At 42.1% G+C, this 64,859-nt stretch overlaps 6 protein-coding genes across 9 annotated transcripts; 4 read left to right on the top strand and 2 right to left on the bottom strand.

Moving 5' to 3' along the window:
* Positions 1-14,455: 14,455 nt before the first annotated feature.
* Positions 14,456-19,779, top strand: LOC119030168 (torsin-1A-like). The gene is made up of 6 exons (XM_037117557.1): positions 14,456-14,774; positions 15,414-17,555; positions 18,098-18,363; positions 18,448-18,623; positions 18,797-18,921; positions 19,035-19,779. Exons 2-6 carry the CDS (start codon positions 17,384-17,386, stop codon positions 19,274-19,276), a joined length of 981 nt encoding a protein of 326 aa, XP_036973452.1. The 5' UTR covers positions 14,456-14,774; positions 15,414-17,383; the 3' UTR covers positions 19,277-19,779.
* A 278-nt stretch (positions 19,780-20,057) lies between these two features.
* On the top strand, positions 20,058-24,401 carry tor1 (torsin family 1). 3 transcript variants are annotated; one of them, XM_037117554.1, is made up of 5 exons: positions 20,058-20,256; positions 22,019-22,284; positions 22,378-22,553; positions 22,667-22,794; positions 22,927-24,401. In XM_037117554.1, exons 1-5 carry the CDS (start codon positions 20,058-20,060, stop codon positions 23,169-23,171), a joined length of 1,014 nt encoding a protein of 337 aa, XP_036973449.1. In that variant the 3' UTR covers positions 23,172-24,401. The 3 variants fall into 3 exon arrangements, with proteins under 3 accessions (XP_036973449.1, XP_036973450.1, XP_036973451.1); XM_037117555.1 differs by lacking the exon at positions 20,058-20,256 and adding an exon at positions 20,703-21,086; XM_037117556.1 differs by lacking the exon at positions 20,058-20,256 and adding an exon at positions 21,128-21,238.
* A 581-nt stretch (positions 24,402-24,982) lies between these two features.
* On the bottom strand, positions 24,983-27,797 carry nsa2 (NSA2 ribosome biogenesis homolog (S. cerevisiae)). Its single transcript, XM_037116710.1, has 6 exons — positions 27,643-27,797; positions 26,451-26,638; positions 26,217-26,367; positions 25,907-26,086; positions 25,570-25,762; positions 24,983-25,295 (listed from the first exon to the last, which is right to left on the bottom strand). The coding sequence occupies exons 1-6, from the start codon at positions 27,643-27,645 to the stop codon at positions 25,228-25,230; spliced, it is 783 nt and encodes a 260-aa protein (XP_036972605.1). The 5' UTR covers positions 27,646-27,797; the 3' UTR covers positions 24,983-25,227.
* A 131-nt stretch (positions 27,798-27,928) lies between these two features.
* gfm2 (GTP dependent ribosome recycling factor mitochondrial 2) lies at positions 27,929-33,903 on the top strand. The gene is made up of 20 exons (XM_037116706.1): positions 27,929-28,342; positions 28,433-28,517; positions 29,119-29,164; positions 29,249-29,346; positions 29,447-29,572; positions 29,668-29,756; positions 29,850-29,938; positions 30,034-30,094; positions 30,449-30,634; positions 30,712-30,792; positions 30,886-31,034; positions 31,363-31,503; positions 31,597-31,696; positions 31,782-31,968; positions 32,050-32,126; positions 32,218-32,356; positions 32,447-32,632; positions 32,946-33,061; positions 33,147-33,329; positions 33,585-33,903. The coding sequence occupies exons 1-20, from the start codon at positions 28,334-28,336 to the stop codon at positions 33,711-33,713; spliced, it is 2,277 nt and encodes a 758-aa protein (XP_036972601.1). The 5' UTR covers positions 27,929-28,333; the 3' UTR covers positions 33,714-33,903.
* A 48-nt stretch (positions 33,904-33,951) lies between these two features.
* hexb (hexosaminidase B (beta polypeptide)) lies at positions 33,952-42,606 on the bottom strand. 2 transcript variants are annotated; one of them, XM_037116707.1, is made up of 14 exons: positions 42,228-42,606; positions 41,956-42,107; positions 39,898-39,963; positions 39,231-39,277; positions 39,026-39,136; positions 38,829-38,930; positions 38,464-38,596; positions 38,028-38,208; positions 37,856-37,942; positions 37,679-37,751; positions 35,665-35,845; positions 35,150-35,240; positions 34,923-35,027; positions 33,952-34,291 (listed from the first exon to the last, which is right to left on the bottom strand). In XM_037116707.1, the coding sequence occupies exons 1-14, from the start codon at positions 42,512-42,514 to the stop codon at positions 34,228-34,230; spliced, it is 1,680 nt and encodes a 559-aa protein (XP_036972602.1). In that variant the 5' UTR covers positions 42,515-42,606; the 3' UTR covers positions 33,952-34,227. The 2 variants fall into 2 exon arrangements, with proteins under 2 accessions (XP_036972602.1, XP_036972603.1); XM_037116708.1 differs by lacking the exon at positions 35,665-35,845 and adding an exon at positions 36,753-36,927 and having other exon boundaries at positions 42,228-42,597.
* Positions 42,607-45,905: 3,299 nt separating this feature from the next.
* enc1 (ectodermal-neural cortex 1) lies at positions 45,906-61,729 on the top strand. The gene is made up of 3 exons (XM_037118074.1): positions 45,906-46,243; positions 52,662-54,478; positions 58,895-61,729. Exon 2 carries the CDS (start codon positions 52,668-52,670, stop codon positions 54,441-54,443), a length of 1,776 nt encoding a protein of 591 aa, XP_036973969.1. The 5' UTR covers positions 45,906-46,243; positions 52,662-52,667; the 3' UTR covers positions 54,444-54,478; positions 58,895-61,729.
* Positions 61,730-64,859: the final 3,130 nt, after the last annotated feature.

Raw genomic sequence — 64,859 nt, 5'->3', positions numbered from 1 at the left:
ATAATGCTACAGAGTGATGGTGGAAACACATGCATCCTCACCTCCGCAATTCAGTTCATTCACAAACACGACAACACGGCCAACACCCAGTGTCTTTTCCCACCTCGGCGCTGCCCAAACGCAGGGGTTAATGAACTTGTTTTGAATTCCTTCACCTCTCGACAGGAACTACATTCCGAGCCTTGAAAATAGCGGCTAAAACAAAGAGAGGAAGTGATGTGAGAGGACTTCCTATCAACTCCCCTCTGAATTTATCTCAATCCTGCAGACTCGCTCTCTCGCGGCCCCACCCTGAAGCAGATCTGCTGCTCCGACATCAGCTCAGTTAACCCTTCGCCATTTAACGTCAAGCGAGCAAACGTCTTCCAGTCGTTCCCCTCTTTCCTCATTCTCTCGGTCTAAAACCAGCCTGGTTGTGATTATCCGCCCCTAGACTTGAATCTCCCCTCGATCCCTTGGAGTAAATGTAGATGTATCGGTGGTGAGAAGTGGAGGATACATCTGTAACGTGTCCGGGTGTGTTTTGCGTTTGATTCAATGCAAACCTGCTGTGACCCCGCGACCTCTGATTCTGCTGCAGGGACAGTTCGGTGGTGGGGTGACGGCGGGGCGCAAAATGTCTGACGGATGGTGTCTCACGTCCACGAAGTCTGTACTTTCCCCCTCGACTGTTTATTTTGTCACGATCCATTTGAATGTGACAAATGTTCCCCATGCAAATGACTTTCTCTTAGCAGCAAACGCAAACCTTGGCTGCTCCCGAAGCGGAAAATATCAGCATTTCTTCCATTCCATTCGACTGCACAGGTACAGCACGAATGACATGATTGTTTTTTGAACGTTGGTTGTATAAGCATACGTCTCTAATCTGCCGTCTAAATGGATGGAAATCATTTAGCGAGGCTTTAATGTCGATATAATGGTGCTGGAGGCAACATTAGAAGGGGAATGAGGGGTGGGAGACAGGAAGCATCGTTTAGTTACTGGCTCAATCTCCAGAAGCAGATCTTCCGGTCGACGGGTGCTTCCCTGTGTTAACGCTACAACAATATATGAGTCACAGCGCGGGCTGATAGATGAGGAGATGAACAGGCGGCAAGGGCGGACTGAGAGGGGGATAAAAGCTGTTCGAAACCTCGCTGTGCAGCAGCAGCAGCAGCAGCGGCAGTGGCAGCGACGGCAGCGATGGAATTAGAAATGTGTGATGTAGAAGAGCAGGGTGGTCTGTTTGAGCTGTAACGCTGCCCGGTGATGTGTAGCTGTGAAAATGTGTTAAATAGATACCTTCTGTTGTGATTTCTGCAGGAGGGAGGGGGGGGAGGGACGCTCGCACACCGAAAAGGGAGATGATATGTGCGACACTCTGTCTACAAATCACAGCAGGGGGTACGTGGATGTGCTGGTCGACCCCGCCGCCAGTTTATTTTTGAGAATAACTCAATGAAAACAAATCCAGTTCTTCCCCCGACCACACCGGGTCGGGGATTGGGTTGCGTTCAAGGACGAAAACAAGCCCGATGGCTGGGTTTCCTGCTCGACGGATGCCGATATTCTTGTTTCTGTCTCTCCACCTCTTAATCATCCTCTTGGGTCTCTGTCATTGGCACCATCTGCGACCATTTCCCAGCATGTAATGTATACACTGAAACACACACATCTCCCAAGCAGCCTAACCCCTCCGTGAAAAAAAAAAAAACGTAATGAAGTGCTGACATCCCAAACAGGGGAAAACCCCCTTTCGATTCAATCATGTACGCACACGTGCACGCACATTAATATGAGTTCAGGTTTCCCCAAGCTCACAAACTGTATGAATGCGACGTTGCGCTCTGCGACCGGTGGTACGATGTAAAGGCCGCTAATGTGTGGGACGATGACCTCCAGAGCGACTCCCCCGTCCCCCTCCTCCGCCTCCTGCTCCCGGCCAGAGGAGCGCGGTGAGGTTCCCCCTGCTTTTAACAAGTCTCTGCAGGCCCATCCGTCTTCCCAGAGAGCCTGTCAGTCTGTGCTCAGGGATTTATCAGGTTGAAAAATGAAGTGGCTCTCGCATGAAAAGGCGCCATCGGAGGCTACCGGGCACAAAGGGGGCCTTAAATGATTGTGGACGTCGCCGTGGAAAAAAAAATAAAATAAAAAATATCTGTTACTGTTGCTTTCCATTTTTCAAGTGATTGCTTGTAAGGCTTTTCACACACTGGGGGCGTAATATATTAATACGTTAAAACACCAAAGTCACAAACAAACAAACAAGGCAGCTCCCATGTTCTTCAAGGTAAAATGAGGGTTTTTATTAAAGTAGTCTGGTGGATTTGAAGACGGTTCAGACGAAGATAACGGCTTCAGTTCCCCATCAGTAAATCTCACGTTTACAGCCGTCTGTCTGTGCAGGGAGCGATCGAGGACACTCACTCATCCAGAGCATCTTTGACATATCGTCTTCATAACTTTCTGTCCTCTGTCATATAATACAGGTTCGTTCATTCTCACGGTATAAAAGGAAAGAATTTAGAAAGCTGAGAGATCGTGGAGATTTTTTATTTCTTTGTATTTCTTTTATAATTCCTTTTCAAAGATCCTCTATTGATTGGTTCGGGAAGAGGGTTCACTCATACAGGATACATCGAGAAACCAAACTTTGTAACTAACTACGTTTCTGTCTTTTTGTTGATTATTGTGAAGCCTTTTTGCATTTGCGTCTCTCATCGCCCTGTAAAGATGCTGAGATACAAATAAGGAATACTCCGTAACTACCTAAGTATTGATTGTTAGCTTAATTTCAATATAATAACTTACCAAAACTCTTTATTCTGCATTAATCTTACGCGGTATTTACCCATTGTTTTACAGTAATTATCTGTAATTATGAACTGAGTTTTGCCTGTAAATTAAAGACTTACCAAGAAAATATTAATCTTCACTCGGAACAAGAAACTGAACTCACAGTGAAGAAGAAAGGAAGAAAATAAGTTTTTCAAGCACTAAACTGTGAAGACAAAGTTTTGATATGTGAAGAGAATAGTTGATTTAGTTCTTTACACATGTGCACATGGTGGGTGGCAGTTAATCACAGCAGCGAGGCGGCTGCACACACACACATCCAGACACACACTTGTTCAGACGGTGTTCGACCATTGATCACCAGCCTCACTTAGAGCTCTTATCAGCGTCTCGGGCCATCGCCTGTCTGCACTGAGTCACTTTCACAGTTCAATCAGCACTCTGTGACTGTGACTCCTTCATCTCTGTAACAGCGTTTACTATCTCTATTTGTGTGAGTGTGTGTGAGTGTGTGTGTGAAGAGGAGGTCAGAGAGCAAAGGAGGGAGAGTAAATGAAAAGGATTCCTGAGGTAAAAAGGTTTCAGATGGCTTGAGCGACCTCTCGCTCTCCATCTTTGTTGGGAAACTTGAAGCAATTAACTCTTATCTCACAGCTGAGCCTTTGGTACCATCGAATCCTTCGGTGTCACAGCTTTTAGTGATGCAGTGTGTGTGTGTGTGTGTGTGTGTGTGTCCACCTGAGCAGACAGCTTAAACATCCTTTTGGTTTTGGTACCATACGTTACATTTGTAAGGCACATGAAGTCATTGTAGAAAAGGACACAAGTGGTAACCTAAAAAAAAGGGTTTGTTTTTTTAGATTTGCAACACTTTTACACTCCCTTACAATACGTTTTGTGTTCCCTCTTACTACTTTTGTGGTACCTTGCAATAATTTTGTACTACGTTTGTAATACCTTGCAAATACTTGCAATACTTTTGCACTTGTTACTTACTTGACGAAACACATCAACCTCTTCGGCCTCTCCTCCGGTCTTCTTCTGCTCTTGTTGGGAACTCTGGGTTTGTTAGGTAGAGAGTACAGGCCGACTCTCTGCTGCCACCCTGCCTGTCTGCTCTATCTAACAAGACCAGAGTGTGTTGGTGTGTTTTTAACATATCATCGGGACATTTTCACCCATGATTGTGCAACAAAAATATGTAGTTTTCTTTGGGACTTTTCTTTTAACATTTTACAGCCTCTTCTGTGTTAAAAACCAGGTGTTTTAAGCCAAAACATGATCTTTTCCTAAACTTAACCAAGTGTCTTTTGTGCCTAAACCTTACCAAGCCATAAGCACTGTGTTTCTACAACATAAAACTAAAAATTCCGCCTAAACAAATGTAAAGTTTCGAGGTATCTACACGTTGCAGAACCAGACATTCCCAACACTTAACCTGGTGTTTTAGTTGAGACTGATAGTCACTCCGTCCACCTGCCAGTTGTCAAACTCTGGTCTGTTCTGTCAGTAGCTGATAAGTGACCTCCAGTGGAGCAGGTGGGTGTAAAACAAGCCCTGTGTTTGTTTGTTTCTCACCCCTCCAACCCACCCGCTGTTGCTTCCTCCTTTCATTTATTTTGGGTTTCCTCATTTCATCCGTCACGTTTCTGTCCGAGGCAGGTTGTTCCCAAGCTCCTCTCACAGCAGGGGTTCACAGATGGTGGATAGATAGTTCACTTCTGCCATTAGATCCGGTTCAGATTCAGTTCAGCACCGATCACATTCGAGGTAGCGACTCCTAACATCACACGTTCTGATCAGCTGCTTTGATTGAATTGTTGAGCATTTCTGTTTTTATTCTGTGGCTGCTTATTAACACGAGAGTCAGCTTTGTGCTCAACTCGCCACTCTGGACACCTGTTTGAAGAATCTGAGACCCCAATTCAGTGTGTGTTTATTTAGCTTTTTAACCCACATACTCGCACAAACACACACCCGAGCAAACGAGACTGAAAGGGGCCGGTTACCTTGAAGGTCAGCACAGGTGTGGTTGGCTGTTCCTGTCCTTTCACTGTTTTCCACCCGTGACAAACAGACCTTTTCGTCTCAGCTGTCACCTCGAAACACTCAGAGCTCTGTTTGCTTTTGGTCATGTGACCTCAAGACTCCTCACAGAAACACAGTCACTCAAAGAAAAATCAAAGAAACACATTTGTAATAATCATATTTCCTTGCCACATAGCGATAAAAGCAGCTATTAATCATGTTTTATGTGCTTTTTTTTTCTCGTTGTGGTTGCAGCTCATGGATTTTAAGTCAGATTTGTCATGTTTTAAAAACAATAAATAATACCACTGTTCAGCTTTAGTGCTTTAGTTAGCACACTGGATTGATTAGCTCGCATCGTTTTACGGCTTGTTTTGGAGCTTGGATCCTCAACTTGGAAATGTAATGTGATTCATCTCCTTAAAGTGTGACATTAAGAAAAGTGGATGTTGATTCTTTTAGTATTGTATTATTCTTCTATAACATATATTAGGATGTAATTCCATTAAACATGTCAAATCCTTTAAGGAGTGCTGTAAAAAGTGAAGTCACCCTTGAGTCAAATTTAAAGATATCGCGTTAAAATGTTACTCTGCGAAAGTGAAAGTCACCTGTAGAGTACGTGAGAAAAAAAAGTTGAAAAAGTACATGTAAATGAAATTCTATATATTTACATGTAGGTCCCCGATGTATACTATGGGTCGACCACATTCAGCTCCAGTGATTTCAACAGAACAAGTATGAAGCCGGGCCAAAGAACCTGCAGGGAGCTAATAAAGTCCAGGAAAAAGGACCCACATGCTTGGCTGACAGTCGTAAAACCTGATGAAGGAGCTGTGAGGTTCAAGCTGGGACAAAGCCAAAAAAACGTTTATCAGCCTGTACTAAAACATTAAAACACACTCTGCCACATAGACAACTGTGTCACGCACACACACACACACAGTCTGCAATCATGTACTGTACTTAAAGGGTAATTCCAACAATTTTACATATTAAGAGTATCTGTTTCAGGACTTGTGGAGAACTGCTGCATATGTGAAAAAGAAGTATGAAGTCGATTGTGGCTCCAGAGGAAGCTGGATGCAATCTGATAAAATGCCTCCAGTGATGTCTGCATAAGTTGCATTGTGGGTAATGAAGGTTTCAAAAAGGACTTTAACATTTGTTTGTGGATAAAAAGAAAGGTTAGATTTTGATCATTTTGTTTTTAAACTGTCCATAATAAAGTCCAGCGGTGTGATTGGATTGCAACGTCAAAAGTGTGGACTGCTTTTCAAAAACATGGTGCTTACATTACCCACAATGCAACTTAACCACATCACTGGAGGCAGTTTATCAGATTACATGCAGCTTAATGTGAAGTCGTCATGCAGTTGTGCTCCCCAAGACCTGTACCTACATGTTGAAGGCATCTACATCTACATTACATCTATTTCAATACTTTAGTTGTTACTTTGAAGATTCAGATCATTTCTATGACTTATCGAACTCCTTGGAGCGCCGGCTGAGATGCTTTTTAAATTGTGTGCAGACTAATCAGCCGGGCCAAATCAGTTAATCCCTAATCTGGAGGATAGAAGAATATTAAACTGAGGTGCCAACGTATTCTGGCGGTATCAGTCCAGTCCAGAGTCCAGCCTAACCTCGTCCCTCCACGGCTGGACCCTGCGCTCCTTCACCCCGCCCTCTCTTGGTTTGGGAGGTCGGCTGCCAGGAACGTCGACCACCTGAGAGAGGAAGGCTGAGGCGGACGTTGGGTATGAGATCACTTCCTGTTCGCGGTCTGAATATAGTCACGATGGGGTACAGGGCGGATGTTTACATAGTGGACTACAGGGGCTCCTGACACAATAGGGCACGGCTCATGTTTGTTGGATGACGGCGAGCATTGTGCTGCTGAAGCGTACGCTCCCCCTCAGTCTCAGAGTTCCAGTTATCCCTTTGTTGCTCTGTGTTGTCCTGTTGCATGCTGGGATGTCTGCGTTCCTGTTTTGCTGGACGACATTCAGCTTTTAATGCTGCAGGACGAACGCTGCCGTGACATTTATTTGGCAGCCAGGAGAAAACCACAACTCGTTCCTGCAGGGAGCGGACTGTAATCTGGACTCATATACGTTTACATACGCCGTTTCTGAATGACTTTCCAGGCTGGTACAGTAGTTCAGACCCTCAGAGCAGGTGGTTCAGGTTATCTGTGTCAAATGGACTCTTCCTTCCTCCCTGAGCCGTGTCTCGGCCTGTTTGACGGACTCATTCGGTCTCCTGGGTCACCGTCCATAAAGGTTTCTATCCACTCCGTCGACTTGTGATGTAAAAGAAACGGAGGATAGAGCACACGCAGAGTTGGTTTAAATTCTTGGTTTGAGAAGGATTTTCTCCAGTGTTTTGGGTGATTTGTGCCGTATTTTAGATGAGTTAACTTCTCCTCCGTGGTGGGGATCCATTGGTAAGCAAAACAAGACCCCTCGGTGACCACCATCCATTTCAGATGACAGACGAGCAATGTGTGAAAACACTTTCATGAAAATAGGTGATATAACTTCACCTCCGACGCCACATAAAACACTCGTACGAGATCTTAAACCTGCATTTGAACTGATTTATAACCATCACCTGAAGTTGAGAATAACAAGCACATCCAACAAGACTCCAATCTGGTAAATGTGACTTTGTGTTTCTTTAAGTTCAATATATTCATCTCTCTTGTGACAGCTGCGGTTAGCTTTAGGCCCCCAAAAAACACACACACTCAGTTAGGGTTAAGAAATGATACTGCATCAGCTTAAAATACCTGTTTTGGTCAGAGCTGAAAATGAAACTTCCTGTCAAATTATCCTGTTATTTTTTGTTGCCAGAAAAATGTCTGGATTTGTGCCAAGGTCACCCAGTTTTGCCGTCAGGAACACAGCTGGAAATCGTAGCGACTTCTTGTCAAAAATATAATTTTTTTCTGATCCAAGACACGACTGGAGATGTCCTGAAGCCTCGTTAAGAACACTTTGTCCTAAAATTGTCCCAACGTCTCTCTTTAATTGGGAGTCTCGATCAATGAACAACAACAACAAAAGTCTCTAATTCTGAAATGACTTGAGGGCAAATAAACAACATTATTTCTTCATAATACCAAAAACTCTTTGGATGTATAGTAGTTTTTTGCTTCTTTAAAACCAGCTGAATACCTTGGATGATATTCGAGGCTCCAGTTTCTCAAATGTGGCGATTTGCTGCTTTTCTTTCTGATTATTTATGAACCGTTGCTTTGACATTGCAAAGGTGTCACTTTGGAGGTAATTACAATAACATCTCTCACAATTTTCTGAATATTTACGAACCAAACAATCAATCGGAATAATGATAAATAACAATGGCAACAACATAACAAGAATATTAATTGATTATTACTATTAAAATCAGTTACAAAGTGCTGGATGTACACACAACATTGCAAAAACAGTTAAAGATCCACAAGGAAAAGCCAAAATCAAAATTATCGTCAATTAAATTGATGCTTTGGCCTAAATGCATGAGTTATAACAATCTAATAATATATTATAATTGAATAGTCACATTGGACATTCTCCTATTTCAGATACCTTTAATACATTTTTCTGAATATACTTGCATGCTTTGAATGAGGAAACATTTTAAATGCAAGACTTTTACTTGTAACAGAGTATTATTACAGTGTGGTATTATTATTTTTACTAAAGTAAAGGATCCAAATTCTTCCTCCGCCACCGTGTAATACTAGCAACAGTGAAAAAGGCAGAAAAACATATAGGAGGAGGAGGGGTTGCTGACAGAAACACTGATTTTTCAAACCACAGCCTCATTTTATTAGAAAACGAACAAACACTGTTCATGATTCTGTATTTCTGGTCACTCTAATGTTGTGTCTGTTTTCTTTTTTTTCCCCCCTTCTGTTGTAGTTTCCATTACCACGGTGCTGAAATGTTTGTAGTTACAGTAATTCAGTTATTTGTGTGCTCTGCACTTCCCAAAAGACATCAATTTCCAAACTGTGAAGGGAAAAAACCACTTGGCAGATGCAAGCGGTGACCTCCTCCTGGTGGCGGTGAGGGGTATAACAACTCAAACACAAATGAGTAAGGACTCTGTCTAGTAGCTGCAGTTTTGGGTACTTTGTCAGGTGTTTGTACTGTTTATTACTTCTTTATTTATTTAGGATCCCCCTTAGTTTCTGTAATATTTCATTAACACAGATCTGTAATATTCATACTCACAGTAAGACTTTTATATGTTTTGAAAGGTTCAATTTGCCCAACCAGATGTTTAACAGAAATAAAAAGTAAAACATTATTATGCTGATCTTTAAATGTGTAGAATACCTTATTGTTGAGTAGTTTTCATAATCTGAAGTCAGGATCCTTTTACCAGAATGCATCTTAAAGGACATAATATGCATTTTGAGGCTCATTATTTTATTTCGGGTAATTACAAGAATAAGTTTGAATACTTTACTGCTGTAAAACACATCAGTTGTCTCGTACTGTCCACTGCTGCAGCTCCGTCTCAAACACTCTTTTTAAGCTCCTGTCTCTTTAAGACTCAGTCTCCTCTGATTGGTCTGCTCACTCATGCCTGACCCAGCATCACTATCAACAACAGAGCAGCTGTGTGAAATCTTTTCCTACACACCAAACTAACTGATCCAAACGTGTGACTCCATGACGTCAAGGAATCAACGGCAGGGCGACCGACGAGGCGTTCGAGGAGCAGTGTTTTCGGTGGGAGAGAGGAGTTTCCTGTTGGTGTGGACTTTCAAGATCTTTTACAGTCACAAGAACTTATAAAAAAACAAAAAAAAAGCATAATCATTCTCCTTTAACAATACAACATTATAATGCTTTTGCCCTGTGAAGTTTTTAGCCCCCCCCCACCGTCTTAAATGTGTCGATACCCAGCCTGAGTTAACTGCTCTGCTCACTTTATATACAACTTGTGTCTCCCTCAATCAATTCTCTGATCTCCTAATCTTCTCTCTGCCGATCCTCGTCATTGCTGACTGCACAGGAATGCGCTCTGGATCCTCGTTTTGATTCTTTAAGTGGCCATCCAGCTCGAGCTGCCGCAGGGTGGGGGGTTACAACAAGGGTTAGACGAGGTGAAGCGAGGGGGAGTGGGGGGTCAGTGTGTGGTGGCAGTGCCCTCTGTTTATAGTGGGATTACAGTTTGACCTGTCCCCCTCTGTTTCCCCCCCTCGAGACGCCTCGACAAGTGCCCTCTCCAGTTCTTTAACCACTTGAATGAACCGGCGCTGGAGAAGTTTGTGAGAGACAAAAAGAGAGGGAAGGAAAAGACCTAAGATCTGAGTTTTCCCAGAGTTTAACATGTTAAGAGAAGCAAAACATTTTGCTCGGTCAGAGTCACCAAATCGTTTTCCAACATCCACAGTGAAGAGACATTTTTACTCTGCAGGCGAAGGTATTCTATCCTACTCGATGACTATTCAGAAGACTGCTCAGGTCCTGGATTTAGACACCACACTCATATTTTAATGAACAGCAAAACTAATCGGCTACACTCACAGCTAATGACGACCCGTCTGTCCGCGTAATGTGAACGTTCAGCCTTCTGATTTCTTATGGCTCCCTGAAGGGGCACTCCAGTGATTACACGTCAGGATCACTTAACTAATCAGGAAGTTTCCTCGCCTCTGGAGGGAGGTGGTGAAAATTACTCAAATGACATCACCGGAGTTAATTTAGTTTTTGGACTTTGGAGACAGCAACCCTGATTCCTAAAAAAGCTGGGATGCCGTGTAAAACATGAATACAGCGCAAAGATATTTCATGTTTCACCTCATCAACTCGGTTTATTTTTGTACATACCTGCTTACTCTGAATTTGATGCCGTCGGGACAGTGTTCATGAAAAGACTTGGACAGTTGTGGAGTAGTAGTTATCCAACAGGCTCATTAAATACTAATTACTTACTCATTAGTTACTCTTTTCGTGTACCCATAAGTAAAGTGAAGCATCATACGGAGTACTTACCAAGAAGACCAATTAAATACTAATTAATCAATCATTAGTTACCATTTTTGCTTGAAGTTGACAACCAGTTCTTTAATAACAGACCAGAGACAGCAGGATTTACAAAGAATATTGAATTATAATTATCATCTTGTCACAAATACATCAAGAATTAATCCTGACAGTTGCATGCTACGTTGTTCTGCAGTAATACCAGACCGTCACGTTAGCCCCGAAAGGAAAAGTGCACTGAAAAGTTTGATATTCAGGGAAAACAACAAGGAATCTGGAGACTTTGTTCTTGTACAGACAGGAAACTGCTTTCAGTTTGGACAATAGTGCTGCTATTGGGCTACTTTTGAGCTTCTTTTGCACTTTTTTCCATGTCATTATCAAAGACAACTCAAATCAAGTTATCTAAGAGGAGTCTGGGCTTCATCGGGTGTCAACCGTTCCCTCGCTGCACCTTTCCCTCCCCCTCCCCACCTCATCCCGAGGAACTCGAGGAAGAGCCCTGATCCTGGAACACAAGGAGCACAATCTGACCCCGTCCATAACCAGGAAGGACACGGCGTCACAATGACAGGCTGCAGGAGAGGAAGGAAAAACACCAGCGGCAGCAGAAAACGAACTCCCTTTGTTTGCCTTGTACCTCAACCAGACAGTTTGTTAGGGCAGATTTATGAGCGCCATCCTGATCAGGAGCTGTTCTTTGAAAATCAGGAGATCTGGAGCAAAGTATCTAGCATGTGACATATTAGAATTGACCACTGCTCCTTACGTCACCAACAAAGTTTGTTTAAACTTGTTCTTGGGCTACAGAGGCTGTAAAGAGGGTTTATTTAGTACAGGAGGAAACATTTGGTATCTATAAACTTCACTCTGTTATAACAGACGAGCCTGAGAGCAAAAACATAAACGTGAAGTCAAAGGGATCCCAGAGACGTCGACCTCGTGACACAAAGCAAAAAGAAGGAATTACCTCATCTATTCAATTTAACCACATTTCAAATACATCAAGTCAAGTCCTGTCAAGATGACGGTATTTATAGCTCAGTGTCACATACGTCGTCTCAACGGGATTCAAAGGCCACAGCAGCAGCGGTTCCTCCTGACCCAGGTCGCTGAGACGACAAACTCCCCAAATATAAAAGAGGTCAAGACAACTAGCTGACTGGTGCTGAATTAAAAATGTCAAAGCTTTATTAAAATTTTTCCCCGAGTGGATTTAAAACCTCAGGTCAGGGGGACTGAACATCTGTGAAGAATCTGGCAAATAAGCACCGCGTCATATGTGAAGATTAGCCAGAGATCTTTATTATCCCCATATCAACCACACCGAAATACTGTAATGAAAATGTGGCTAAAGAGAAAAGTGGTTAACTGTTAGTTAGTTATTAATTGATTCATTTAGTTGTAATAAAAATGTTTTATATATATATATTTAGTTAGTAAGCCATTAATATTATATTTCATTTAGTCGTTTCTTTTAAATTATTTGTATGTTTTATTTGTTTAGTTAGTTACTATTTATCTATGTATTATTTTGTCATTATTAATTTTCCTATTAATTTAGTTAGTTGTTATTTTTAAATTTTATTTAATCATTTATTTAGTTGCTCATTGTTTATTTATTCATTATTCATTTTGTAAGTTAGTCATAATTTATCTATTTATTTACTTTGTTGTTATTCATGTACTAAGTTAGTTAGTCTTTATTGAATATCAATTAATTAATCCATTTATCAATTAGTTACTTACTCACCTAGTCATTATTTGTTTAATTATTTATTCAGTCTTTATTTATTCATTAATGTATTTATTTATTTATCTATTCAGTTAGTTAGTTAGTTATTATTTATTTATTAATATAATTAGTTTTTAATTAGTTTATTGTAAATTTGTTGACTTTTGATTGGTTTGAATATAACTTACAGTAAAATAAACTGATTGATTGATTTAAATAACATTCAAATGAGCAACAGAGTGATCAACATCTAACCTTTACAACACAAAACATTTTAAATTTAAAAGCCTATTTTCTTCTTCTTGAGACCTGATTAACACCTGTATCTAGATTAAATCTTAAGATTAATGGGAAAAACTTCCAGGAGAAAGAGTTTAAAATAAGGAGACCACCATGAAAAGTGTTGGCAGGTGTTAAAGTTTAAGCTGCTTGCCAAGTTCGCTTACTTTTTTCTTCACTGTATTGTACTCTGTTGTATTGTAGCTAGAAAGATGTACATAATTGTTAACCTGTTTAACTTGATTTATGGATTATGAGCTCCGTTGCTGTGAAATCAGACACTTGAAATCAGGCTGTGATATATGTATCCTTCATGTAACTGCACATACAGTTTGATGCATATCATCATCATACAGATTCCTTCAGCCAAAGAGATAAACCGATCTTTTTACTTGACAGTTTACATCATAAAAAGTGAGTTTGCTTTTTAATTAAGATGAATGAGATTACCTTGATGTCAGAGTTCATGTTCACTTGTTTGTCCCACATGCAAACCTTCATCCGCTGTGTGCAGCTGCCCTCTGCTGGTAGCTGTGATATCATATTCCAGTTTCACCTTCTTTTAACTTGAAACAAATCTATGAAGTGTTGCTTTATTTCCAGCTATGAAACATCTCCTGCATATGATTTAAGCAATATTCACCACAAATCTGTGGGTGTTGAATCTACAGACATGGCCGGACTGACCTTCTAGAAGGCCCAGGGGGCAACAATGAGTTGGTGGGCTCCTTATAACCCTTCTGCTCCTGTCACACTCAGTGTTCCCATTTGGAGCAAAGTAATAATTTCTTCACCAGATTTACAAGCCTACTTCACCAGCGCTCAACTTAAATCATGTATTCTGCAAATTCTGCTTCAGTATGTACTTAAATAAAGTTACAAACAATCATATTAACACAAATGGTGTACTCGAATTTTGAGGCTTCTGGTGGTGCGAGTATTTCCCCAAAATCAGACTTTCAAACAAACTTATATACTATCTTATCTCAGTAAAAGTTACGTTTTGGTTGTGCTGAATGTTGAAAGGTTGTACACCATATATTTAAACGTACACATCAGCAAGATCTGTCATATGGTCAGAATAATACTGTAAATTTTGTGCCGTTTAAGTTGCTGAATTCATTAGATCAACTCATCAGATAACCTGATGAAGGTCCAAGTGCCAAAATGTTGTTGTCAATAAACTTAAATAAATTGCAAGTGTAGTGGACAGTGCTACTACATTTGCAGTCTGTTTTGATTTTATGGTCTATTACCGTTGCTATTTGACAGTTTTTATAAATGTATTTTCTGTTTTTTAATTATTATTTTTTCACTTTGCTGAGGTTTGTATTCATTATTCCTGTGCATTCTGATGTATGATTTCGGTCTCTGAAACCCTAATGAACAATTTGGTTCTTTTGGAGATGGTGGTGTTAAATATAGTTGAATAAATGAATTTAAATAACATGTAAGAAATGGACAAAATAATTAAAAGTCTTTTTGAGTCTGCTTAGCAACTGGAGAACATTCATTTGTTGGCCCAATTATTTTGTTCAAGTTTAAAACTGTAGTCCGATATGTTAACAAGCTCTGAATTAAATGTCTTCAGTCTGAAGCGGAACTAAAAGCCTCCGCGGCGCACTTCCCCTGTCGGAGCTTTAGAACGTGGCACCCAGCGGAAGTAAACAGAAGCAGCTAGTAGCGTTAGCTGCATGAGTGTAATGCATGAAGTGAAGACGGGACAGAGTCACAGCGCAGCTCATTATTGGACGAGTTAAAAAAAAAACCAATGAGTTCAGTTGAGAGTTTGAATATTTCTTCCGCAGCAGCATTTAGTCGCTCGTTGACAAACTCTTTCAGAGTTTTTAAAACAACGATCGTCCAGTACGAGGAAGAGATCGATCGGCAGCGCGTCATGCTGGATATCTGCTGGAAACCCCGAGTAAAGTTACACAGGATAGGTGAGTAAAAGTTTGTTATTTTGATAACAGTAACGTTCAGAGCCCTGCAGTGGCCACAAAGGGGGACAGATGCATCGCAGCCACGTTCCACCACATCGAGCGAACAAACGAGTGTTGCCCGCGTTTCAGCTGCACGGCTGGGCTGCGTTCTGTAGAAGACCGCGGCGAAACTCCTCTCAGAAAATGATGATTTTAGAACTTAAACGCTCCGAACAACGTGAGGAACACTAAAACTCAATCGAAATAGGTGTATCTCATTCAACCTATTAGGAAGACATTTCGGCATTGATGTTGAGTCAGTGGGTCAGATGAGATGGAATCTATTGGAAAAAATGTAGATTTTAAATTAATGAAAACATTAATGGCAAATACGTGGAGCACCAAAGTCCATATAACAAGGTGTGTCCTAATCACCCAGTTAAGTGTGTTAATACAACTCGGCAATGGTTTGGAGTCAATGGGTCACAAGACCTGGAAGTTATTGAAACTTTCTGAGTATTTCTACTTGTTATTCTGCCTTTGTTCTGTGTGCCTTAGTGCCCTTGGAAATGAGGGTTGCCTCTCAATAATCTCTGGAGGATAAATAAAAGTTGATTGGTTGATTAAATATTCTCTGTCTTTTGTTCTCTGTCCCTCCAGAGCTCCCACAGCAACATGTCTGAGAGGAGGAGGAGGCTCTCGCTGACCAGCAGCTCTGTAACCAGGAGAGGAACTCCAGTCTGGACCAAGAGGACCCAGAGATTAAAGAGGAACAGGAGGAACTTTGCACCAGTCAGGAGGGAGAGCAGCTTGTACTGAAGGTGGGGACGGATACCGTCATGTTGACTCCAACTTATGAGGAAAAGTGACCACCGGGAAGCAGAACCAACCGGCGACCAACAGCTCCTCTCTAACAACTCTAGACCAAAAAGGAGGAAAACATGGAGAGTCAGGTTCAGCTGGAGATGGAGAGCCAAAGAAGAGACATCACAGAAGCAAAAGTCACAGTGATAATGCAAAAAACTCTACCTCATCAGACATTCAACATAACACTGACCCAGGTAAAAAGTCCTTCAGATGTGGCACATGTGGAAAGACTTGTAAGTTAAAGTCCCTCTTGAAGCAGCACATGAGAATCCACACAGATGAGAGGCCATTTTCTTGCCAAACATGTGGGAGGACTTTCAGCTCTCGTGGCGACTTAAAAAAACATACAAGAATCCACACAGGTGAGAAACGTTTTATATATGCCTGTCTATAATTTATGTATGATTGTCTGAAGGCGACCAACAGAATCAATAAACTGACCCTTCCTTATAAAGCCAATTCCTTTTTGAAGTGTCTGTCACTTTTGTTTCATTTGAGGTATTTATAACGTGAACAACTTGACGATTGTGATAAAAGAGGTTCATTTCCAGTAGTTACTTTTTAAAATTAGTTTATTGTTAATTTGTTGTTTCCTTGTAAGTACATTGCCAGTCAGTGTCTTGAATATAACTTACAGTAAAATAAACTGATTAATTGATTTTAATAACATTCAAAATGAGGAAGAAAGTGATCAACATCTAACCTTTACATCACAAAAGTAGAGGAGGGATACAAAAACTATACAGTCTGCAGAGTTTTACATTTAAAAGCCTATTTTCTTCTTCTTGAGACCTTATTAACACCTGGATCTACGTTAAATCATGAGATGAATGTGAAAAACTACCAGCCAAGAGAAAGAGTTGAAAAGAAGGAGACCCCAAAGAGCTGCTCACCAAGTTCACTTACTTTTTTCTTCCCTGTATTGTACTCTGCTGTATTGTAGCTAGAAAGATGTACATCATTTTTAACCTGTTTATATTTTGAATTAGTTTAGCCAACTTGATTTATGGATCATGAACTCTGCTGCTGTGAAATCAGACACCTGAAATCAGGACTGTAATGTTCTTCATGTGACTGCACATACAGTTTGATACATATTGTCACCATACAGCTTCCTGCAGCCTTTTTATTAGACAGATTACATCACAAAAAGTGAATTTGCTTTCATCAACAATGAGGATTAAGATTCTCAATAAAGATGAATGAGATTACCTTCATCACATGCAAACCTTCATCTGCTGTGTGCAGCTGCCCTCTGCTGGTAGCTGTGATATCATATTCCGGTTTCACTTTCTTTTAACTTGAAACAAATCTATGAAATGTTGCTTTATTTCCAGCTATGTAACTAAAGCTATGTAGCTATGTTTGCTGTGGGGTTGTTTGATTTAATACAAATTAATTGACACCCAATGATACACTCAGTTGAAGCAAAGTATAATTTCTTCACCAGGTTTACAAGCCGACCTCACCAGCTCTCAACTTAAAGTTTGTATTCTGACTTTTGAGGCTCGTGGTGGCACTTTGGCTTGCATTCAAATGATCATTTAAATCTAACTTCCCCTTTTTATAGGGTGAGTACGGAAATGTTTTCACAGGAACACGTTCACACTGGTGACAAAAGTTGCTGGACTGGTTTACTTTTGACAGCAGTGATTGCCCTAGAGGAGGTTTCAGTCAGCTGAACAAGTTTGGTCTCATTGTGGTGAGATTGTTTTATCAGACGTAAAAATCTGCTGCCCAAAAGAACTAACTGGTATTCAAAGATGAAAGCAGTGCGAATATATTTGCTGTTTCACGTTATCATGACAACCAGTGTCCTCGTGAACACCGTTAATCCATTCGAAGGAATGTTTGGCTTTTTCCAGAAGTTCTGGAAGAAAGTGTACAATCCACAGGAAAGCTGTGATTCAACATGGATATCCTTCAAAGCAGAAGGTGAGGCATGCAAATGTGAAGACAGTCATGTTAGTATGTTTGTTACTTGAAGGGACAGAAATCTGTAAATGTTCACTTGTACATATAGTCTTGAGTCATACTTACCAACCTTAAAACATGAGAAACTTTGAGACATTTTTTTATGTTAAACACTTCTGTACTCTACTTTTTCAGTTTTTCAAGTGAGGTTAACTTACTGTTACTATTTGAGAGTTTTTTACCGTATTTTCTTCAAGCTGTTTTTTTTGTTAGTTTTTGTTTTGTTTTTTTACTTCTCTGAGGTTTGTAATCATTATTCTTGTGCATTCTGATGTATGATTCCTGTCTCTGAAACCCTGGTTTTAAACAATTCAGTTCTTGCTCTTATTTGTGTTGTAGTAACTAGACATAATAAACAAGTAATGAATTGATTTTGAATTTACTGTGTCAGTCTGTTGGTCACATTCATTGTCTAATATAGATACAAATTCTAAATAACCTTCCAGGGAGCCAAATATAAACATGTTCGGAGTGATTATAGATCTCTCCTGTGCACTCTTTAGGTCTTAAGAATGACCTGGAAAACAAACTGTTTGGTCAACACATTGCGGCAGACGTCATCCTGAACACTGTGACTGGATTCATGAACAACAACAACCCACAGAAGCCTCTGGTTCTGTCTCTGCACGGACGGACCGGCACAGGGAAGAACTTTGCTGCTAGACTGATCACTGAAAACATCTACTCACAGGGAATGGACAGCAAATTTGTCCATATTTTCACAGCTGATCATCACTTCCGATATTTAAGTGAGATTGAGACCTACAAGGTATGATAGGTACAATTCAAACAGAGTGAAATCTGTTATTTTTGGCCTTTTGTGTGAATTAAATATGCTTCCGTCTCTCTTCAGGCTCAGTTACATCAGCAGATCAAACACAATGTCACCAACTGTGCACGCTCCATGTTCATCTTTGATGAGATGGAAAAGATGGATCCCGGCTTGATTGACACCATTCAGCCGTACCTGGAGCACTACAACAAACTGGATGGAGTTTCTTATCGGAAAGCCATCTTCATCTTCCTCAGGTGAGAGGATGAACACAATCTGACCAGGCAGACCTTAAAATTGCTATTGGACCACAGAAGGGTGGTAATCAAGAACCACTAAGTATCTTCAATTATTGCTTTATATTTGATTAATTTACCTGTGGAATCTGTACCAATTCTTATATGTTTCCTGTTGTGGATCATCCTCCTAGCAATGCTGGGGGGGCAAGTATCACACAGAAAACTTTAGATTTCTGGAAAGAAGGAAGAGATCAAAAAGAGATCAAGCTTTGGGACCTGGAACTAAATCTCTCAGTATCAGCATTTAATGAAAATAGTGAGTACACTATTGCTTTTGTTTAAGTCATCACATAGAAATAGAATTTAAAAAACCTTGCTTTTTAAAAAAAAAAAAACTTTTGGCGGTATTCTTTCTATCTCCTCCTGTAGGTGGCTTGAAGCATTCAAGTTTGATTAACAAGCATCTGGTGGACTTTTTCATCCCATTTCTGCCTCTGGAGTACAGTCACGTCGTCCAGTGTGTCTTGGCTGAGATGAAGGCCCAAGGACTTCAGCCAGACCACAATGTGGCAAAGAAGGTGGCCAAAGAATTAGTGTATATCCCCAAAACTGAGAGAATCTTCTCCGCACAAGGCTGCAAGACGATAGCAAGCAGGTTATACTACATATAATGTCATAACGTGATGGATGTTTATGATAATTAGGTGTACACACAAATGGACACTTAACAAAGAAAAACACTCTCAGTCAAGTGTTGGTGCAATAAGGAGAAGTCACTGGATACTGAGCTCAAAACAATAATTGATTCTTGTCTTTTATTTAATGCCAAGAAAACAGCATATATGAGGTTAAAAGAAAAGCCAGTATGCCATTGAGATGGGTAGAAGGGGTCTCTATATGAAATGTGTTGGTTTCTTTGAGATTAATGAATGCTACATCTTCATTAATGTACACTGTATGTTGTATGGGATTGGACCATGGTTAGTGTATAAAAGAGGGTACTAACTGAGGGTTGTTGTGTGATTTATGAATGGGAAAATGTTAATGGATATATATATATATATAGGCCTGTCTGTACCTGGGGACCACGATGCTGGTATGTTTTCTTTGTATGGTTGTATGAAGGTGACCAACAGAATCAATAAACTGACTCTAACTTATTTGAAGTCTCTGTCACTTTTATTTAATTAGAGGTATTTTTAATACGTGGAAAAACTCGAGGATTGTGATAAAACACGTACATTTCCAGTAGTTCTGCCCCAACTGAACCCAAGAGCGTCACCTTTGGACTCTGACGTCACATCAGTTCCGGATGTGCCTGACAACCGCCCCGCCTCCTCCTCCGCCACCATTACTCTCCACTGTTTACTCAGCCCGCTTTAGCAAACACGGTTTGACCCGCTCACATCTCACTCGCACTCTTCGTAGCTGAGTTTGGTGAAGCTTCGCGCAATGAAGCCGAGGAAGCGACACGTCCTGCTGCTGTGGATGCTCGTCTGCTCCGGCATGACAGAAGCGATCGAACCCATCAGCACCAGCATAGCCGTTGGCATGGCTGCGGCTCTGACGGGCTTCTTAGCCAGCTACCAGAACATCCTCTACTATTTCCACGAGTGCTGTCGACCCGAGTGGATTTCGTTCAACAGGACAGGTAAAGCCAGAGAGGTGTCTGTCTAACGCATTGGCCACCATATTTGATTATTTGTTGATGTTTTCACTCCTAAAACATAACATTGTGATTTTACATCAGCGATTTATTTAAGGTTAGCCGAGCTGGCTCTTGTGTTACATTGCAACTTTACTTAAAACTATTACCTAAACTGTACAAACTTCAGCTGTTACACGTTTAATGCTAACGCATCGTTTACTAACTTATCTAACGTTTCCGGCGGTGTTGAACATAGCTCGTTGTGTTATGACGCGTGTTTATGACGCATGTAGAAGTTGTCTGTTGTTAAGAATTAAGCTAGTTAGCCTGCTTATTCGGCGCGTTTTTACCGTGTTGTTGTGGTTTTTTTACAGGATAAATGCGATTCATGTCAGGAATTAAGTGTTCTAGACTATGAAATTGTAATACTTTTATTGGAAATACGTTCGTCGTCTTTTAACTTGTCAAACGATTTTAGTGGTGTTGAACAGAGCTGGCTGTGTGTTGTCGCGTGTTTATGACGTCTACGGAAGTTCCGCGTTGCAAAGAAAGAAGCTAGTTAGCCCTGCTGGTTCGGCGCGGTTCTACCCTGGTGTTATGTTTGTTTTACCGGATAAATACGATTGATGTCAGATATTAAACGGTTTCGACGATGAAAGCGGCACACTTGTTTTTGTTTTTACACGTTTTTTCGACAGCCGGCGTGCTGGTGAACGCGTTCGATCCGATCACAACAACAGTAGTGATAGGTGTCGGTGCAACACTCGGGCGGACAATATGGAATTATTTACATGAAAGTTGTGATCCAAAATGGATAGCCTTCAATGCAACAGGTGAGCATGTGCGCCGTTCAAATGTGTAAACACTGTTGCTGTGTTGACGCTAAATACTAAACGGAGAAGCTCCTGTTCTACACAATGTGCGGTCTGCGTGGAAATAAAAATGGCACGACTCGACTCGTCAAAACCGAAACTTAACCAGGAGGGTAATAAATTCTGAATCATCTCTTCAACAACACAGTCATAGATATGAAGTTTATTATCAAAAACGACGAAATAAAGCAGCAAATCCTCCCAATTCAAAATGTGGAATTTTTTTGCTAAGAGGCACAGTGTTGTTTAGGAGAACTCGCGGTTTGAATACTAACAACACAAACTGAGAAATAGGTAATGCTTTTCATAACTGGATAAACAAGATGTTCTCAGAGGACAGCAAGGTCCCAAGAGCACTGTTTGAAGCTAGTAAGGTGGCAGGGTCCGCCACATGTAAACAAAGGAGAGCAGTATGAAATTGTGTTGTCCTTTAAGGTCACTTTGTTTTTCAGTCATGAAATCAAAGAGAGTTTGTTACGTTAAAAAAATTCAGTCAATGAAGATTTCAAGATATTTACCTGTGAAGATTTCTCTTCTTTACAATTTCTTCCGCAAAAACAAACAAACAAACAAACAAACAAAAAACGACATAGTGGACCTCCCACAAGATGTGTACCTATTAAAGTTTGAATTGAATTGAATTTAAAAACAGTTGTTCATTCAAACAGTTGAGGATTCACTGTTCAGTCTTTTTAAAACTGATCCATCCACTGACTAATTATTTCAGCGCTGTTATGATAGTTTTGTTTGCGATTTTCCTATAACTGTCACCTTAAAACTAAATGGATCACAACACAAAAAGGAGGCTGAACAGTTTCCTGAGGGAGATGCAGAGGAAGGTGTTTTCAGTCAGCCACTAATCCTCTTGACTTTCTGCTGTGCGCTCTCTCTAGCTCTCGAGGCTGACCTGGACAACAAACTGTTTGGACAGCACATCGCGTCACGCATCATCCTGAAAGCGGTGAACGGATTCATGAGCAACGACAACCCGAAGAAGCCGCTGGTGCTCTCGCTGCATGGATGGACGGGCACAGGGAAGAACTTTGTTAGTCAGCTGATCGCTGACAGCATTTACAAAGAGGGCATGGACAGCAGCTTTGTTCATGTGTTCACGTCTGAACTTCACTTCCCACATTCGAGTCAATTAGATACCTACAAGGTAGTATGATCAGTCCACATACCTTAAATTGAAGTTCACAGGTGTGGTGATTTCTGATATTTAAGAAAAATATGTGCTGTTGTTTCACCTCAGACTCAGTTGCAGCAGTGGATAAAAGGCAACGTCACCAACTGCGCACATTCCATGTTCATCTTTGATGAGATGGACAAGATGCACCCCGGCTTGATCGACAGCATAAAGCCGTACCTGGACTACTATGATAAGCTGGATGGAGTTTCTTATCGGAAAGCCATCTTCATCTTCCTCAGGTTAGTACGACCAGTTTCATTTGAAGTGCATGTCTTAAATTTCACTCTCAAAGCCAGTGCTAAAAGATATTAAAGGGTCTTCAAGATGTATATCTGTATGTGTTGTATTACAGCAATGCTGGAGCGGATAGCATCATCAAGACTGCTTTAGAATTCTGGAAAACAGGACAACAACGAGAAGAGATCGAGCTCAAAGACCTGGAAACAGCGCTCTCTTTAGCGGTGTTCAACAACAAGAAAAGTTAGTAAAAATTATTAAAATACGTCTTTGTGTTGCTGTTTATACTTTGGAATGATTATCCATCAGAAACTAGATCTGATGAAAAATGAGATTTTTGGTATTGAGGACATGTCTGTGGATTTGTTCCTTCAGGTGGCTTGTGGCACACGAGCTTGATTGACAAGAACCTGGTGGACTTCTTCGTCCCGTTCCTGCCTCTGGAGTACAAACACGTCGTCCAGTGTGCCATGGCCGAGATGAAAGCCAGAGGAGTGACGCCAGACCACAATGTGGCCGACCAGGTGGCCAGAGATCTGGTCTACTTCCCAAAAGCCGAGAGAGTGTTCGCTGTCAAAGGCTGCAAAACGATAGAGAGCAAGTTGGACTACTACAGTTAAAGTCAGCTGTTTGATCACTATGTGCACTTTTAAAAACAAGCCAAATGACTAAAGAGAAGAAGTGAGGCTGGCTTAGAAGTTCTCAGCTGAGGTTTCTCCGTCTGACCTTGTGGTGACGAGGAGGATGTCGCAGGCCTTCTCTGATGTTGCATCTCGCTTACACTCAACGAGAAGGCCTACAGAGCACAGCGCCAGTCGGATTAAAAAATGATACGACTGGAAATGGTATCCTGTGTAACTGATCAAGGGGTTTGACCTCCACTTTTAAGTCAAACCCCAGCAGCCAACAGGGGTTGTCCTTCTGTCAGTGAAAGTCTGACACGTCACTGTTGTGCTTTTGTTTTTATATACATGGATTTCTGGAGCCTTAATTCTTTTTAATTTCCTTTTTTTTTTTTTTTTTTTTTAAGATCTACTGAAATTTTACGAAGTGTACAAATGGGTTCACTGACATGTAACGGTGGCCTTACAGCAAAGACCCACCATTCAGATACATGATGCAGGTAACTTTTAATGTATCATATTGAAATCAACTTTAGCAAGAAGTGCTTTTTATACCGTGCAGCCACACACCTTTAATGTCTGATGTGATTAATATGATAAATTGATGTTGATGTGTCCATAGTAAAATGTTCCCAGATGTGATTTCTGCCTTACTGTCATATTGTTTCTGGACACTGTGTATCACTTCAGGATAGAATTCTTACAACAATGATTTTTACCAGAATTTGATTTTCCTTTTTATTCTTGAAAATACAAAACCTCAATGATATTGTATATAATACTGTGGTTCACTATCCAATTATTTAAAATTCAGGTAAAAGGTTTCTTTCAAAACACAGTGCTCTGCACTATTAGTCCCTCTTTAAAGAGGAAGAAGTCTTAAGTCAGAGTCCCCTGTATTGTGAAACCAAGTGTGTTGTTGGTTTCTGATGTCTGAAGGTTATGAAACCTTAACAAAAAAATGTCATGGTGTATTTTCTATGTGGTTGATCAGCTTCCTGTTAACGAATGAGCTCTAATGGACTGTGGACAAACATCAATGGTGTGAAATAGAAAACACCAGTCAGATTCTCTGCTGTAAAACACACCACACTAAGAAATCGCAAATAAAATGTGAAATTTTCTTGCTGTCACTGATGATTGAAAGTTTGGAGAAGGGCCTGTTTTTATCGTTACATTTGTAAGATTATAAATATGTTCAATTTCAAATATATTCCCTGAAACGTGCTTGGTTTTTGACATATTCTGGTGTTTCATTTACACAACTGCTGATGCAAACTATGCGTATGCCATGTATTAGGTTAGTTTTCCCAAACATGTATATAGTGCAGCAGTTATTCCGCACACATTTCTCTCCTCTTTGATCTCAGGTGATTCAGATTGGACTCTCATCTGTTCACTTAATGTGGTGGATGAGCACAAAGACTCAAAAGGCAGCTGGAGACGTGGACTGGAATAGGAGTGATGTAATAATCAAATAGCTTGTGATACACCACAGTGCAAAGTGCAACTCCAGCTCCACTGCTCACCTGTATGTAAGGCAAACAGCTGATACCATGTGGTGGATTCTAGTCCTGCTGCTGTGGCTGGGGCTGCAGTAAAGACCTGTAGCTGATAGGTAGTAAATAAGCTCATTTGTAGTAAAACTCAGTATAAAAGCAGAGTTACTGTCTCAAAAGCTCTGCCGCTGCTATAACAAGGACTGATAAATAATGCTGTTTTGTATTCACTGTACATGAAGGTCTTATTGTAATGCATTATAGAGTATTTTAGTAGCAGGCAAAGAAAAAGACAAAAGTCCAAAAACGTATAAGTCATATCAAGTTTATTTATATCACATGTAACACAATAATTGCCCCATTTTCTTCTCTGTCGAGCTTCCAGCTGTTACAGAATACGGTTGTGTTGCCAAATGCGGCATCAGCGATCTTCCTGATGGTCCCGCGACATGAAGCCCATTCCTTGTTGCATCTTTGTGTTCTTTGTTGTAGTGAACACTCCTCGTGTGAATTCAGAGTTACCAGGCACAGTCTGTATAAAAAGGTCAAGAGTCTTATACCAGCAGAACTGCATTAATGCAGCCATCGTTCTCTGGGTTATTTGTCACCTGGGCATATTTACCTGAGAAGTAAAAGAAACATTCAGTTACAACATTATCATACACTACACTGATGCATTCTATATAATAAATACAATGCTGCACTGTAAAATGTATGTCTGAATCTTGGAACACTTTTATCTTGATTTTATTTCCAATCAGTGTTTTTACATCAATATTTCTAAGACGGATTTGATTGTTTACACGGATGTTTCTGAATTAACTCCAAACGTAGGGAAAACACACATTACTGAAGACAGTGTAACTACACAGACCAATCGACTGACGAGTACTCACCCCAGATAACCTTTCCTCCTTGTGTAACCAAGCCCAGCTCGCTGACATTGACCTCTACCACCGTTCCTTTTGTGATGACTCCCAGTGAGGTGTACAGCGGCGACGAGGGGTTCTTCTTCACTCCGAGGATGGGCAGGCAAAATGTGGCCTTAAGCTCAGGATGTGTGACGTGAGCTTTCTTAAAACGCAAACCCTAAAGAGGATTAAAGAGAGGGAGGTCATTATGGTGTTCACTGATGTGAAACAAAATTGCACCACTCAGCTTCAACTTTAATCCTAAATACACAGGGAGAATCTGTGCTGTGCTTAAGACCGTGACATTTAAAAGCAGTCTTACCATGGGTCTGATGAAACGCTCATACTTTGGAGGTTTACGGGTGAAGCCGTCGCCGACGAAGGTGACTTTGGTGACCATTCTCTTCCAGGCTTTCTTTTGTCTCTTTCCAGTTTTGATGACTTTAAGCACTTCTGTCTCTCCCTGGGCACGAACCTTTGGCAGGGGCACTTCCCATTTGCCCTGCAGAACACATTACACATTTGTGTTGAGAAACCAATGACTTTTTTAACTATGCATGTTTACCATAATTATAAAATTAGTTAATTAAAAATGTTATAGATAAAGGGGCTGCAGATGATTAGGTACTTACAGCCTTCTCTTTCCTCTTCTGTTTGATCATATTGGAGAGGACCTTAGCCCGGGACTGTCCCTCTCTGTCCAGCAGGTATGCTGGCACTGCTCCCTCTGGGGTCTTATCATCGTTCTTCTGCTTGGTATTCCTCTGTTCATGCATTTTGATGCTGCAAAGATACAAGTCAGGATTGTTGGATGCAATTTCCATTTTTTTTTAAAGAGCAAACATATTTCCTCCATCTATACTCACGTCTTCTTCATCTGGATCTTCTCTGCATGTCTCTGTTTGTGGTACAGTTTGGCCTTCAAACCAATCAGCTTCCTGGCTTTGTGGGATCGCTCATGAGCCTCACGGCTCTCCTTCTTCCTTTTCTTCTCATGGTGGTCCAGGCGGTAGCCATGCCGCTTACGGTGTAACTCAATGTGCTCGTTCTGAGGCTATAAAACATAAAGCACAAGTGCAAGTTAATTCACCCTGATTGTGAAGTATAAAAAATGTACACACCCAAGTTCCAAAGAAAAAAACTACAAACCTTAACAATGCAGTCAGTATAAAAGCTCAAATGTGGACCAAAATACAGTCTGCTTAAGATTTAAAAGTGACATCCAATCAGTCAAATAGAGGTCATTTTCAGTATTAAACATCTTCCATTTAAGATATCCAACTAAATTATTTTTTCTAATAACTTGGCACTAATGTGCTTGTTAACTTGACAACATATTTCTAACTTATTATTTAATAATTTCAGCCATCTTTCAAGCAAAAGTGCCAGAGATTGTTTGAGGATGCTGTACATTCCCCTATTTTATTGCATTATGAATTGAATGCATTTGTTTTTGGGACTGATGATTGGACAAAAAAAGCTGTCTGAAGGCGTCACTTTGGTGAAGGAAATCGTATTCTGGAAATTACTTCAGAAAAGATACTGCTGACTGCAACCCTGCAGCAATCCATCTCTCCATTATTATTGTTGGGGAAAACAATCCAGCTCGTCTGTAGCTTGCCGAAAAAGTGAATTTAGATTAAATAATTTATCCCACACAGCTAGGCACTCTAAAGGGATCCGCACTGGATGAAATGTAATGACAACCAACGCCAAAGTTGCACTTCATGGACTTGACGTTTTGAGAAACTAAACTCCGATCAGACATTTGCAATATCTCACACCATATGGATCACATACAACTAAGCTAACATTCAGAAAAAACGTGGAAAAAGAAACATAATTTAAAAAGAAGTACAAACTCAAACACATATTAGTTAAACTACATCTCTGTCAGGTGACAAATCTTTTAAATGTGAATACTGAACACAACACCAGAGCGGAGCAGCACTTCACCGAGCCACATGTCAACTACTGCTAATGCTAACACAACATGCTAACCTGTTAAACAGCGTGATAAAAGTCAAACTAAGCAATTTTAAAGGTTTGTCTTCTTACCATTTTGTGTGTAAGATGTTAAGTGATACAGTGAATACGTCGCGTGTGGTAGCAGTTGGTACAGACGCAGAATATTCGGTGTTTTTCACTCGGGGCTGGGGTCCTTTCGATGTTGTTTTCCCCGCAGCCGATACTTAGAGGAAGTGCGTCATCCGGAAGTAGCAGCTTGTCCGTTGATCTAATTTGACCGGCTTCGGCTTAACGGACACGTAACGTGACACTGAAGCTTATTACGGACAAATTACGCAATTTCACTTTGTGATAATTTAATAAATAATCGATGGCTAACTTCGAGAACTTGTATTAAACAATCTTACGTTTTCTTATCCTGACGGGGACATTTGTGTTTCGATGCCGGAAAACATGAGCCGGACACGCTTGTTCCTAGGGACGTGTTTTGGAGCTGCGCATTACAAAAGCGTGACATTAAACAGCAGAAATGATGTCGTTTTGTAGGACATTTTAATACTTCATTCCAGGATACATTTAGTGTTTACTCACTGGCTGGAGCTATTAGGCTCCCTTGATTTGTTATCGTCATGTTTTCGCTATTACACGTGAGCTGACATCTTTTGAGAGCAATGTCGCTCCACAGTGGTTCCTCTGAGGCTCGGACTGGTTCTGAGTGTAAAGCTTGACTTATAAAACCACACTGAAGTTGTCTGTGAAAGCCTTTTGGACTTTAAGCAGGATGATTTGGGTGAGATATAACCAGCAAAACCAAGTGCTGTCAGTGCTACTTTATGTTAACATCATGTCGGCTTCATAACATTGTCGGTGTCGTTCACAGGGAAGGTGTTTGCTCACTGCTGGGCTCCAGTGCTGCAGGTGTCGACTGAGCTGGCAGCTAAAGAGGCACTACAGGTTTCTTCCAGGTACGTTGTTTTAATAATGAGATCCATAGTTATCAATAATTACCAATGAAATGTTTGAATTAGTTGATTAATTGATTCAACAAGTAAGTAAATGATTCAAATTTTGATCATCACTCACTGGATGCAGTCACCTATCATGTAAAAATGCCAGACATTCACAGATATATTTGACAGATATTTCATGGATTATCTGGTAATCATACAATACGATTAGTTGTTTCAGCGCTGGACTCTTGGGGGCAGGGCGAAAAAAAAGTGCAGCCACCAGCTATGAATGCAGAAAGCTGTGAAGTATGTGTATTTAAGAGAGGAGATTCACCACGTCTTGTCCACTGCAAGGACACAATAGAGGACACTGTATCATGTTTTACTTACCATCTAAAAGGGGATATTTCGCTACATGTTTTTCCAACATGGGCGCACCAGCATCCACTCAGTATTTGAGCTTCTGATCATATCACATGATCTTCATCAGCAGATGGATTTTCACAGTTCCCCCATTTTCTGAGCTCTTCTGGATGAACATCCTGAAGAATTTATCAGGTCATACATACAAAAGAACTTATGATATTTGACTGAAAGCTTTCTTTCTTTGTCACAGATGATGTCAAGTCATTGCGGACAGTGGTCAATCCTGATATATCCAAGTAAGTAATTCGTCTCTGCAGACTCTGCTCTTTAGTTTTGAATGTGTTGAAGGCTCTGCGTTAACTCCCACACTGTGTCTGCAGAATCCGAAACATCGGCATTATGGCTCACATTGATGCGGGGAAGACAACGACCACAGAGAGGATGCTTTATTACTCTGGCTACACGAGAGCACTTGGAGGTGTGTAGGATGGCAAAAATAAGATGTTAACGTAATTTAGTTTTTATTACCTGTTTGTTCCTACACATTTCATTTATTTCTGTGACTCGGTTGCTTTCAGATGTGGACGATGGAGATACAGTCACAGATTTCATGGCTCAAGAGAGGGAGCGTGGCATCACCATACAGTCGGCAGCCGTCACGTTTGATTGGAAAAGTTATAGAATAAACCTTATAGACACCCCAGGTAGAAGTGACGTCCTTGTGAGAATATTATATTCTGATTCTGAGAAGGAGCAGCCACGCAAATATGACCGTCTGTCTGTCTATGTGTGATTACAGGACATGTTGACTTCACTCTGGAGGTGGAGCGGGCACTTCGTGTTCTTGATGGAGCAGTTGCCGTGTTTGACGCTTCTGCTGGCGTTGAGGTTCGTCCGCTGCTTTCAAACTGCTTCTCCTCTCATTTGAACCTGTCCTGTGCTGTGTTTCATAGCTGGTTTCTCCTCTGACCTTGAAAACAGGCTCAGACTCTGACCGTGTGGCGACAAGCCGAGAAGCATCATGTTCCCTGTGTTTGTTTCCTGAACAAGATGGATAAGCCTGCAGCAAAGTGAGTGAAAAAAAATATTCCAACCAAAGACAATTCATCTTTTTATTTCACAACAAATTAAATAATCTGAAACTGTCTTTCTGTTTTTTTCTCAGCTTAAGTTTTTCCATTGAGAGCATAAGACAGAAGTTGAAAGCCAACCCAGTCCTCCTGCAGGTAGGCTGATGGAAATACACAGCAAGAATAAGCAAAAAAATAAATGCAAATGGATAAGCGGAAGTTTCGTAGTTCACAGAATATTTCTGATGTTTTAAAGCATAAAATAAAGGGGAAAAAACAAAAACAATAAAATGGCTCCATACTTCTGGTGTAATCCAATTCTCAAATTTTCAGAAATATTTTGTTCGCATCACACAGCTTTTTGTCAGGATGGTGCTGAGTAGATGATGACAGTAAAAAAATGTAAAAAAAAAATGTAAAATTGTAAACTTTGTAAAAAATTGTTATCAAATTATACGAAGAAATTAAATCTGTCAGCGTGTCATTAAGTGTCACCTTCCTGCTTCATAGATTCCCGTCGGCAGTGGCAAAAGCTTCTCCGGTGTTGTCGACCTGTTAACCAACCAGAAGCTGATTTGGAAGCTCGGATCTTCAGAAGATGACGGACGAAAGTTTGAAAGCAAACCTCTTGACCTGTCGGATGAGCCTGAACTCCTGCAGGAGGTCACCGAGGCCCGGATGGCTTTAATTGAGCAGGTACACCTCAAAACATTTACAGCAGCGCTCACAATTAGTTAATTTTTCTCTGGTTAATATTTCTGTTCTCATCGCAGGTCGCTGATCTGGATGATGAGTTTGCTGAACTGCTGCTGACGGATTTTGGCGACAATTTCGATGCCGTCCCCTCCGTCAGAGTAAGTGTTGTGTTGCATGGTGCCACAGTAGGAGCCTATAAAGCAGCTTTGTTATTTGAGAATCCAGAATGAATGGTGCTCATGTGTCCTCAGCTGCAGGAGGCTGTGCGGCGGGTCACTCTGGCCCGTAAAGGCGTCCCCGTCCTCTGTGGGAGCTCTCTGAAGAACAAAGGTGTTCAGCCTCTCTTAGACGCCGTCGCTGCCTACCTGCCTGCCCCCAACGAACGACACCATGACCTGGTGTAAGTGATTTTCTTTAACCAACAACTTATGACAATTCCAGCATGATTGTATTGAGCATGAGTATTTTCTGTAGGTTTTGCATTCCAGGAGTTTATTACCATTTTATCTCATATTTTCTTCCTTTATGCAATGTTTCTTTTACAAAATAAGTATTGAAACATCCACTGCTATTAAGCAAAGTCTCTTAATTTATTTCTTTACTTTGTTGAGATCGATCTTAACCAAGGAAAATATCACCTGCTGTTTGGATGTTTTATACACAAATCAAAGAGTGTTGAGATTAAGACACATGTTTTGCTTATTCGCACTCTGTTAATCATCCCACAGGCGGTGGTACAAGGACGACCTGTGTGCTCTGGCCTTCAAGGTTCTCCATGACAAGCAGCGCGGTCCTCTGGTGTTTCTTAGGATTTACTCCGGTACTCTGAAACCACAATCTGCCATCCACAACATCAACAGGAACAGCATGTACGTCAATGTCGTTAACCTCTAGTCAGTTTTTACCAAAATCATGACTGTGAAATGTCAAAAGTTTATTTTTGTGTGTCACGTTGTGTGTAGTGAGAGGATGAGCCGGCTGCTGGTGCCGTTCGCGGATCAGCATGTTGAGATCCCCTCGATGACAGCGGGAAACATCGCTCTGACTGTGGGACTGAAGCAGGTACTGCATCATACATTCATACGTTTCTTAGTTTCTATTTGGAAGATTTTTTACGCTCAGTTTATATCTCACACTCTCATTAAAGACGGTCACAGGGGACACCATCGTTTCATCGAAGTCTTCAGCAGCAGCCGCAGCCCGCAGAGCCCAAAATGATGGCGGAGGAGGGAAGAAGCGTGGTGAGCAGGCCAGCGTGGTCCTCTCAGGGGTGGAGGTCCCTGATCCAGTCTTCTTCTGCACCATTGAACCACCCACCATGGCCAAACAGGCTGGTGAGTGAAAGTGATATTTCTTTAGCTATATATGCTCCAGCAAGCTTCCCGTCACCGACACATTGTATTGCGTCCTTGTAGATCTTGAGCACGCACTCAGCTGCCTCCAGAGAGAAGACCCCAGTCTTAAAGTTAGAGTTGACCCCGATTCTGGCCAGGTAATACCATCATGGGATTAACCAGGACCACCTAAACCAGAGCTTCTGCCACAATGAGTCAACTAACTGTCTTGTCACTCTACATCCTCAGACCGTTCTGTGTGGGATGGGAGAGCTGCACATAGAGATCATCCACGATCGAATCAGAAGAGAGTACGGCATTGAGACTCACCTTGGACCACTGCAGGTGGCTTACAGGGAGACCATTCTCCATGAGGTCTCTACAACAGGTACAAAGAACACACACATTTTTAAAGTCTTTGTGGGGGAGAAACTATTCTTCCCAACAGCATACTATATACTGTTCTCTTCTAATGTAGATACGCTGGACCGTACTGTTGGAGAGAGGCGACATGTTGTGACCGTGGCGCTGACCGTCAGACCTGTGGACATCCTGTCTGCGAGTGCTTCTTGTGAAGTAACTCTCACAGAGGAACTGGAGACGCAGCTGTCACCAGAACTGAAGGAGGCGGTGGAGAACGGAGTACACAGCTCGTACCTTCAAGGTATCACTGAATGAAACGTATTTACTTTCTTGCAAAGCCATCCTGGGGCCTCAATTGCAAAATGCTCTTAGATTTTTATTTAATTTTAGTCTTAAATGCACAATATGTAAATATTACCACTAGGGGTGCTACATGCAAACTAAATACACTTGCTGAATGTTGTGTGTGGGCTGCTGGGAGGAGCTGGAGGGCTGCCAAACACCTGGAGGCGCACCGATTATTTAAGACCGTCTCCAGATGTTTTTATATTGCCAGACTGTGCTTTTTGAAGTGGCGCCCTCTGAGTTTATTCAATACCTGCATCCGCTTTCAGGTCCATTGGTAGGTTATCCTTTACTGGGTGTGTCCACGCTGATCCAAAGCATCAACGTCGAACCAGGAACATCCGCCGCCATGGTGTCAGCCTGCGTGTCTCGCTGCATGCTTAAGGTAACCCATCACAGCTTCTTTTGTCATAAACGTAAACGTCAGGATTATCGATGGGTAAACGGCTGTTCTGGTCGCTCGCACGCAGGCCATGAAACTAGCAGGAAATCAGGTGCTGGAGCCACTGATGTCGCTGGAGGTGACTGTCGGGGAGGAGCACCTCGGCGCCGTGCTGGGGGACTTGGCTCAGAGGCGAGGAACCGTCCAAGACATCCAGAGTCGTCATGACAACAAGGTGCTGCTTGCGAATGTGCCCCTGGCTGAGATGATGGTGAGTGGACACACGATTCAAACATGTTGTCTGTAGCTTTCAGGGATGCACTGATCTGGAAATTCTGGACGAAGATAACAATGTGGCAAAGAGCCGTTCTTTTTGTTTTAGTAGTAAATGCTTGGAAGGCTTTTTTGCATGCAATACAACTGTATGATCAAGATTTTTGCTCATCTGCAGTAGCTTTTAGGTTCACCTTACAGTTATTTATAATTCAAACCCATTTCTGTCCTTTTTTTTTTTTTTTAAAAAAAGGGCTATTCCACCATCCTCCGAACGCTAACATCCGGTAACGCCACCTTCTCCCTGGAGCTGGACGTCTATGATGCCATGAATCCTCAGGACCAGAACGTCCTCCTTAAAAGACTGTCTGGTCTGCTCTGATCTCAACCCAGTGCAGAAATGGGACAAGCAACCTTCTGGGACTTTACCAGGACTCACATTAAAGACTTGGCGACTGACAAGTAGCCTGAATATATAATATTTATACATGAGCACCTACTGCAGAAGAATAATGGAAATATTGTACAATGTTCTCAGTTGGATGCAAAATAAATTTGCAGCCAGGAATTTATACCTTTGTTTTGTTTCTGTTTTTAAGATGAAACACACGACCAGCAACTTAAATGTAAACATTTTTATTCAGTTATTATACAAACATTCATAGAAAAACAATGAGTGCATTATTCAGTCCTAAGATGTGTGTGACATAAAATGTGATCAAGAGTTCTGCAGATTTACAAAGGATGATTTAAAAGGATAAAAGAGGACGGTCACTGCAGTGACACCTCTAACAAGGCAGATTCAGCATTTGAATTAGCAGTTTAAGAGCGTGGGGGTAGTTGCTGTTGCATGGATGTGCTTCCCTTTCTTGCTCCCACGTTCAGCTTCAGTGTTTTCAGATCCCCTTGTACTCTCGGGGACAGAAGCTGGAGAACAGTGGCTCAGCTGGGATTCCACGGCTTGGATAGGAGAAATATAGTCAGTCAATCTTCTTGAACAGCAGTATGTTTATTAGATGATGATTATTTGGAGACTGATGCAAAGGATAATATAACAACTCTGTCGTGAAGCTCCAGAAATGTTTTGTGGACTACTGAACTTAACTTTCCATCAGCATGAGGCTGAGTGCATGAATGAATTTTCATTTTTGGGTGGACTGTTCCTTTAAGTGATGTGTTATACATTTACAAAATTATACTAACTTCAAGGTGTTCCTGATATCTAAATTGTTTTCTCACCTGTGTTTATGACTTGAGAACTGGTGGGGGGGGGGAAATGGCAGGACAATCTTCCTATGTTCCCATTTTTTCCCTCCCATTTGTGAAAACACATTAAAAATAAATATTCTAGGAGAATTATTTTTTTTCCATGTGTGAAGTGAAGTGGTCAAGAAACGTCACCTGCTCTCACACAATAGATGTGTCATGTGTTTAGTCTGCACATATTTTAAAACCTGTTTTCACAGATGATAAAGAATCAAGGAACTCAACACAGGAGGGAAAACTGAAAAAAACAAAAAAAACCCAAAAAAGGTCCTCACCAAAAAAAACAAAACCATTGAGGTCTGAACTGACCAGCTCCCATACTTACTCCACCATGCGACAGCGGTGCATTGACAGTCTGTTGAAGGCGTCGTTGATGTCCGTCACATCTTTGGCGCTCCACAGCCGCTCGGCCACGGCGCTGGCACGAGGCCTGAGGATCGCCGAAGACGAGGAAAAGATGATAAGATCAGTGAAGATATGTCATATGATGTGCCAAGGTTCACAATGTGCTGATAAAGAGTTCATGAAGGCGTCACATGAGCTGCACAGTACCAGAGTCTGGGTGTCAGGTTGGTGGCGTCCACGTACTCTCCCCACAAACAGGCCTCTCCACCAATCACAAGCTTCTTCTGCGCTTCAGTTCCTGTTTTCACAAAAAAAAAAAAGAAAAAAAGTAACATTTGCTGAGATCAGGCAGCCAAAGCAGCGTCCAGGGAATCTAAAACTTCCACTGAACCGGAGTGATTAATGACAGTAAACGTTTGATTGAAATTACAGTATTTTCCATCTGTTCATTCAACAGGCTTACACGTATTTGCACAGAGGTGACAAACATCTTTATGACATTTCATATCTGCGTTGAAGAGTCAATACAGCTAATAAAATCTGAACCAGGCCAACAACAGAGCAATAAAACAATCACATGAGCGAGGCAAAGAGCCAACACCAGCATGTAAATAATAATAATAATAATAAAAAAAAAAGCAATGCTGCATAAAAAGCAAATGACCAGTCGCAATGGGCAGGAAAAAAAAGCCTTGCCATGAAAATATATCAAGCAGACGAACCCTCGAAATCCTGCGGGTCGGCCTTGTAATGGCCGCGCCAGTCCTGGCCGTAGGAGATACGGTTCAGGTACCAGGGAGTGGACAGCAGGGTCTGGTACCCTGATGATGTAACATTTGCCATCTCATTCTGGTATTGCTGCTGGTTTCCTTTCCAGACGTGGATAAGTGTGTCTGGTTTCAGCTACACAGCACACACACATAAATATATCAGTATCAGCAAGATTAAAAAAAATATATATATATAAAAAAGGAGAGAAACGTGGAGTGGAACAAAGACGAAAAATGTCTGAGCCTTCCGTTGTCAAGTCCTTTTAGAGAATCTTAACATCTGCTTACATTCAACTAATCGATTAGTTGTCAAGATGAAATTAAGGCCCCTCCCTCCTGAATACCCAGTCTGCTCTGATTGGTCAGCTCGCGCATGCCTGACCCAGCACCTCTCACAACAACGACAGAGCAGCTGTGCTAAATTAAGTTTTATGTGCCAAACTAGCAGCTAGACAGAAATTATGTGAACGTGTGACATGGTGACGTAGTGTTTTTCATAGTTTTCTAACATTTTATAGATCTGACAACTAATTGATTAATCGAAGAAAAAAAAAAATCTACAGATGTATCGACAATTAAGAAAATGTATTCTTGGCTGCAGCCGAAATATTAATATTTTAGGGAAGTGTTGGGATTTCAAAAAAAGGTTCAGTCTTACTTTCATCTTGGTCCAGTTTACTGAAGGACAAAACCTGAGTTATTCTCCTCTGGCTGGTGGATCTGAACCCAATTCACCCAAAACTTGTTCCTGTACCACTTTATTTACTCATTATTTTCATTATCTGAGTATTTAGTTTATGGTTTCATTCCCTCAAATAAAGCAGGAGTGGTCCTCCACTGTGGTGAACTACATCAATCCATGACACATTCCAAACAACCACCAACCACGCGGCCCCATGTTGTCTGACTCTGTCACAACTGTGCAGTTTTCAAGCGTAAGCCTGTTGAAGAAAATCCAGATTTTCATTGCCTAAATCAAGGTTTTCCTCCAACAAAACGTACCGATTCGTCGTAAGAAGCCATTTTTATGAAAAACTAACCGTTGAAGTTGAGCGGCTCAACCCTGTAGTACTTCTGCCAGTCCTGTGCGTAGCTAATGTAATCTAGGTACCACGGGGCGGAGAGGATGGTGGTGTACCCTGCTGCTGTCACTCTGCCCATCTCATCATTAGACCCGCCGCCGATCCACACATGCACTACTGTGTCTGGCTTTAGCTGGAATAGTTACAGACCACGCTGTTGTACTCAGGTCAGACACTACATGAGTGGGTGGTTTTGTGAGGAGTAGTTCGACATTTTGGGAAATGTGTTTATTCACTTTTTATCTGAGCGAGAAGACTGACACCAGTTTCACACCTGTATGCTAGTTATAATGCTGACATTAGAAACCAGTTAGCTTAGCTTAGCATAACTATTGGACACAAGGGGGAATGCAAAACAACTTAATTTTGGCGTCCATGTTGTGCCCGAACATCGACACGATCACACCAAAGCCTGAAGATCACTTGCAGACTTAATTGTTACCCACTGATCTGACTGGTTGAAGTCAAACGGATGGTTCGTTCAATCATTTTAAAGTGCCCGCCCCTTTTCCAAACCGTTTCCAAATAGAACGTCCCAGATGGTTCTGTGTAACAAACCATCTGCCCCATCAGGTAAACCTGATGCTGGTGGCTGCTTCATATTAGAGACACGAGAGTAGTATCGACCTTTTTATCTGACATTTGACAAGAAAGCAAATAATCTCATTTCCCAAAAAAATCAAACTACTCCTTTAACAACACAGAATGAAAAACAACAGAACATGTTGAGGCCAAATGACTGATAAATGGTGATAAAAGTACATATATAATGCTCAGATTTAAATAGGAATGTAGGACTTTCATATGCAAGCCACACTAATTAAAACATGGATATAATTGTGTAGATTTTTCTGCAGCATTACACACAATTTCTCTTTAGTTACCTTAACACCGTTGTCGAAGACCTCCTGCCAGATCATGTAGCCCTTCTTGGTTGCGGTGACGATTTCCAGGAGTCTATCGGACCAAAGGAATAAAAAAAAGGCAGAAAATTTAAAATGGTTCTCTTTTTGTACAAATAATAACACCAACCAGCCTTCAGTATGAAACGGGAAACGCACTTTTGGATGTAGAATGATTCCAGCTTGCTGTAGTCGTCTCCGAAGCCTTGCTGTTCCATGAACTTCTGAATATCCGGGTTAGACTTCCTGCAAGGTAGAAAAAACTGAAATCAATATTTGCCGTCTGATCTTTGATGCTGAGGAGATTTTTTTTTAAACACGGATTGCTCACCAGCAGGTGAAGTCCACCTCATCACCTCCCAAGTGGACGTAGGCATCAGGGAACACGGTGCTGATCTCCCCGAAGAACAGCTTCATGAAGTCGTACGTGGTGTTCAGGATGGGGTTCACTGGTCCGAAGGTGCCAGACGGTTTGGTGCCAGAGTAACAGGGCGTGAGCAGATCCGCCTGGCCTGAGAGGAAAAGCAACAGATCAGGTGTGTTTTTATCCATTAGTTTAAATTTCTACATAATCACTAAAACCAGTAAAGTTAACATGCTAACCAGCTAGCCCCTAGCAACTTTCTGATAGTGGACAGAACCAAAACTCCGCTAGTGATCTGAGCAGAAATGGCCAACAGGAGCGATAACTACACAGCTAACAGCATCTTACATGTTGCACCTTTAAAGAAAAGAGAAAATATTTTTTAAACGCTAGCAAAACTCACCTTTGCCCCAAGACTGCGTGTGTCCTGGAGTGTCAAACTCCGGGATGACACGGATGCCTCTCAGACGGGCCCACTCGATCACCATCTTCACGTCAGCAGGTGTGTACACATGTGTGTACGGGTGGTAAGCTCCCTGTAAAACAAGAGTAAAACAATGAACAAACTCCTCCTCCTCAAAATCTCTCATTATTTTTATATTAAATCACCTAGAAGGTAGCATTTCAGCATCTTTCTACAATTATCTCTTGTTCCATTGGCAGATTTATTCCCCCCTCCCTGATCATAAAGCAAGAAAGAACTGTTTTTCTTTTTTCTAAACATATTTTTGAAGTGCCGTTTTAACTCCAGGAACCAGCGTCACTGACCTGCCGGCTGAGCTGTGGGAACGTTCGGCTCAGGTAAGGGAAGGATGGATCGTCCACGATGTGCCAGTGGAAAACATTAATTTTGTTCATCGCCATTGTTTCCTGCATGAATAAACAAAGAGAGAAATATTTTTGAAAAAAAAAAAAACAGTAAATCGAATAAATAAATGAGAGAAAACAATCTTGTACTGACGCACCAGATTAGCCAGGATGACTTTGACAGGCAGGAAATGACGAGAGGTGTCCAGTAAGATGCCTCTGTGGGCAAATCTGGGGAAGTCGTTGATCTGTGTTGAATTGATGCTTTTCTGAAAAGATAAAAAGTAAAAATCAGTCCGACCTAGTCGACAAACTCATTCTGGGAAGAAAAATCTGAAATAAATCACACAGTTGTTCACTTACAGTTCCATATTCATCTTCATACACCAGCTGGCTGAACGTTTCCAGACCTACGAACGAGGATTACAAACAAACAAACACACTTCAGGTCGTCACGTCAGGTTCTTTTCTTCAGTTTTTATGATGCCATATTGTAAAAGTGGGTCACTGTCACTTGATAACACACCCTAGACATGTGAGCAGAGTTTCACAGTTATAAACACACTGTAGTTTTATTTTGGAGGGAGTGACGGCGAGTTTGCAAGTCTACTGAAATGCTGAGTCTGCTGTGTTAAAACAGCTTCTGAATGCTCATATTTCATATTTAAATACATGCAAAGTCACATCTTAACACAGTTTAATGGTGCAAAGCTGAGGTCAAAATTACCTCATTGCAAGTTTCATTAAGGTTTAAAATGCTGATAATTTCCTAGATTCATCATTTGTTCTATAAAATGTCTGAAAATGGTGACAAAATTTACAGCTCTTCAGTTAAATGTGACATAAAAAACAGAGAAAAGCAGAAATTAGAGGCTGAAAACAACTTTTCTGACATTAATACTAATACATAAACTAACTGTCTCTAGGTTGTAGCTTCATATTAAATATTAGAGTGAGATGGATTTTCTAATCTAACCCTCGGCAAGAAAATAAATAATGCCATTAACTCTTCATTTGCGCATCATCATACCGTGCAGGGCTCCCCAGACCGTTGGTGCTTTCAGGACCGCGAACGGCTGATCCACTGACAGCTCATCTGTGGACACAAACAGTGATGCACGGTCAGTGTGGGCAGGTGGTTGTTATGCTGCTAAAGTCGGGGTCTTAAACAACTGAGTGTCGCTGTTTTAAGTGTGTTTAATCCGGGCAGCTACCATCCAGGTAAGCTCCAATTCCACTGGTATGTACGACGAGCATATCCCCCTTTCAAAAATCAGATCGATGCTCAATATTCTCAATGTATTCAGGTAATAGTACCAATGCAACAGTGTAACAACACTCAAGTTACATGTGAAGGCACAGATGTGTTTCAAAAGCAAATATATATATATAAACCTATTTGGTATCATTTACATTAAACTGTCTGAGAGGTTTAAAGGGGAAAATGTCTCTTTGGTGAAACTGCTGTATGGACAGCGATCACAAGACAAAAATCTAGATGAACATCTGGTTTAATCTTTAACTATAAACTGTATTTAACGAGCTCATCATATGATTTTGTGATGTAATGCATCTTTAATTTGAAAGGTAATGACTACAGCTGTTGTATAAATGTAGGAGGGAACATACAGCGTCTCCTTTTGAAATGCAGTCGAGTTGAAGCACGTAGGAAAGTACTTGTGTTTACACTACTGAATACTGGCATTTTTCAAGGTACCGTATCAAAATCTGAAATGTCTGGATCGTGACAACACTACCTTAAAAAAAGGGAAATATATCTGAAATAGAGAAGGATGTTTTTATGATTAATCATCAGTGGCCAGCAGATAACAACATGCAGCTTTCATTTCTGCAGAAGAATAATCAGATTACAGCAGCGATGCTGTGAGATAGAAGTTGTTGTTAAATGTCACGTACATTTTTGGCTCCCACTTCTGCTTTAAACACAAAACCTGTTAATATCCATCTTTTCATAAAAATCTAAAAGCCCTCAACATCATGTCAGTTTCGCCCAGCGTTATCCAAAATACTACTGAACACCAACATTTTTCAAGATGTATTTCGAAATGTCAGTATTGTGACAACGCCGCCTTAAACAGAAAAGACCTCTGAGGCAGAGAAGGACGTATATTATGATTAATCATCAGCGGTCAGCAGAAACAACATGCAAATTTCATTTTCGCAGAAGCGTCGTTGAGAAACATCAAACCACCAAGTAAAAGCAGAGATACTGCAAGATAAAAAGAGACATTTGAATGTCAGTTAATACTTTATCAGATGGGATGTTTCATTCAAAGCATGCATCTTATTTTATAAACTCATCAAAGGTTTTGTCTGTAAAAGACTTTAAAAAGCTGTTAAATAAATGTGGAGTGTACTTTGCAGATTACTTGCTGCATCAGAATTAAAGTAGCACATTTTTAAAAGTCATTAATTACATTCATCAGCTTTCAGTATATATAGACACACACGTAACTTAAAGTGTAATTTACTTTTACTTTCAACTCTTGAATATATTTAATATCAGTTCTCAAGTCAAGAGAATGTGTTGGAATTTTACTTTAAAGTCACCCTTATCAATAATAATTAATGTTTTAAAGTATCTGATATTAAATGTATTCGAGTATCAAAAGTACAAGTAAAAGTAAATGACACATATATTAACACATATGCATTTATACTGTGGGTCGATCGATGATCAGTCTGGCCAGTTATCAGAGCTGATATTCATTATTTTTCCAATTACTGGAAAATAAATTACTTTTAATCTGATTGTCAATAACATAAGTCATTTAAACACGCACTCAGAGTGAAATCTTAAAATTAACAAGTAACTAAAGTTATCAAATTAACAATTTCCTCCAAAATGTAGTGGAATAGAAATTCAAAGTAGGCAGAAAATGGAAATACTTTAGTATAAATACATGTAAATTGTACTGACAGTAAATATAATACACGGTGTGACTTTTGGGTACTTTTTTTTTCTTTACAACACAGAATAAACACAGAAATACTCAACGAGCAGCACTGCGCATGCGCACCAGATTGAACGTAGGTATGAAGTGATATCAAAGAGGAAGACTCTCACATGACTCGTTGGAGGTCACGCTGGGATACCCGTCACATTCAGAGTCAGGTGACGTGATCCACACCTGCAGCTCCGTCAGCTCGGTGGGGCCTGTTCGCTTGCTTTTGTACGGCTGCTGCCTTTTAGCGCTGCCGAACATGTATTCATAATACCTGCGGACACACACAGAAAACACAGAGGGGCCACTTGTTTGCTGCGCTGTGAGTGGTCCCTGAACGCACCACGGCGCACAAAGACAGAAAGCGACAGCAAATCAAATGAAAGCGTCTCACCTCCTGTAGGCGTCCTGGAGGAGGCTGCAGCTCGGGCCGGCGGATGACTGCCTGGCGTCAACGATCTTGAAGCTGGAGCCCATCAGCTTGAAGGAAACATCTGAGATCTGCACTTTCTGCGGCAGAGGCCACAGGGAGCCGTGTTTGGAGGGCTGGAACACCAGATCCCGGTCCTGGTCCTCCTCCTCCACCTCCACCACCTCGTAGTCATCGATGTAGTTGTGCTTCAGCCCCCGGCAGAAGCTCAGGCTCAGCAGCAGCACCGCCAACTTCACTGTAGTGGTCATGTTGACCGAGGAGAAGTGGAGTCACAAGACCCGCAGATCAGGCAGCAACATTATGAGTGGATCGAGGTGGGCGGGGCTTGTAACGCGGAAGTAAGTTTGTGCAACGATTTTTAAAGGGGACGCAGCGATTTAAACGTGAATCTAAAACAAAAAAACAGAACAGGTGTGTCTCGTTCAACCAGTGTAACGACACACGTTGGTGTTGATCAAAATAAAAGAAATTCAAATCCAATAAAAGGAAAAGTTACATCCATTAAAAAGAGGCGTGTCCTATGTCACAGTGTAGTGATAACGTTTCACATTGGTTTGGAGTCATTGAGTCACATGACATGTGAGCTTTTGAAAAGAAATGCTGGATTTTCATAATAAACATTCAGGGAATATAAAATCAGTAAAATCCATTACAAAGATTTGTTTATGATATTAACACCGATCAGGCATAACATGATGACCACCTGCCTAATGTTGTGTTGGTCCCCATTTTGCTGCCAAAACTACCCTGACCCGTCGAAGCATGGACTCCGCTTGGCCCCTGAAGGTGTGCTGTGGTATCTGGCTCCAAGACGTCACCAGCAGATCCTTTTGAGTCTTGTACGTTGTGAGGTGGGAGCTCCATGGATCAGGACTCCCGGCTCATTCTCCTACAGGTGCTCAGCAGGACTGAGATATGGGGAATTTGGAGGCCAAGTCAACACTTCAAACTCGTTGTTGTGCTCCTCAAACCATTCCTGAACCGTTTTTCGCTTTGTGGCACGTCGCATTATCCTGCTAAAAGAGGCCACAGCCAGTCAGAGAGTACTGTTTCCATGAAAGGGTGTACCTGGTCAGCAGCAATGCTCAGGTAGGTGGTATGTGGGAAAGTAACATCGACATGGATGACTGGACCCGAGGTATCTGATGCTACAAACACCCCTATAGAGCTGGTTATTGTTCTAATGTGAATAACATACATACATTTTTTGTTAAGCCTGGAAGAGAAGGCAGAATGTTTTGTTTAAGCTGCAAATAATGTTTAATTTTGTAATGAAATGAAATGAAATGAGCTGTTTGACCACTGCAACTGTATTTTTGGTGTCTTGTAGACCCGACCAGTGTTGGGAACTCTTGTGCATGACATGAAAATACAAGTCAAATTAAACATTTACTCACTCTTTCAAACTTTTTTCCCAACAAGGGAGGATACAAAACATGCCTATGGCTATTTTTCTCTGCTGTGCTGAGAACTGAATTAATTCAGTGATTCTGGTCACAGGTTTCATGCACCTTCTGTAAAAAAAACATCTCAAAGCAAGAATCTTATCGAAATCTGATTGGTGTCAGCTTGAATATCACATCACTAGGAACACATTAGTTCATTCATTGCCCATATAACATCAAATATTGTCTTACTTGGTGAATTACAATGTTTTTTTATTGTCATTTTCTTAAAGTGTTGCCTTCATTAAGCTTGTTTGTGGTAAAAAGTAAAAATATAGATATTTAAAGAAAATAAATGCTTTATTTTGCAGGTATTATTGTTCTTTTAACACATATAGCACTGGGGAAGTAAAGCCAAAGTCAACCAGACATTAAGGTTAGATAATTAGATAAATAACTTCCTGTTTGTGGTCACAACCATCAGTCTGTTTTCTCAGCATCGTCAGCGTTTTGTCCACTAGATGTCTCTCCGGTCACACGTATGAAGCAGCCGCTGCCACCAAGAGCTTTTTATTTCCAACTAATCACACTCTGTTTCTCTCTCTCTTTCTCAGGAACAATATGCTGCATCATCCTTAACATGAAGCGACTGTAATTGTGATATTCTGTCTCTATAAAAGCCGGCTGATGGGAAAACAAGCAGGATGTGATTATGCAATGGCTCTAATCACCGAAAACAGACAGAATAACACGACCTCGAGGGTCCAGTGAGGAGTTTAGTCACAGCCAAGAGCACCATCAACAGGAACCGCAGATGTGACTCACACAAGATGTCCAGGGATAAAGTTGGACTTCCTGTTCCCAGCTACCCCGACCCCAAAACCCACAGGGCCTTTATGATCCTATAGGATTTACACTGTCTGTGGGAACGACTGGCGAGTCTGCTGTGACTCAGCCAAACCATCATGGTGTTTTTCTATATGTTAGTGCAGTTTTCAGAGTTGTGACGCCACAAAAGCAAAACAAAAACAACATTAACTTCTTTCTCTCAGGCCGCGATCACAGTGCACACCGGGGAACAGGCTCGGGCTCTAAGCATCAGCGGCAGGAACATTTCATCCACTGCTGTGCTTTAAAAACAATGTTTATTAAACTGGCTTTAAAACAACAAATGCAGCCTGATCCTGGAGTCACACTGTAAGAAGTGCTGGGTCAAAACTAACCCAACACAATACAATTACTCATGTGTTAGCATTATTTTTCATTTGGGTATTTATACCAACTAAAATGTGTTGCAAACTGCTGCGAAACAACTCTACATGTCACTGTTTACAATTTGATTGTTAAGGATGTGTTAATATTGTAGTTTCTTTTACAACAATGAACATGTACACTACAAAAGAAGCATTCAGATACGACACTTTAACACTACTTTTAAACTTTTAAGCCTAGTCTACCTGATGTGGTAATTTGCAGAAAGAAAATAACTTCATTTCAGATAAAAGCTTTGTATTCAGGTTTTTACTCAATAGACAGATGGATAGTTTAGCATGATTGGGAATCGATCATTGATTCAGTGACACAAATGTTACCTACATGTTGTGGATGAGGCCGATTTTTAATGTTTTATAAATGGTTCATAAGTAAATCTTAATCTGAAAACTGGTGACTGATACTCGATTATTTCCCTTCATATCCATTTTTCTCTCTGCTACATTTATTTGACTGCTCACTTTTCAGATGTCTGGTTGAGGTTTAAGGTTCGTGATCGTGAGTACAACTTTAAAGGGGCACTTTGACAAAGACATTCAAACTCACAATTGGAATATTTACAATATCAGTGAGGTAACGATGCAAACTCAGGCTTATTTACTTCTTCCGTAACTGAACAAATGAGCTGTTCTCAGAGGAAAATACGGTCGAGGCTAGAGAGGTGGCAGGGTCCGCCACATATAAACAAAGTTAAAACAGTATATTCAGTTTGTTTCTTCAGGATTGAAAAAACAAAGAGGAGTTTGTTGAGGCTTAAAGGAACAGTGCAAAAAATATCTATCCATTAACTTAAATCAACTGTTTGCACGTTTGTGGGGGAAACTTGTGCCTGGAGACGATGAGTCCTCCTCATCTTAGCACACAGTCTCTGTCTCACTTCATTTCCTGCACTAGGAGGAGGCGTCCTCCCCCCTCTCTCCATCTCTTGTCCCTCTCCTCTCCCTCCCCCCTCCTCTCTTTGTAAACACACCCATTGATCCAGCCAGAGAGGACTGAGAGCGCAGGCGGAGGAGCGACACTCAGGAGCGGAGCAGCACAGGAGGAGAAACGCCTCCGAGCCTCTTTAACACACCGAATCCCCCTTTATTCTGTTTCATATATATATAAAAGCTTCTGCTTCGGGGGATCTGATCCAGAGTCAGCTGTAGCGCAGTAATCTGAGGGAGAAAACGGCCTCGTCTCGCTGTGAGCTTCTCGGGAAATAACCACGGAGTTGTTTCGCTCCCCGGGCGCGCAGGCTTCTGCATCGTGGCTCTGTCAGAAGTGGCATGTTCGAGGGATCCCGCGGACACGATTGAACTCCTGCTTTCACCCAAAGAGGTAAAAAAAACCTCACCCTTCCTTTTATCATAGCTCATAAAACAGATTTTTTTTTTCTGTAGTTTTAATTCCAACAGCTGCTGCACCCCGTTGTTTTTGTGTCTGATCACCTGATGATGGAAAACTCGGGGGCTGTGGCAGAGAGAGAGAGAGAGAGAGAGAGAGAGAGAGGCTGATGCACAAAAGACTCTTGTTGACCTCCACTGCTCGTGTCTGTGTTGTGTTATCACTGTTGTTCCTGCACGTTGACGCTCCTGCTTCTTTTTCTTGTTATTTTCATGCCATCCCCTCCTCAGCTCCCTCTCGGTCCTTTGTGCGCTCTCCTCTTTGCGTCTTGCTCCTGTGCATACCCATGCATGCACAAGGTGTGATTTTTTTTGTTTTTTGTTGTTGTTATGAATGAATAAAAAGCCCAGATGTGTAGGCACAGCTGGGTTTGAAGACACACATCTGAGTCTGTTGCAGATTGATGCAGATCAACAACAGCTTCCATGTTTTGTTTTTTTTTGCATTTTGTTTCATTTTTTTCTCTCCTTTCTTCCTCCAAGTGGCAGATGTACTGAGCCGGCCCATATGAGCCTGTGGTGTTTACTTTTGAAGTCTCTCCCTTCCCCATCCCTCTCTTCCTGAGTCCATGGTTGACTGTGAACACCTGGCAATGATTTTAAAACAGACTGCAGCCAAAGCCGGGCCTCAGCTCGGATACAGAGCGAGAGCAGAGGCTCGCATGCCTTCTCTCTCTTTTCTTTTCTCACTGTGCGCTTCTTTTTTGTGGAGTGTGGCATGTATGTGCTTTCCGGTTATGTGCCTGTGGATCTGCTCTTTGTGAAGGGGGGGGTGAGGATGACAACTCTCGCAGACATCCAGGCGGATCTCAGTGTCACGCTGCTGGAATATTCTGTCTGGGCGTCAAGTTACTGTCAGTGACCACCAGCCAATTATAACACCAAGAGCAGTGATTGATATTAATAGCTGCTTTTATTAATGAACCCACTGATGACTTTTTATGATCCTTCAGGTGTTAAATGTTAAAACTGGTGAAAAATTTGACTTCTCATGTCTGATAAACCAGCAGCAAGCAGCCAATTCTCACATTTGAGAAGCCGAAGCAGAGAACGTGTTGCTTTTTCTCACTATTTTTGCTTAAATAAAAGTCAGAATTTGCTGATTGCAGCTACTTTAGTGCGAATATTTTCTGTTTCCTCTACATAATCTTGGGATTTTGACCATTTTCTGACATTTTATAGATCAAACGTCTCATCAGTTAATCAGTAAAATTATCAACAAATATTTGACGATGAGAATAATCATTATTCTCTGCCCTTATCAAAAACAATTGGTTATTTTTCTCAGTCGACGTATCGATCGCTGTTGGTTCGTGCTGAAACACAAGACTTTTACATTTCTGCTCGTATGTTTTCATTCGATAGTTTCAGTGAGCTCACGTAATAAACTAATAACTGAGTAATCATGTGATCCATAAAGAGATAGAAAATAGTGACATATGTCCATCAAAGTTCCCAGAAGTTTAAAGTGGAGTCTTCAAATCACATGTTTTGCTGACTAACAGTCTCAAAATTCAAAGATTTCCAGTTTACAATCACTTACAAACAATATCAGCAGCTAAGATTCACGTTTGAGAGGCTGGAATCAGAGAATGTTTGGTATTTGTCTTATGATTGGAAATAATGAATAAATGAGCCAATTTGATTAATGGATAAATAAAGTTTTGAGACGCCTGACGTCAATCTGTGCCTGACAGGCAGTCAAAGAGTTTCACAGCAGCTTGTTTACTGTCAGCAACTAGGTTAAAGCAATAATCAGATTTGAGTGGATATATGGGGGTTGCAGTAATCTGACCCCCCCGCAATAATCTGCATTTACACGTGTTGGGTTAATATCCAGTCTGAAGAGGTGTTGATGTTTGTGATCAAGGGGAACACAAAGGAGCACAACTTCCATGAAAGAGAATATGTTTTTAAACCCAAGTTTCTGTTTGATTCTGTAGGTTTTGCATTGAATAATAATACAAACTTCCCACTGGAGAGTTGAAGCAAAGCACACATTTCCATTTAAATCACAAGTAAAGGGTTTTCAGGACGTGCAGGCTTTAGTTGGTAGTCCAGGCTTTATCCTTTAATATGCAAATGATTTAAATATCTGTTTTACTGCTCCTCTCTTTGTTCTGCTCCCAACTGTAACGTGCGAGCTCACTCACCCAGCGAGAAAGTTTGTTTGATAAAAAATGCAAAAACTCAGATTAAAACAAGCAAAAAAAACACCTCCGGCGACTGTACGAGGCGGTGTGTAATTTAATGGGGGAAAAAGCAGCACGCAGGCTGTGATTGTCAAGATTTTGAAATTAAGAGAGAAAACCTGAAATTATAACGAGCACAAACGGTCGAGGAGATAAGTAGAAAGCCGAGACATTTTAAACCTCTTGGCGCAAAATTTTATTTGGACAACGGAGCAAAAATATTTGGCATTTCTGAGAACTCGGCTCTGTCGTGCCGTGCCATTATCGAGATGAGAAAGCAGCTCTTGTGAGTCATCTCGGAGAGGAAATGATTACTCTCTGGAAGTCAGGCAACAGATTGTTAGATAAAAGGGCTGCGACAATGATGTTTACTCCCATGGTGATTTCAGGTGAGGCAGAGCTGTCCTCCATCTCTCTTTGGAGCATAAACATGACTGTTGACTTGTTCTCAATCATTTTAGTCCCTGTTCTGATTAATCAAAGTGTTCTCCTGCCTCGGACCTCGCACTCACTCAGGGTTACAATTAATAACGTACTAATTATGAGTACACGCAAAAAACAAACCCTCTCCAATTAAGTGCCTGATTTATTAGGACCACTTATTCAAATCAAGCCATTTGCAGCCTCTAATTAGAAAACATGTGCTGCGGTATCTGTACACATGCGTGTGTGTGTGTGTGTGTGTGTGTGTGTGTGGGAGGCAGGTTGGCGTGCAGGTGAGAGAGCAGGTTAGGATATTCTCATTATAGCGGAGCCAGAGGCCAGAGGATGATGGGTTGCCAGTTTTTGGCAGCGCTGGAATGCAATAAATCCCGTCGAGCCAAGGTTGCGGTTGGTTCTGTGTGTCATCAAGTCGTGATAAATAATTTCGTGCCGCTTATAATTATTGTGAAATATGACTTTTTAAATGGATTACATTCCTCACTTAGGCGAGAGTGTACCTGAGAGCGGTGAGGACACCTGTGGAACATTCGCTATAGTTTTAAATCTCTGCAGGCTGCTTATACTTGTTTATTCAAGCGTGGCACATTTATGAGTCATTCAGTGTCAATATTAAACCAGATATTTCTTTGTGAAGTCTTCGGCATTGGAATAACAACTGTACTGAGTGCTGTTTTGAGTTAATGCTAGTCAATGCTAATGCTAAAAGTTGAAGTTTTGTAGTCCTCCAAACATTTCAGGGAGTCCGCGGCAAAACAGCGTTGTAGGCTAGCATCCATGTTAAAACAACAACATAAAATGGATCCAAACGGCTTAATCTAAGTCTACAAGGTCCCTAATTGATTGATTGGAAAATAAATAATTTACACCCTTGGTTGAGCTTGTGCATCGACTTATGACAGGCTGCATGCTAACACTTTTAGCTTTGCAATTACAGTAAAGATTCTGGTGTAACGTCTTTTCAAATCGATGGCTGCTGGAGACTTGGATTAAGGCAGCCAAGCTAAATGGAGACATTTCAATTTTAGTTTTGTGTTTTAAAAGTCCACATATGTTTTGGAGCATGCTACAAACTTCACAACACTTTCCGTACACGCTGAAGCGAGTTGATAATGACAAAATTTCCCTTCTGGAGTTAACTTATCCTTTTGGGAAGTGTAATGTGTACAATTTTAGTATCGCATGTTAGCATGCTAACATTTGCTGATCACTGAAAAAGTGGTCTCTATTCCATTAATTTTGCAGGTATTTGGTCATGATAAAGTACAAATTGAAATTCTAAACAAAGTTATTACAATTCCTCAAAAGAGCATGAAATTACATGTTAAACAATCCAAAACTTCTGAGGGGATTACCGGTTACAAGTCAGTAGATATCATCCTCTGGGCACCATGAATGTCCTAAACCAAATTTCATAACAATCCATGCAGTAGTTGGTGACATCGTCAGACAAGTCTGAACCAAACAGGAGTCGTGACTGACGGTGCCATCCCCAGAGGCGTGCTGCTAGCTTGGCCAAACAACTTGAAGCGCCTGCCATCATATCGGCTGAAAACAAATATACACAGTTGTGCACAAAGAATATTTTAAGCTGCACATGCTCCAGGTCGTGTTTTCTCCGTTGACAGCTGCCACGAAACAGCCTGGGTGAAAATAAAATAAAAAAAAAAACATTACGTAGAGCAGCTGGTCTGGGGAGTTGGTTTAACTGGAATTTAATCATAACCCTGGAACGTATGACCGGGAACAATACAGTTCTGTTGAAGCTGAAGGTGTGAATAAAACGCTACTCGCCGGAAAGCCCCGCTGGACTTTGATTTGTATGTGCAGGGTTCACGCCCCATTGTCTATTCATAAGACGGCATTCTGAGGATTTTTGGAGCAGATGATGCAACTGAAGGAAAATGGGAACTGTCCGCTCCGCTCTGCAGCTGCTTCACAGAGGAGCCGCTGACAACACCTGGAAACTTTTGAACTTGGAAGTTTTGAAGTGGTGGTTTACCTAAAAATCGCTCTTTTGAGAATCAGGTCACCTGTAGAGGGGATGCACGGTTCATTCTATTGGGTTTTTGTTGGTATCGGTGAAATTGGAGAGAGGGAAAAAGAAAAATACTCCATCTTCCTTCACTTCATCTTAACCCTTCTTACCCTGCAGTGTTCATAAACCACAGGATATGATGAAGTTAAAAGACAAAAATTTGAAATGTTATCTTGTCCAGTAATAATCAGTTATTCTCTTGGCATCAGTTAGTTAAAAGGGATAAATATAAGTAAAGAAATATGCTGGCATTCATAGCTCCTACAAAATAAAAGCATAGATGAATACACAACGTCTTTGTCATGTTTTCAGTCACCTCAAAGCCCTGAGCTCTGCACTGAGTCTTTAACTTAAGTCTTTAACTGTGTTTGTGACAATCTGCAAGAGTGTTTTAGTACATTTTATGGATGTTTTCATTCTCCATTGTCTTGAAAAGTTGTTATCTCAGGATTTAACTGATGGATTATTGCTGTCATCAACTGTTGGCTGATACCTGTTTAGATGTTAAATAGCAGCTTTCGGTTGTATAATTGGGCTTTGAGGTTTACTCCTAAGATTGAGCAATGTTCTGTCACTCCAAAAAAATCATCGGCGGTGACCTAGAAGAGAACTTCAAAATGACTGCAAGTCCGGTCGAAGTATCTGACAGCTGTGGATTTACTAGGTCACACAGGGACTCTACAAACAGAATGAACGAGACACTTGACACGTCCGGAAATTGGGTGGAATAAATGTGAGCTTGGAGCGAGGACAGAGCAAGGACAGCGAAGATGGGAGCTGCGACTTTCTGGAGGGGGAGTGGAGTACATTCGGTGCATTTCTCAGAGGGCTTAAAAAGAGTCCTGCTGTCTCTTTCTTTTCCTCTTTTCTTAAAGAGCTCTGCAAAGGGACTTACTTGTAAATCATGGTATCTCCAAAAGAGGGGGGATTAGTACTGCTTGGAGCCAAAAGCGGAAAAGCCCTCTAGTCTCTGCGAGAACACAATTGTTATCTACTTGACCTTCATAACTCCCAAACGTATGCTGTTTTGCAACTCGCAATCACTGCATCCCTTGTCTCCCTAACTCTAGAGGAGGATTGCAAATACTCTTTCCAAAAAAATACACATTAGTCATCATGTCACGGTTGCAAAATGCATTATTTAGACGTCACAGTGTGCATATAAAATAGTTGGGGCTGAGAATATTTAATAAGGAAAAATTAAGGAAGACTTTAATACTTGATTGGAAGCTGCTGAAACTCCCGCAGTCTGCTTTCTCATGACTAATCTTACAGACAAACAGTCTAGTCTCTCTGATAAACAACATAATTTCGGCTGATTTACAGTGATTACACACTGCTTTGGCATATAAACCTACAAGTCTCTCCTGCATGTTTTGCATCTAACTTCAAAATTAGTGGACAAAGTGACAAATGTGAAGGTAATAGAAGATAGTAGTGTGCAGAAGTTAATATCTTTGGAAGAGGAGCATGGAGGAGTGGAGACCTTCAGTGAATTCAGACTGAGATCGAATGATAGAAGATCAATTCTCAGAACTCTCAAATGATCTGATTTTGTTGTTTATGCTGTGTAAACGCACATATCATGACCAGAAAGTTGCTTCGAATTTAATCTAAACTCACTTGAGAAAATGAAATGCATTAACGAGGGCTCTGTCTTTGTCTTTTCTTGTCTTTTCCAGGATTCAATGAAAATGTCCGTGTGCGTCCATGAGAACCGGAAATCAAGAGCCAGCACCGGCTCTATGAACATCTACCTGTTCCACAAGTCCTCCTATGCCGACAGTGTCCTCATGCACCTCAACTCACTCCGGCAGCAGCGGCTTTTCACGGACGTCCTGCTTCATGCCGGGAGCCGATCCTTCCCCTGCCATCGCGCCGTGCTGGCGGCCTGCAGCCGATACTTTGAGGCCATGTTCAGCGGTGGGCTGAGGGAGAGCCAGGCCAGTGAGGTCGACTTCCGTGACTCCATCCATCCGGAGGTTTTAGAGCTCCTGCTGGATTACGCCTACTCGTCACGTGTGGTCATCAATGAGGAGAATGCGGAGTCGCTGCTAGAGGCTGGGGACATGCTGGAGTTTCAGGACATCCGGGATGCCTGTGCCGAATTCCTAGAGAGAAACCTTCACCCGTCCAACTGCCTCGGCATGCTGTTGTTGTCTGACGCCCACCAGTGCACCAAGCTGTCAGAGCTCTCCTGGGGCATGTGCCTCAGCAACTTTCCCGCTATTTGCAAGACGGAGGACTTCCTCCAACTGCCCAAAGATATGGTGGTGCAGCTTTTGTCACACGAGGAGCTTGAGACAGAAGACGAGAGACTGGTTTATGAAGCGGCACTCAACTGGATCAACTACGACCTGGAAAAGAGGCACTGCCACCTTCCAGAGCTCCTGAGAACGGTTCGCCTGGCGCTGCTGCCTGCCATCTTTCTCATGGAGAACGTGTCTACAGAGGAGCTGATCAACGCCCAGGCCAAGAGCAAGGAGCTGGTGGATGAGGCTATCCGATGCAAGCTGAAGATCCTGCAGAACGATGGCGTCGTCAACAGCCCGTGTGCACGACCAAGGAAAACCAGCCATGCCCTCTTTCTCCTGGGCGGGCAGACTTTCATGTGTGATAAATTGTACCTGGTGGACCAGAAAGCCAAAGAGATCATCCCCAAGGCTGACATTCCCAGCCCCAGGAAGGAGTTCAGTGCCTGCGCCATCGGCTGCAAGGTGTACATCACTGGCGGAAGAGGCTCAGAAAATGGTGTGTCCAAAGATGTATGGGTCTACGACACCGTCCACGAAGAATGGTCAAAGGCAGCGCCCATGCTCATTGCCAGGTTTGGTCATGGCTCTGCAGAGCTGAAGCACTGCCTCTACGTGGTCGGAGGTCACACCGCAGCAACTGGCTGCCTCCCGGCCTCCCCTTCTGTATCACTCAAACAGGTGGAGCAGTTTGACCCGGTGGCAAACAAATGGACCATGGTAGCTCCTTTGAGAGAGGGTGTTAGCAACGCAGCGGTCGTCAGCGTCAAACTCAAGCTCTTTGCTTTCGGAGGAACCAGCGTCACACACGACAAGCTACCCAAGGTGCAGTGCTACGACCCGCAGGAGAACCGATGGACTGTGCCGGCGTCCTGCCCGCAGCCGTGGCGCTACACAGCCGCCGCCGTGCTGGGAAACCAGATCTTTGTCATGGGCGGGGACACAGAGTTCTCAGCGTGCTCTGCTTATAAATTCAGCAGTGAGACTTACCAGTGGACTAAAGTGGGCGACGTGACAGCCAAGCGGATGAGCTGCCAGGCTGTGGCGTCAGGGAACAAATTGTATGTGGTGGGTGGGTACTTTGGCACGCAGCGCTGTAAAACCTTGGACTGCTATGACCCCACCTTGGATGCTTGGAACAGCATCACTACTGTGCCATACTCGCTCATTCCCACTGCTTTCGTCAGTACCTGGAAACATCTGCCTGCCTGAGACCCAAAACCTTCAACCTGCAACCTTTCCCTGAGGTGAGTTTGATCTCTCAGGTGTCTTTGTGTGTCTGACAGGAGGCAATTTTTCACCTCAAAATCTGTTTATAGGTCCTTGGGAGCACTACTGCATATGTTTTGTGATAAATTGCCTCAAGTGATACATCTTGAGTCAGTATCTGCTGGGTCTGAAGACTGTACATTTGAGAAAAAAAAAAGAAAGGAAAAGACATCTGGGGGTGTGGAGGTAGAGAGAAGTGAGCCCATCTGACCTCTGTAGCTGCTCTTCGTCTCGGTTTGAGGCCAGCGGCTCAAGGCTACATTAGCATAACACACACCAGAAATCTTTGACTTCAACTGTTGGCAGTCGGGTTGCATTGTGCATAATGTACTAGGCTTTAACAAGAAAGAAAAATGAGACATCTCTGAAGTAATCTCCGGCTCTGCTGCATCAATATTGAGTTTTTGAACTGTTCACAGTGAGTTCAACAGGAGGGGAAATGTCAGTGGGGGACTCTTTACCTCTACCCATCAGTAAAACATTGATTCAGTTGCATTTTTGGTGTAATTTATAATATATTTATATAAATTAATCAGTGCTCAGTCCATTCAGGGATTTGTGAAGCAGACCACCAGATGAGGGCTAGATGAAACATGATTCTCAGTTAATTTCCTTTCCTTTCCCTGTAATTCCTTTATATTGAAATAAAGGCAAAGTTTCAAAAAACAATTATGCAACTTAAAGGAACAGTTCACCCAAAAACGATGATTCAGCCTTAGTCTATTGTGTGCCGATGGAAAGTCAGGTGAGGTTTTGTGGTCCACAAAGCATTTCTGGAGCTTCACAGTTAAACAGCACTCTCCTAAATAACTGAAGTAGATGGAGACTTGTTTAAAAATGTAAAAGAATAACCAAAAATAACATAAAATGGCTTCATACCGAGAGGATTTGAGAGGGGACTCTGATCGAGTAGCCATTCATGAGTTTTTGGGGTTGTTTGTTTGACACATTTTCATACAAGTCCCCATCTGCTAAAGTTGTTGAGGGGAGCGCTGCACCGCTACTTCCCTGTTAAGATTATAAACTTGAATAAAGGAGAAGAGATGGAGCTCCAGGGGCGGGAGAGTGGACCGCTGGGGGGCATCGATAGGAAGCTTGTGTGTGTTGGTTAAGTGAGTTATGTGGCTGTGGGGATGGGCCGAAGGACAGAGAGGGTAATTGAAAGAGAATAGGATACTTTTATTGCTCCTGCGGGGGAAATCCCTCTAAGAGGAGAACGGGGGTCTGCCAATTAGACAAGCCACACACCAGCAGGCTACAACACCCTGGCGAGTATAATCCACTCTCAGTCGCCTTTCCTTTGATGAGGTTATGGTCTTTACGCTGGGTTGAGAGGGAGGCAGCCCGGCGACTCACGCGGCGTCGGAAACCATTCATCATCAGTTACAAGTAGAGGTGACTGAGAGAAGTGGCAGCGATGGAAGTAAGGAGGGAGAGTTGGAGGGCTAGATAGCGTCAGCCCTCCCTCCCCCACCTTCCCAACCTCCCACCCCCGACCCACCCAGCTCAGTCAGACACACATCACCCTTGATGTTCTCGCTCTGACAATTTACTGTTGAACTCGACAGTCTCCTCTGCCTACCATCTACGTCTTCTTGGCCTCGTTCTAACCCCGCTCTCCCCACAGTGATGGTAAACAGGTCAGACGTATGTGGAGCATGTGTAGTCAGCTGGCAAACCTGATCTTTCTGAGTGCTGCAGGCTCACGATCGCATAACATCACATATACCCTTTACCGATGGTCCCACACATACCCGGGCGGGCAGGCAGGCAGTGTAATTGTTGAAATGGCTGTAGGCCGTCAGCTCCTGAGAAAGCGAAGGAGAGAGTGACTCCCCAGCTGTCCAGCACAGCAGAGTCCCCCCCCACCCCGTTATGATAATGCCAGGAAGCAGCTCGGAGCAGCTTCACTGCTGCGATACAGCGATGTGCCTCCTCTCCACGGGATGAAATATTTGTCCCTTTCTTTCCAGTGACTCATCTCTGAAAAGGAGAGACTGGACTGAGGGGGTTTTAACTATCTCTAAGCCAATGCTACACAGTGCTCAGTGAAGGATATAATCCCACTGCTAATTTAATACAGAATTTGTTGGGTTTTTTTTTCTTTGGTGCGCCTGCCTGTCATGGCAACTGACAAGTCTACTCCCCGAACGCCGTGAAAAGGACGAAAATGTGGAGGAACGGAAAAGAGGGGCTGACTGTTTAGGAATGAAAGGGGAAAGGAAGTATGTAAGACCTCACAGAAGGAGATTGTAGCTGCGAGAGAAGAAAGAAAGTTCTCTCTCGGTTTTTCCCAGGGGAACAATTTCAACTTGTCTGAGATTCCTTCCTTTTTAGAAAGTTTTTTTTTTTTCTTAGTAGTGATGAATAGTACTGACATTTTAACAAATGCAGGATTTTTTTTGACTTCCTTGCTATCTTTCCAGGTTGTTTTATGTATCAAGAAGTTATTTGCACTAGCAGAAGTTTTGAGGATTTGATAACAACCAAACAATTCTCAGTTTTCTCAGCAAGAAAGGTCTAATTGATGGAGCTGAGATGCAGCGTTTAAGCCAGGAAAGGGTCACGTTTATGGTATATTGTGTCACCATTTCAAGCTTGACTATGTTTTCCAGGTAAACCAGGAATATGACCATGACTAAACACAAGAATGTATCATCTCAACAAATGAGTCAGAGTCTACATACAGTTTAGTCTGAAGTAACCTGATCCGCTTCATCCGGCTTCCAAATCCCATAGCAGTGTGGGAGTTTAAATGGAGGAAGCATGGTGTTGGCTATATGTGCACTATGTAAAAGGAATCATTTGACATTTCGGGTGAGACGCTTAGGTCTATTTACTCTCCAGCTAAGAGTAAGTTGAGAAGATCAAGTTGACTCATTTCTTTAGGCTAAATAGCCCGAGAAGCTGCAGCCAGCAGCCGTTAACAGTTAGCTTAGCTGCGCTCCCAAGAAGTTTTCTGGGGGCAAAACCTCCCATAAAACCACAATGTGATGTCTTTACACTGTGGTTTTTGTCAAAGTAAAGAAACAATATATTAAGTTTTGATTAGTGAGCGTTAGAGTTGCTGGTATTGGACAGAGCTGACTAGCTAGCTAGCTAGTTGTTTTCCCCTTTTTCCAGCTAAATTAACCCAACGTAGGAGTTAGCTTTGTATTTATTTCACAAACCTAAGAGTGGAAATCAATCCTTTCATCAGACTCTCTGCAACAACATCTACAAATGTCTAAATATTCCCTAAAATATACTTGCTTTTGCAAGATGTAGCCTAACCAAAGTCAGAGCTAGCATGTAGCTTGAATGCTCCAGTAGTGGAACAGTTGATCTAATGTTTTATTGAGTGAGGTACGGGTAGCCAAGCGAACAGAGTTATGGGCTAAAATTGAAGCTACAGTCCACAGCCAGTTAGCTTAGCTACACTCAAGGAGGTTTCTGTTCCTGTCATGCGTCATAGCACCAAATCAAACCACAGTGTCCTGCCTTTATGCTTAGTTAACCAGCTTTTGGATCATGTTTTTAGCTGACGGATATGAGAGAATCATCAATCTAAATCTTGAGCAATAATGCCCCAAAAGTCAGAGCTAGCATGCACACTCTGCTGCTAAAGCTAGGCTACACTGATGAGTAAATTCATGTATGTATTTCTGTAAATGCTAACATGCTAACTGGAATCCAATGCTTTGCTAGTCTTTTTGGATTTCAAGTACATTGATCAGCAGCAGCAACACATCTCCCATGCTAACGCGCGAGTAGAAAGTCCTATTTGGGTTTTTGCTAATCTATAATAAACAGGGAAGGGAAAGAAGAAGAGCCATAGATCTCCAAACAGAGCCAGCTGATCACATTGCATTCACATTGGAAGCAGAGACAGAGGGCTGCCAAGCCTGTAACCATCTGTGCCTCATACATAAGTACATATTAAGTAATAGCTTTAAAAATGGAAAGGGCCAGAGTGAAATTCTGAGAGTAAAACACGCTCAGATGTGAAGAAGTGTAGTAGGCTGTGGGGGAGAGGAGAAGCTTGACGACAGCCAGACTGTAGGCTAAAGAAACAGAGTGGGCGGACTCACCAAGTCTATGAGTCTAGCAGGATATACTGTGTACAATGGCTGCATCAGCAGTAGTTTCACAGTGAATAGTAATACAGTATCTCTTTTTGAGGAAGAAGGAGTAAATACAATGCAGTTGAGCTAAATATCAACACTGTAACATTGTACAGGTGTTGGTTATACTTCATCCATCTGTCCATATATCTTTCCAGGAAAGCCTTTGCCTTGTTGTTCTTGATGTGCCGGCTGTTATTCTAAGCTTTGAATTAAAAAGTCACCTTTAAACTGTCGAGTGTTTTTGTCTTATCAGCCCGTTGAACATGATTCTCCTCTGTCTTCCTTCAGATATCCCTGTTTTTGCATCATCTACTGGACTCCCAACTGTGAAGAAGCACACGTCATCTTCCTCCCCGAAAAGAGACACTGAGCAGCGATGTACAGACACCCGCATTCATCTCGATGTCGCAAGCGACGCGGAGCCAGGAAACACGTACGGCCGGACACTTTCGCTGGAATGATTGTCGCCTCTTGTTTCTGAGAAGGAAGCTGAGACACGCAGCAGCAGTCAGTCACGCAAAAAAACAAACCAAACAGAACCCGCCGCTTGTCATGTGAGGCACGGACTCCCAACCCTTGTGTACGCGTGGCGTTCAAGTGCTTTCATGCCGCCATACGACGATGCAAACCCGCATTTTCCCCCTCCGTGTTGACGTCACAGGCTTGTGAGGATTTGTATTGATGTTTTTTTTTCTTTCTCTCTATGATAAACAAGAAGAAAAACAAAAAAAAAAGTTAATTTCATTGAGACTGCAATGTATAGCATGATGGATGTTTCTATTTAGACCGAGGGAGGGAGGGAGAATGCGATGATTGGGCGTGCTGACGAAACCGAACGCAGCTCAGATTGACTGAGTATAGCTGATTTATATATATATATATATATAAAAAAAGGCACAATGAAGGAGCAATCCTCCCCCTTCTCTCCTCTGACAGGCTCTTCTGTTTGACCCCTGCTATCTTTTTCTTCTTCTTCTTTCAAAGACGTGCTCCCACACAGAACTGTCGAGTGTTTCCTCTTATGAAGGCTTTGGCAGTTTTGCTGTCACTCGCGAGCCCACGAGGTGTTGACGACCAACACCAGCTGAGGTTGAGGAGGACTGAGGTTTTTCTGTGCGTGGCGTTTGGGGGGGTCCAAGGTCGCGACCCTACATGTTTGCTGTTTTGCAGCTACGCATTAACGCCCTCCTCCCTTCGCCGAGCGCCGGTTTTAACTAACCCACCTGTACGCGGTATTCGGATGCTGTCGCAATTCAGCTGTACACTTAATGCTGTAAGAGACCGGCTGTGCTTTCTGTTATTCTAGTAAAAGAAAAAAGAAAAAAACGAAAAAAAAAAAGCCGCGGCTCGCTCGCTGAGTCATAGCTGAACCCTTTCTAGAGCATGTCCACTCATAGTGATTCAGTAAAACTGGCATGAACTCTTCTCTGTGGTCGCAGGAAATCTTGTCACCTTAACCTAAAACTGAGAATCAATCAGTTTTCTTGTTAAAAACTCGCTGCAATGTAGTCTTAATTTATATGACAAGGATTTACTGTGTTATGATTAATATGTTTAATCCTATTTATTTACTTTTACTCTGCCTGCATTCTTATGTGAATGTATGTTTGTTTCCGGTTGTGTCGTGCATGGCCAGGTGTTGTGTTTTTTTTTTGTGTTTTTTTTTTAATTTGATCTCAGTCGGGCTGCATTTTGCACAGTTCAGTCTTTTTCCCAGGAGGAGCTTGTTCTTTTTAAAAAAAAAAAAGAAAAAAAAAGAGACAGAGGTGCACCTCTCCCGGGGGTTTTTCAGGAAGAATGGCTCGGATTACTTGGTGGTGGACGCAGTTTAGGCCACGGGGTCGAGAGGGAGTTGAAAGAAATTTAAATTTTTGCTTCTTATAAATTCTCTTTCAGCTCCGACCTGGGTCCAAACCTGTCTTAAATCACCCTGTTCCAACAAAACAAGAAGATATAGGAACCATAAAGCTGATAAGAGCGATGCAGTTTGTGACCTAGTAACTGTTGGGGAGGTCGCTGAGTAACCCTGACATGGTTAGGAATGTCTTCGCAGCTGTCCTCGGGGGGGCAGCTGGGGGAACCGTCACATGTGCTAACTCGGTTCCTCGGGGGTCGATAACCAACGGTCTTTCTTCACCACCGCTGGGTCGAGAGTAGAGTTGAATCCAGTAAGCTGTGCATTGAAAATAAAATTGAAAAAAAGGGCAGACACCGCAGTGCTTTTTCACCATAGTGTCAACGACGAGCATTCAGATAAAAGAGAAAGGAAAAGAAAAAATCTAAAAGACCAAAAAGAGAGAATGTCTTAAAACACTTGCGTACTTCGTAACTCTGATAGGTGTTTTTTTGTTTTGTTTTTTTGTCCGTGCGTCCGTCTCGGTGACCTGAACATTGACGTTTTTGCAATTGAATATTAATGGTAATCATTGAACTTCAATGTAAGAGGTAATGTTTCGGTGTTACATGTGTGTATATATATATATTCTCTTTTTCTTTCCAAAAACATCCGTCCTCGTGGTTTCATGAAAAATAAACAAACAACAAAAGATCAAATCCGTGGGGGTAGAAATTGGCGAAACCGCTCTGTAAACTTCTTCTTACAGCCACACACACACACACACACACACACACAGTCCATCTTTTTTATTGGCAGTTTCAAGACTTCAATGGAGACCCTTGTGGCTCCATAGTGTTGACCTCCTCCGACCACCGAGCACAGAGCCCGTGGCCCCCCAACCAATCAGACAACAGCGTTTCTGTCCCATAGAATCCAAGTCTCCCCGGCAACAGCGAGCACTGAATGCCCCTTCAATTTGCGCCTAATTGCTGAGTGGCATTTCCCATTTCTACTCCTGCCCCTGTCCTCTTGTTTTATCTGGAAATCCAGTCCAGTGTCCCGCTTCACGTAACGATGTAAATGAGACAGAATGAAAAAAAAAAAAGAAAAAAGAAAAAAGATTGCTGTCTGTGTGTGCGCATCAATTTCATCTTTTTCTTTTTCTTTTTGTCATGTAAGAGTTTTAATTTCTATTTTTTAATGGCATTATTTTGTACATGTGATTTTTTTCACAATGTGAAATTCATGGCTAATAAACATAAGAGTTTTTTCCTCTTGACTGTAAACGCCTTGTGTCTTCTGTGTTACAATGCGACACGGATTTCGGAGGTGGGGGGGAGAGAGAGGAGAGAGTGCTTTTTTTCCTCTCATTACTGCATGTTTCACATATTTAGGCAGCTTTGGAGTGAACACAGCAGCAGCAGTAGCACACAAAGTGTCCTGAGGTATTTAAGGCAGTATATCATGCGTACGGCTTTTGTTCTGTGGAGGAGGGACTGAAATCATCTTATCTGTGCCTCTGGCTTCTGAGCTTGCTGCACAAGAACAGGCGAAACACAGCCAGATACTTTCCCTTTCTCTGTCAAGTCACCTTGGCAACGGCAACCTTTATCTGCAAACTGTGGGGGCTGGAGGAGAACATGAAATCTCAAAAAGGCACCTCTCTCTCTCTCTCTCTCTCTCTCTTTGCTTCCCCCTCCTCCCCTCCCTCCCTGGCCTGCCTCCCCTCTCACTTCCTACGCCCCTTCTCACACTTCTCATCAGCGAAATGCCTCGCAAAAGCGCCCCTCGCCAGTTGTTGAACGTCCCCATTAGCGAGCGGCTGCAGAGCGTACCACCGCCACCGCCGCCGCCGCTGCTGCTGCTCGCTTGTTTACATTCCTCGCTCTGACACGACTCCTGACCGGTGACAGGAGGGTTGAGAAACACCAGTTTTTCTGGATCCTGACCCTCATGCAAACTAAAAAAAAAAGTACCAGGGGGGGAGGGGAAGGGGGGGTAAAGCTTGGGAAATAAACAAGCAATGCTTTGACTTTCACAATATGTGCTGACACGTTGCAGCGAGCTGTAAAAAAAAAAAAAAGTAAGAAAGAAAGAAAAATCTTATCTAGAGTTGAGATTCAAGATTGCTTCAAGATGGTTTTTCTCAAGCTCTCCCAGGCGAAAGGGGTCGACAGCCAAGGTGAAATGTGGGAGCTCTGTGTGTGGGAGGCCCCCCGGTGCCCCCTGTGTGATCCAACAGTCCCCCCATTAATCAAGGCAGGAAGTTGAATTTCCTGTCCGCCAGGAAGTGGGTCTTATCCCTCCCACCCCCCCTCTCAGACCACCATCCAGAACATACCGCTGATGGCTCAAACCTTCAACACTGTGAATCCTTTGGGTGCCGTTAGCTTATGCAGAGCTTGGCGGAACAGACTAAAGTCTAGCATTTCTGTGTGGGCAGTCTGTATGTGTGGCCCAGTGTGATAAAAACAATGTACCTACATGCCACAGTCGCCTGGCAACACAGGCATTAGCTGCAGCTCAGGCACACACACACACAGACACACAGACACACACACACACACACACACACACACACACACAGGAACACACATGAACACACAGTCAGTAAAGAAACGATTTCCAGCAGATGTAAGACGGTATACCAGCAGTGCATGTCCTTACGCAGCACCGTGTCAGTGTCGGCAGATGTCTGGTCAAGGTTTATACATTTATTACTCATAGATTCAAAAGGAATAAAAAGAAAGAAAGCTACACAAAAAGTCGTCCAAGCTTTAATTGCTGTATATAATGAGATGACACAAAATGTGACTGTTCACATGAAAAATCTAAAATCCGTATGTGGCGCTAACAAGCCATGTAGATTGTTGTGATGTGAGTTTCAGAGTTTTGGAGATTTCTTCTCCGACCTTGTTGTGGAGGGGTTTCATGTCGGAACTACTTTCTCTCTGCACTCACCAACCAAGCGAGAACACAGAAGGAGGAGTGCATCTACGTGACAGAGCAGGATGTAAACGTTAGTGACATCCTCCTCCACTGAACTGTAACTTTAGCTAGCTTAGCCAGCTCAGTTATCTGGGGGGGGGTCACGCCCATGTTTGTTTGTGTTTGTTGGTTTGTCATCAGGATTACACAAAAAAATGCTGCACGGATCTCCACCAAACTTGGACGGAGCACAAGTCTCGGCCCAGAACAGAGCCCATTAACTTTTTGTGTTGATCTCGATAAAGGGACAGATTTTCAATTTATTCTCTCTTTCTTTAACATCACAAGTTCATTAGCTTCTCTGGGAATAATTAATCTGGATGAAACAAATTTCTGCAAATAGCTGAATCTATAGTTAGTTACTTGGATATTTATTATATATTATTTGTTATGAGATTGTTGACACATGAAACCAAATAGATCCAACTCTCTACCGGAGGATTTCATGAGGTGGGTGGAGGTGCAGGTGGGTTGACATGAAGCCGAAGCAGCCCGCAGAGCTCCTGCGCCTTCGCCCACCCACAAAACAGCGTTCATACTGTGCAGGGTGGAGCTGGTTTGAAGCGCTCCAGACACACACAGATGCTGTGATCATGTCGGGGATGTTTTCAAAATGAGAGAGCCGTCCACTGGGCTGTGCTCGCTCTGACCTCCGAGTTACATCAGCATTCAGGCAGGCAGCTGAGGACCGATCCGCCTCAGGGCGAGGGGGGACCGTGTCGGGGGGCCAGTGTGTGTCTCTGTCAAATGTCCTGAAATGGAATTTAAAGCGAGGCTCTACTCACGGCAAAGTTAACTTTCTTAACTTAAAAAAAAAAAAAAACAAACATTTCAGAGCGCGTCAGTTTTTTGATGCTGCCTCACCAGACGTGTGACAAACCGGAGGTAATCTCAATATTGTCGCCTGCTTTGAAATGCCTCCTTTAAAGAAAAGTTCACTGGCCTTTTCTGAAGCCCTGCAGCTGATCCTGCTTATCTCGACCAGGAGGAAGGAGATAACATACTGAGGGAGGGAGGGCGGGGAAGAAAAAAAATATCATCTGCCGGACTGCTAGAGAATCAGCTCTGAAGATCACACAAGATTTTCAGAAACCCTCCCTTATCAGACTCCGGACTGATGTCTGGCCGCAGAGGTGGAATTCTTACTGCTGTTTGTTTCCTGGGAGCTCAGATTTCGTGAGAGTCGTACCTCTTGATGTTTCCAAATGTGTGTTTTTAATTTTTTTGTTGTTGTTCCATTTCATTTCGTGCATGACTTCATTAGTCCTCTGTTTATCCTCCACAGCATGCGCCCTTCCCCCCTGTGTTATCGTGAGTAGGCTGAATGAAAATGGATGAGAGGTAATTAAGTCTAAGGAGGTTCTTCTCGGATGCACAATGGGTCCTCTCTTCTTTCTCCTCTCGGTTTTGGCCCGTGCCTTTGTCTCT

Source organism: Acanthopagrus latus, chromosome 12 (assembly GCF_904848185.1).
Source record: "Acanthopagrus latus isolate v.2019 chromosome 12, fAcaLat1.1, whole genome shotgun sequence".
In the NCBI taxonomy this organism is placed as follows: domain Eukaryota; kingdom Metazoa; phylum Chordata; class Actinopteri; order Spariformes; family Sparidae; genus Acanthopagrus; species Acanthopagrus latus.
The sequence above is the reverse complement of the archived record's forward strand: the minus strand, read 5'-3'. Positions and strand labels throughout refer to the sequence as shown.

Coding starts and splice junctions, on each gene's coding strand:
- enc1 (XM_037118074.1), top strand. CDS start 52,668: ATGAAAATGTCCGTGTGCGTCCATGAGAACCGGAAATCAAGAGCCAGC.
- hexb (XM_037116707.1), bottom strand. CDS start 42,514: ATGACCACTACAGTGAAGTTGGCGGTGCTGCTGCTGAGCCTGAGCTTC. Junction 38,597..38,828: donor TCCCACAGCTCAGCCGGCAG/GTCAGTGACGCT, acceptor CTTGTTTTACAG/GGAGCTTACCACCCGTACAC. Junction 38,209..38,463: donor CACGCAGTCTTGGGGCAAAG/GTGAGTTTTGCT, acceptor TTTTCCTCTCAG/GCCAGGCGGATCTGCTCACG.
- LOC119030168 (XM_037117557.1), top strand. CDS start 17,384: ATGAAAGCAGTGCGAATATATTTGCTGTTTCACGTTATCATGACAACC. Junction 17,556..18,097: donor GATATCCTTCAAAGCAGAAG/GTGAGGCATGCA, acceptor TGCACTCTTTAG/GTCTTAAGAATGACCTGGAA. Junction 18,922..19,034: donor ATCAGCATTTAATGAAAATA/GTGAGTACACTA, acceptor CTCCTCCTGTAG/GTGGCTTGAAGCATTCAAGT.
- nsa2 (XM_037116710.1), bottom strand. Junction 26,087..26,216: donor AGAAGAGGAAAGAGAAGGCT/GTAAGTACCTAA, acceptor TGTGTTCTGCAG/GGCAAATGGGAAGTGCCCCT. Junction 25,763..25,906: donor AGCGTTTCATCAGACCCATG/GTAAGACTGCTT, acceptor AATCCTCTTTAG/GGTTTGCGTTTTAAGAAAGC.
- gfm2 (XM_037116706.1), top strand. Junction 30,793..30,885: donor ATGCCGTCCCCTCCGTCAGA/GTAAGTGTTGTG, acceptor ATGTGTCCTCAG/CTGCAGGAGGCTGTGCGGCG. Junction 31,035..31,362: donor GAACGACACCATGACCTGGT/GTAAGTGATTTT, acceptor ATCATCCCACAG/GCGGTGGTACAAGGACGACC.
- tor1 (XM_037117554.1), top strand. CDS start 20,058: ATGAAGCCGAGGAAGCGACACGTCCTGCTGCTGTGGATGCTCGTCTGC. Junction 20,257..22,018: donor GATTTCGTTCAACAGGACAG/GTAAAGCCAGAG, acceptor CGCTCTCTCTAG/CTCTCGAGGCTGACCTGGAC. Junction 22,554..22,666: donor GCCATCTTCATCTTCCTCAG/GTTAGTACGACC, acceptor GTTGTATTACAG/CAATGCTGGAGCGGATAGCA.